This window comes from Hakea prostrata, chromosome 9 (genome assembly GCF_041222555.1).
Source record: "Hakea prostrata isolate BN-2017 chromosome 9, UWA_Hpros_2, whole genome shotgun sequence".
Taxonomy (NCBI): domain Eukaryota; kingdom Viridiplantae; phylum Streptophyta; class Magnoliopsida; order Proteales; family Proteaceae; genus Hakea; species Hakea prostrata.
Window position 1 is genome coordinate 21,968,295 of NC_142608.1, and position 72,089 is coordinate 22,040,383.

Here is a 72,089-nt window from a genome sequence, read left to right on the forward strand (position 1 = left end):
AGGTATGGCAGCTGTGGGGAGCCTGAGTTTCAGCTTTTCTGCTGCTCGAGTGGAAGAGATTGATTGGGTGAGTTCTTTTGTGTTCTTGTGTGGACAATCAATGCATTTATGGCCAATTCTGATGCAGTTTGGGCAAATGTTGGATGGAAGATACTCAAAGCTGAAGGGGATGATCTGTTTTTTGTTTGGGGTAATTTCAAAGATGACTGAAGTGGTGAGATCAAGCATTAAAGGGATGGCTATGTGAGCAGCAGGGAGATTGTTTGAGGCGATGGGGCCTTCTGGGTTCTCTAATTCAATAATATGACCTACAGTAGAGAAAAGATCTATAAGAATGTCAGGTTTGTGAAGGCTCCAATGGAGGTTGGTAATTTGGACCCACATGATTCCCAAGGAAAAGGTAGCAAGACTAGCAGGTATAGATTGGTTCCAGGGTTGCATAAAGATAATATGGTTTTTGTAGTACCATGGCTGGGAGAATAAATCAACATTCAGATCTCTAGCTCTATCAAATTTGATGATGAATTTGTCTTGAGCTCCTTCAACAAGATGGAAACCATCGACTTTAACAAATTTGGATTTCCAGCCACCTTGAATCATCTTTTGAAGTTCGGAGTAGGTGATGTGGATGCCATCAGGGACCCAACCAATGATGGTATATTTGAGATCCTGCTTAATCTCCTCCAGCAACTGTGAGGACAGGGTAACCTTGCTAACAGGGCGAACAGGGATGTCTATCTTAGCTGCAAAATCCGCAGCTAATCTCTCCGCAGAAGGATCATTGGGGAGGAAATGAAGATAATCAGCGTGGATATGGGGGACAGAAGAAGATGAAGATGTGTTGGACATGATATCCTTATCAATGAAGGATCTGACCATTACTAACACGGAGAGTGTTGAAAATCAGATGTAGATATTCCAAGTGACAAGGATGACCAAACCATCTCCACCAATAAATAGATGAGGTGAGATGAAGTGGGAGAATGAATGGAGACGAGGAGGGTGTCCAAGGAGAGATTAGTAGATAAACATCAAGTTGGGCGGCTACAGTAGGTAGCAGAACGTCGGCAGAGGCAGAGTTAGGGTTGCCGTCACGGAAGATGCAGGGTCGAAGAAGGATGGGAGTGGAGTGGGGGGTAAGAAAAGGTTCATGATGGCGCATACTCAGGTATCTTATCGAGCTCCACAGAAATGTAGTTGCAGAAAACAGTGATGATACGATCAAGAAAACATGCATGCAAATAAAACCAATAAAACAAATAATCAAAGCAAAAATGTGCAAATAAAACAAATGTAAAGTGTGACTGGGGAAAAGGGATCTCGCTCTGACCTTGATTCATATTGGCTAGCATAGATGAGATAGGTGATAATACCAAGATGTGCCAGAAGGTGGTGGCAAAGAAGACGATGCAAGATCCGGCGGAATAAATGTTCAAGGTAGGTCCTCCTCAAAATCCAAGCAACACTTCCTTCAAAACGAAAAATACGCCGGGTAACGAAATTACTATCTTCGTTCTCAGGAACCCATGCAAGGGATAAATGCATCAGCTAAAAAGCAGATCAACTCCAGAACTGGGGATAAACGCATCAGTAAAATAGTGGATCAGCACCATAACTGGGAAGTCAAGACGAGATGTAGAGAAATCAGAGGAAGAGAGTGTAAGAGAAATTAGGGTTAAGTGTTTCGGGGAAGACGAACAGAAACCCTAGGGGAAATGCAGAGCTTCTCTCTCCTCGGTTTTAGTCGAGCCCTCTCCCTTCCAAAATCCAATCTAAATTTGTAAATTCTCATCACATTCACTCATATAAGTGGAATGCATGATGAGATGTTTTAATCAAACTCTTACTCTCAATCAATAAAAAAATGTTCGAATCTAGCTTTAGTCTTTCCCATCCCATTCACTCATTAATTCCCATTAACTTAAGTAAATAAATGTATGATTAAGATATTTTAATCCAGTGCTTATGCTCAATCAATAAAGTTTCCATTCTAATGTTATATGATAAGATCGATATTGTAATCTAGCACTTACCCTCAATCAATAACGCTAATTTAACGTTATATTTTCCCATCTCATTGACTCATTAATTCCCATTCACTCATGCGAATGAAATGCATGATGAGATACTGCAATCCAACACTTACCATCAATCAGTAAAAATCCCAATATATGTTACATGATGAGATACCTTAATCCAACACTTACCCTCAATCAATAAAGATTCCACTCTAATGTTATACTTTCACATCCCATTCAATCTAATGTCACACTTTCCCATTCCATGCACTCAATAATTCCCATCCCATCCCATCCCATTCATTCATTAATTTCCATTCACTCTGTGTAAATAAATCATATGATGAGATTTTGTAATCTAGCGGTTACCCTCAATCAATAAAAATTCCAATCTAGAGTTACACTTTTCCATCCCACTAACTAATGTGAAATGCATGATGGAATATTGTAATCCAACGCTTACCTTCGGTCAATAGAGATTCTACTCGAATGTTACACTTTCCTAGCCGATTCACTTATTAATTCCCATCCATTTCCCATCCCATTCGGTCATTAATTCTCATTCACTCATGTAAATGAAATGAATGATGAGATATAGTAATCTAGCATTTCCCCTCAATTAATAAAGTTTCCAATCTAATGTTTGTTATATGATGAGATACTGTAATGTAATCCAATGCTTACTCTGAATTAATAAAGGTTCCAATCTAATGTTACATAATGAGATACTATAATCCAATGCTTACTCTCAATTGACAAAGATTCCAATTTGACATTACACTTTCTCATCTCATTCACTCATAGTGAATCAGTGATTGATGATTGGAAGCGCGTCTTTGTTCCTACATCTATTTACTGCCTTTGGATATGCATGTTACTGTAGCAATTGGGTCCCTAATTCCTGCAGATGATGATGATGATTTGTTCAAGGTGATTGATGCTTTTCTTCGTTGCATTGAGCCCAATTCACTGTTCTCTAGCCCGACTTGTCAGGAATTTGAGAAAACTTTTCAAGGACATAACTTTACTAAATTCGGAATATAGGACCAAATTCTATTTGCACGGTTACATTTGTTCATACCATTCAGTTTTGGGTCTTCCATGTTTGCCAACGTATGATACAACAAGCACAATCTCCTTCCCACTAATACCTACCTCTTCCCCCCTAGCCCAACAACTTCGACTGATAAAGGATTTATCTATTGCTATTGACGAACATGTTTCGGTGGTTGCAGATATCTCAAGGGAAGAAAGAAGGAAGATACAATAGAGGCCCGATGGTTATTTTGCCTTGTAAATTGTAGCAGATATGTTGTTGTGAGGGTGCAGACTTCTAACCCTTTTCTGAATAAAAGGTAAAAGAAGATGAAAAGAAAACAATCAAACCCGCAATAATAGTTACCCCCAATACACTCGTTGTCATCGCTCACCAGCTCCTTATGAAGTAATAAACGGGATCAATAAAAGATTTTCCAACCCAACCCCTCTGAAAGAAAACTGATCTCACATGACTATACATGGCAAAATCTGCAAGAGACAACTGCACAAAGAAAAGATCAAGACCAAGCTAAGAGAAACGAAACCATCGGCGCTACATAGCTTCCCAACCCATTTCAGCTTGTGTCTGGGTTGGCCAATTCATAACAGTGTTTGAACTTCGTTCTTTTGATGTTGGCGTCGCCAAAAGATACCGGCCATAGGGCTAGATTTACGGTAAGAGTGAGTATTCTTCCACTGGATTACATCAAAGTACCCTTCCATCCGTTGCTGCCTCACTGTGCATAAGATTAAAGGTGTCTGAGAAGCAGAAGATTCATGTGGTATATCCACACACGTATATAAACTTTGTATTTTCTTACTAGCCAAAAATAAAATAAAAGATATTTCCTTCTCTCTACTCATTTCACAGTTGGCAACATGTACAATTTTTGGCATTATGAAATGCAAGGCTGCTATACGATCAAAAACTACTAATGGCCCTCAATCTCAATATTGAGAATGCTGTTAGCCACCCACGAAAACAAAAATTAGTGCCGGAGTGTCTTTGATGAGAAAAGATTTTAACCATCAAAATCTACGACGACTTGTGGTCACCAGGGGCATTCTGATAACGCAAATATTGAGAAGGCCTAGCAAGTGCAAAACAGGATTCAGGGTTGATCGACATCAACAACTCAATTACAAAAACTTCATCTGGACAAGGAATCTTTAGACCAGGTTCTACAAGACCTGCATGGAATAATAAGCCAATAAGTAAACAAAGAACGAGTGACCACTGTATCCAAACTAAGCGTCACATCGTGGACTTCATGCTCACCAGGTGAAAGCTTTTTCCCATTATACAGCTCCTTAGCTAACGGATTACCACCCCAATGATTAACAGCCACTCGGCTCAGAGGCTGTAACCCTATAATTTTTCCATTTTTTGATAAAACCACCTGAGTCACAAGTCCATGAGCAACCAAGAAGAGAAACACATGAAAAGGAGTTGTACTGGCATGCACAGACAAATATACGTATAGAATATAGATAAATCATTAGATGTCAACTATGTCTTGGTCAAAATGCTAAATTAAAGAAAGCCTGATCCTAATTACCATGAGATGGGAATTCTCACAGTTACATCCCATACAGGATTATTAGCATTTCTAATAGGGGATTAAGTTTTAAAGATATTTTTAGTATTTCATTGTTTCATGGCATTGTTTTCATGGTGTTAGGCAACCCAAGCCATTGGGAGGGGGCCTGGATGCAAGGCAACTCTAACTATGAACACAGATGCCGGCCTAGACCATGCCAAGACAATTATCTTTCCCAGTACTGTATGAAAAGAAAAAGAGCAAGGATAAAAATTTCAGTTACCTGGTAACTAGCAATATCTTGTACAGATGCTTTCATTTCATCATTGCTTGTATCTGATGAAACAGAGGTAACTGTACTATCTACTTGAATGCTAGAAACATCCTCTTGAACTAAAGCATTGTTGTTGCGTTGAAAGTTTCTTGGGAGTTCCCCAGTCCAGGCACCAACGTTTCTATCAACTGTTACATCCCCAGGCCAACCATATGCATCCTTGATCTTCTGGACAACAGAGATGCACAGAGCACCCAACTACATCCAGCAGAAGATTCAAATATTTTGGCTGAAAAAATTTGTGCAAGTCTACTGACTACTGAGAAGAAAAGTGAGAATAACATGGAATTAAATCATTTACAGAAAAAAAACCACGGTTTTCATTTTATTTCAAGGGGGGAAAATAGTGTTCAAACATTTACATCAACTATACAAGGATTGATGCCATAATCTATGCTATTTTGCATCAACACCTTGACACTGAAATATTAGGATTGATTTACTCAATCATCTTCTCATGGAAACTGTTTGTGGAAGGTAGTTATAGAATGCCAATGTGTCAGATCTAATACATTGGTCAGCACCAGCTTGTTCATACATGCCATATGGCAGCCACCAGAAACTCAGCATAAGTGCACTTCTAGACCCTATCATTCCCCACCAACATACAAATTCCAGCCCAAGTAACATGGTAAGAGAAAAACATCAGGATATGGTTGAGTCCAACATATGAGCTAACCAGATTGACCCTAAAAACACAAGGAACAGTTCATTGCAAGAAGACGCAATTCCACCAAATTTGACACATGGCCAGTCCAAGATTGCCCGTACTTCATCCAAATGGGTAAAGTTTTTACTATTTACATCATCTGCTTCTCTCAAGCTGAACACTGTGACCAGTGTCCCAATAATAGCTGACAAGGCATCCAGAAGGACGACTAGTTAGTTTCACCTTGACATCCAGGCTCACTGTATCAGCTAGGCTACCAAGATGATCTGAGTCTCTGACAACTATGGTCTGAATCCTTATGCCCACCCTTTACCCGTATCTTTTAGCACCTCCACACAGTCAGAGCCTTTGGTGAACAGCTCCAGGAACTCCTATTGTGACTCTCTTGTTAAATATGCATAGATGGGTGCAGAAATAAATTCAACAGTCTATCTGGGGACTGGAACTGAGGGAAGAAAATACAGACTAGAGGTTAACATGGTAAGATTTGATGGCTTTACTTCAGTGAACCACATAAGAGATATTTCTAGATGATTCAGTGGTATCTTTCCCCAGCCCAAACTTTCTGGAAGCATTCATGCATTGAAATATAATTTGTACATGTGGATACTTACAAACTGTAATTATTAGAAGCATAAAACTAATGAGCTATACGAAGAAGTCAACAGGACTGTAAGAACTATATAAGTCATATGATGAAGTTAAGGGAAAGGGTAATAGAAACCCAGCTGAAAACAAAAACTAGTATTTATAAATCAGCCTAGAGGAAGGCTTGAATAGGTTGGATTAGTGGATAATAGCCTCTTTTGCAGTCCTATAAAAAATAAGTGAAACTAAGAAACAATTAAACAACCACAAGCAACAGAATATTTATAAAGGTTCAGCTCAACCTAGTCTACGTCCATTCCTCTCTAGCCTTCAAGAGATTCAACTAGTGATTCCCTTCTAGCACAATAGGTGGGGAAACAAAATCTATAGAGTCCTCTAAAAGACGAGGAACCTTTACAAATATTGCTTACATGCAACAAGTAAACAGGCAACAAAACCAGCTACCAAGGAAGGTCAGACTTGGTGCCCATTTAGGTTCCAAATAGGTTCCGTCACTGATTTGGGCTATCGACAAGGCCCGTCTTTATGCCATGTAGTAAGTTAACACTAATAGCAGGATGTGGTCCATGGTCTAATGATGAAAGCATTCAATCTATGGCACTGGATTGGTTTGGTTGGGTCATCCCACTGTCTGTTTGATGCAAGTGCTAGATACTGACTAGTACCTACCAAAACATTCCCAATGCTGGAGACTGAAAGGAGGGTGGGTTGGCATAGGGTCTCTACTCACCTACTCGTGGAGTAGGCACTTGATGAAAGGCAATCAACAATGATTCTTCTGCAGCTCCTCTGAGACCCTCGAAAACAAACTCATCACAGAAGACTACTCTCTTAACAATAAAACATAAAATGAACAATGATCAGAGGGAAGATGCACAGTAAACCCATCCAAGGGAAGGTGGATTAGGGATATATGGAGTTTGGTTGACTGCTACACAATATTATGGAGACAACCTCCTCTTGCCAATCAAATGAAAGAAAACATTGCACAAACTAAAGGAATCTTAAGTAGCAAAAAGACACAGTTAAATGCCACATCAGAATATCCTTCAAATTCTTTGACTTTCACCTATTAATTCCTGCATTAGATTAGACAATACTCAACAAACAAGCAATGTAATGAACAACAATGCTAGAACCATTCTATACCTCAGTTTCTTCAAGGGACTGATGCTGGTAGCAGCCAACTTCAGAGACTGAAGCTAGAGAACTTATTGCTGGACGTTTTCTAACTGCATGAGGCCAATGAAGTTGTGCTAGCACCCCAATGGAGAATAGAATAACCCCACTTGTAAGAATGATAGAAAGTAATTTCCACAAAGATCTTTCCTGCAGTAAATTGAACCAGTTTTCCAGATCAGATGCTACTTGAATAACTATGACTATTCCAAATGCATGATATGGCAGACCAACCCTAAGCAGAATGTGTTAACTAACCCAGAGAAAGTTAATGATAAAACTAGGGTAGTAAAAGTATTGTCAATAAATGTATTATTGTAATAAATAACCTAAGATTATGTTAATGATAATCCTAGGGCTGTAAAAGTATTGCCATGCTACCTCCCTTTCCGATATGGCTTCACAACAAGGGAAAATGATTGAGGCTTATATCATGTGGTCCAACCATTTAGGTCCGACTCCCAAATTTGCATTTGGGGTTTCTGAGATGATCCCCACCACTTGAGTTTCTGACAAGCAAACAAATAAAACAATACGAGCCATCATAGACAAGGTGAGAAACTGCACAGGTGGAAAGCCAGATTTCTCTGTTATGCAGGAAGTTGCAGCTGCTTTCCTCAGTGCTCCAAGGATGCTATACTTATTGGTCCGGAAACTTTTGTCTACTTGGAAATGTGACAAAGAAACCCACACGGGCCACACCCACCTTCCCCAATTTCTTATGGACAGGACAACAAGCCTTGTCCCCACTAAATAGGGTTGGCTACATGGATCCTTGTCTTCCAATCTGCTCTATTTGAGGTTTACTAGATGCAAGGCCTAAGCTATGCATATCCTTTCTCACCACTAATCCTAAGGTTATCTTAGGCCTGCACCTAGATCTTCTAATTCCTTCAACCTAGATTAAATCACTTCTCCGTACAAGGGCACTTAAAGGCCTCCATTGAATGTGGGTTGTGCCACCTCAATCAACTTTGTCATAGCTTAATCATTTATATGAACTACCATGAGACCAGCTCTAAAATAATCATTCGTTACCTTATCATTCCTAGTTTTGCCACTCATCCTCCATTTATTCTTTTTTAGGATGATAAAAAATTGTTACCAAAGGAAAGAAAAGATGGGAAGAGTGGAAAGATGACATGGCGAACAAAGGGCAAGTGGGCAACATCATTTCTTCTACACTTAAGTTTATCTCTATCATGCTTCTTAATGGCCCAACACATTGCACCAAACAAATCTCTTAAACATAAGGTTTAACATAGGGTACAATGATGGCCAGCCAAACACTATAGGATCAAAGGCAAACCAAAATCCTTGACCAGTACCTAGAGGCCAACCCATCCCAAAATCTTCATATTCCTTACGAAGCCAACCTGGCCAGTATTAGCATGACAGTGACGATGGGTTATTGAGTAACTACATCATAAACCCATACCCACCTATTTAAGAGCCAATACATTCTAGATGCCCACTGTTGAAGGTTACCCCAAGTTGTTGTTCCTTCAATTTGCAGATGACACAACAATTATGCGCAATATAGACGCCTATGAGAGGCAAGGTATAAAATCTCATCTTCTCTTGGTGTCTTGACCATATCGAGCTTTTGGCTGAAACTTTGGCGAAACTTGATACAATTTTGGTTGCATGTTTCAGTGGGTTTTAGGTGGTTTTCGGGTTTGAATTTTTGTGTACAGCCAAATTTGAGGTCAACAAACACAATGGTAACATTATTTTTTATTAAAACCTAACGTAAACTGGTTTTCTTGATTCACACATGCCCATTTATGCAGTAAAACTGGATCATGTAATTTCACAAATCTAAACATGGATATACAATAAAACATTCAAACTTTCATTAGAATGCAAGAACAAATATTGAGAAGTTGATGTGAATCCCCAAATCTAGGGGTTGATGCGAACCCCCAAATCTAGGGTTTAATATTGGAGGCAAAGCCTAAATCTAGAGTTCTTCATGATCTTAATCAAATGAACCAGCAGTAAACTAGGGTTTAGTACCCTGCTGTTGTAGGGTCAAGTCTGAAAATAGGCTTCTAGGGATGGGAAGAGAGAATGGCTTGTTTCAGGTAAGGCTACGGATTTGGGTTCATTGAAACTCAATCTTAAACCTTCCTGTAAATTAATTTCAGATTTGAATTTTTCAAGTTTACAGTTTTGAATTTTAAGGTTTGATAGGAATTAGGGTTTCTAGGGGGATGGCTAGGACTAGGGTTAGGATTGAAGATCTAGGAAGGGTGTTGGACGATGACTCTAAAAAGAAATTAGGGTTTGGGTAAAGGGTGTGGAAGTTATGAATGTAAGTAGGATTAAGGTTTTTAGGGTTTGAATGAAGAAGATGAAATTAGGTTTTACTAGGGTTTAGGGGAAGGGAAAGGACTGACATAGGGATTGAAAGTAGGGTAGAGGGAGAGGATTTTAGTTCCAAATGGGCTTTGGAAATTGGGCAAGAGATTTGGGAGATCTAAGGGTTAGAGTTTAGGAAAAATCTGGTTTTAAAAATGCTGGAAATTTACAATGCTGCCACAAGAAGAAAAGAAAAAGAAGAAGAAATAGAAGAGAGTGGATGGGAAGTGGGAGGGAAAGGAGGGAATAGGGTAGGAAGGGGTAGGGAATGCTGTTGCAGGGGTTGGGGGAAGGGGGAGGGCTGGGATTGAAGAAATTAGGGTTTGGGGATGGGAAGGGGGGTTGCTGCAGGCTAAGGGGGAAGAGGGAGAATGGCTGCAAGTGATGGAAGAAGAGGGAAGAGGGGAGAGGGTAGGGCTGGGGGTTGGGTTGGGTGTGGGGCTTCTTATACTTACTTGAAGAAGACAATGGAGATCTAAAGAGCTTCAAAATTCTGCAGAAATCTCGATCACGCAGCAGCCACAGGTCCTCTCTTTGGGAACCCACAACCCCAATTCCTGGCACCTTCAAACTCAAAATTTATTAACCACCAAATCTCCCTTTTACAAGCTAGAAAGGCTTTATTTATAGCCTTATGTATGTATAATCACATTAGGACTCAACATAAGAAGGTGACTCAAACTTGGGCTCTAACTAGACTTGAGACTCACATTCATATAAGGACTATCATAACCATGGTAGAAGATCTCTCTCTCAAGCGAGATCTTGCCACCTTGAAAAACTGAGATCTTATCCATCTCGGCAAGATCTCAGTCGAGATATACAATTTTTTGGCGTTAACTTGGTGGGCCCATCTCAGTGGATTTTAAGGTCCCAATTGGGTTGAAACTTGGTATTTAGCCTATTTAAGGCCTTTTGAACACATTGGTCGCCTTGGATTTGTCAGAAAACAACCTATGTATGATTTCTAAGTCTACCCATAGTATGAAACCGAAATGTTGTAGGATTAGGGAATGCAAGGCTATACAACATGTAATATAGAACCTTTAAGGCATATAAATGAAAAGTAAGTGTATTAAATGCATCAAGAAACCTAAATGTAATCAAAATTCCATCCATATGAGCATCACAATCTCAATTTTCAAGAATAGAATAATAAAATTATACAACCATTAGAAGTTCTATATAAGTCATTAAATTATAAGTTCATAAGACAAGCAAAGAATGATTGATCTTCCTTCGATGTTGTAAATGCGCTAAGAGTAGTTGCAATTGAAAATCCAACCGAAATCCACAAAAAAAATGCAAAAATTGAGAGTTCCAACGAGATCCAAGGCGAGATATGGCGAGATCTCGAGCGAGATATCCCAACTCTCCGCTCTCGACCTCCATCTTGTCTCGCCTATATGAAAAAACGAGATATCTCGCGAGATCTCCCACCATGATCATAACTCATCTCTAACTAGTCTTGAGACTCACATTCATATAAGGACTATCATAACCATGGTAGAAGATCTCTCTCTCAAGCGAGATCTCGCCACCCTTGAAAAACTGAGATCTCATCCATCTCTGCAAGATCCCAGTCGAGATATACAATTTTTTGGCGTCAACTTGGTGGGCCCATCTCAGTGGATTTTAAGGTCCCAATTGGGTTGAAACTTGGTATTTAGCCTATTTAAGGCCTTTTGAACACATTGGTCACCTTGGATTTGTCAGAAAACAACCCTATGTATGATTTCTATGTCTACCCATAGTGTGAAACCGAAATGTTGTAGGATTAGGGAATGCAAGGCTATACAACATGTAATATAGAACCTTTAAGGCATCTAAATGAAAAGCAAGTGTATTAAATGCATCAAGTAACCTAAATGTAATCAAAATTCTATCCATCTGAGTATCACAATCTCAATTTTCAAGAATAGAATAATAAAATGATACAACCATTAAAAGTTCTATACAAGTCATTAAATCATAAGTTTATAAGACAAGCAGAGAATGATTAATCTTCCTTCAATGTTAAATGTGCTAAGAGTAGTTGCAATTGAAAATCCAGCCGAAATCCACACAAAAAAGGCAAAAATTGAGAATTCCAGCAAGATCCACGGCGAGATATGGCGAGATATCGAGTGAGATATCCCAACTCTCTGCTCTCGACCTCCATCTCGTCTAGCCTATGTGAAAAAACAAGATATCCCGCAAGACCATGATCATAACTCATCTCTAACTAGACTTGAGACTCACATTCATATTATGACTATCATAACTCATCCTAGGATGAACCAAAATTTCAAAACGAAGGTAGATACAACTCCTTGTAAGAAGTGGACTGTAACTAAAGGGGATCCCTTTCTAAATGGGACTCCTAAAATAACTAGAACTCTTCAATAACTTGTCTTAACCTCAACCAAATTCAAAACAAAAGTAGATTTAGGATCTTATGAACATAATGGATCCAGCAACACGCTAATTTGACTCAAATAGAATAATGCAAAATTACCAAAATAGCTCTAGTGATGTAACCAGGCCCAACCCACATAAAATCCATCAAGATTTGGACCACAAACCAGGACCCATTGGTGCACCAAGGAATTGGCCGAACTCTGTCTAAGGGTATTCTAGTACTCTTTTGGTGCCCCAGTAGAACTAGTCAATTGCAGACTACTGTTAGGAGTCCATATCTACTTCTATTGTTGGTTTTGCTTTGGTCAAGTTATTGAAGTGTCCCAGTCTAGTTAGGTGTCCCAATTAGAGAGGAATTCCCTTAGTCAGAATTCACTCCTTTCAAGGATTCTAGATCTACTTTTATTTTATGATTTGGATCAATCCTTGATGAGTTACGATAGAGATCTTGTTGGAGTGGCAATCCATGTCTAAGTAAGAGTTCCCAGTTGGAATCCAACTTTCAAGTAGGATTCCTTATGGAAGTTGGTTGCTAATTTTTGCAAGTAACTTTTGATTAAGAGTCTAGTTGCTTTATTTAAGTTATTGAGTTGTGATGGGAAATCCAACCAAATTGGATTCCCTAAGTTGAGTTCAACTTGGTTTTCTTTTTTTGGGTCCTAGTTTAATTTCCTTCAATGCAAGGCTATAGAGAGAGCCACCCCCTCATGTAAAAATCAGATCTGATGAATTGAATAAAGAAGCATTGAAGGAAGACTTGGGAATCATGGGTTCCTAGGAGAAAGACCAAGGCCTGGTTTATTTGAGTTCTATAATATTCTGCAGTTTCTAGTTCTTCATCTTCTTCTCGAAGTCTACACCAGCCACTGAAGCTTCTGACTCAAGGAACACCCTCTACAAGGACATTCTCCCAACCCCTAACCATCCTTCCCTACCCTTAGCTACCCTCCTAAAGCGCAAAACCATAACCCTAATGCTCCCATCATCCTTTTTATATTTTTCTGGAATTTTTCTGCACTTTTCGGACTTTTTCTTAGTCCTAAAATTCAAGGTCAGATCTATAGCAATCAAACTGTTAGATCTGTCCCAAACTTTAGGAACATCAATCCCCTGACCTTGGAGACCTTTCCTCCCAATTTCATCTCAATCGGACCAACCTAAACACTAGTCTAACCCTAATCCTAGTGTTGCTGCACAATCCTGTTCGTCCCTTCAGCCGGTTGAACCTACAAGAGTGAGCTCGACCGTGGAGGTCGAGTTTTCACCTTCGACGATCTAGTTAGGAATCCGACTAAGGAAGGCAAGAAAGTAATGAACAATAAAAATTCAAATAGTGATAGTTCTATTCAGCGTACCTTTCTCTTGTGTTCTCATACCTTTTTATAGCTTTTCTCCGTATGAGTTTGAGTGGGACTAAAACCTTAATTAGGTTACGATCTGAATCTTAGTCCTTGAGTCCTACTCGAACATAAGTAGTAGAGTCCTGACTGAATACTGTTTCTTTGGCTAGAATCTTATTCAGATTTACCTTGTTATTCAGCCTTTGTACTTTATTCGACCGACCTAGACTTGGTCGGTCTAACGTGATTCGAGCTGGTTGAACTAGGCTCAAAACCGAACTGGTTTGATTCCGATCTGGTCGGACTGGGCTTAAACCGGACTGGTTTAAGTTTATTTATTCTTTCCTTATCATAAGCCCCCCAGTCTCTGGAGTCCGAGCTTTGTTTTTGTTCGGGCTTTAGAGATTTGGTGACCGAACATGTTAACATTTCCAACCAGTGTTACTTGGGTACATTCACAACCTGGCTTTGGAAGTTTCATTGCTGACGTCATCTGGCAGGATATTTGTGCCGTAAAAACTGGGAACGACGGCGCACGTTTTCTGAGGAGGTAACTTTATTGACACGTGGTCAGGTATTTATGACCCCTAATGATGACATTTAACTTTTGAAAAATGCTGGAAATTCAACCGTTTTTTCTCTCTTAATCCCAACCTTCAGATTGGGATCTTATAGAAGTCGTATGGTTTCAATCTCTGTGACTCATTAGATGGATGAGCTTGTTTAGAGCCGTTAGATTAGGATCTTTTTCGGAAGTTTTGCAGTCCTCCTTTCTAATTCCTTAGATTAGAATATTTGGAGGGGGGGATATAAATCCTCCTTCTTCCTCTTTCTTTCATTTCTGCTTCTGCTTCTCTGTTTTTTCCTCTGTGAAGACGAAAAGGGTTGCAGAGCTTTCAAGGTTCATTTCAGACCATTTTCTGGTGCCTGTTCAGCTATTCCTTTCACGAGTAAGTTCCTCTGTCTCTTCTAAATTCTTTGATGTCTTCTATTGTTGTATTTGTATAGTGTTTTGAATTCTTTTTTGCATTTTTTCTTTTTTCTGTTCTGCTTGTTTCGCTTCTGTTTAGTAATGGGTGTGAAGAGGAAAGCCTCTAAGCCTTCTAGGGCCTCTTCTAGTCAACCTTCTTCTGGAAGCTCTACTGCTCGCTCTGGGGACAGTGGGGCTTCCTCTTCTGGATACAGTGACACTGAAAGTGATACTGTTGTTAATCCGACCTTGTCTCCTGGTACTCGTCCGAACCTACTTAGTGATGCTGAATTAATTTCGCTAAGTATTCGTAGTCGGTTTAGTACAAATAGGATACGTTGGCTGCAGAAACTTTCTCCTTCAGCTTTAGATCTTGAGAGAAGTCGTCCTAGGACTTCCGAGCACATAGATTTCGACCCTAGTACTTCGGGCCCCAGTTTTTATCCGTCCGAGCTAACAGAAGATGATTTGAAGGAAATCTGAGCTCGGTACAGCATTCCTGATAGCTTTGTACTAAGGGTTCCATCTTCTCATGATCGGGCTCACCGACCTTCTCCTGCTGAGTTCGCTGTGTATGAAGATGCCTTCGTCAATGGCTTTAGACTTCCCGTACACCCTGTCTTTGCTGATTTTCTTAATCGTTTTGGGATGTGTCCGGGGATGCTAGCACCCAATAGCTGGCGTAATATCATCTGTTTTTGGGGATTCTGTAAACAGGATGAGGTCGGTGTGATGCCGACCTTGGATTTGTTTCTTCAGTTTTTTCTTATATAAAAAAAAAGAACAACGTCATTGGTTTTATCTTTCCAAGCGTACTACCTTTCAGTCCGGTTGGGAGGGGAATTTTGTGGGGAAGGGTACTCTCCCTACCAACACTAAGGGTTGGAGGTCTAGATATTTCTTTGTTCGTCCTTCCTCTCCTCCCAGTTTTTCGATCTTGTGGTCGAAGACACCTAGGGAGGACTCAAATGCCATCCCTCCTCTTTCGCGTTCCGAACAGGAAGCCCGGGATCGTATTCGAATGATCCCTACCGCAGATCGGAACTTATTTGCTATTAATGGATATTGTTCGGAATATCCGAACATCCTCCACTATTGGGGGTTTCTCACTGGTAAGATGTGTACTTTTTCTTGCTCATCCTTGTGTTTTTTCTTTATTATTTACAAGTCATCTTACTCGGAAAAATGATGCAGTGATGCTCGGTGAGGAAGATTTTGAAGAAGCTGCAGCTACTATGTTGGCAGTAGAGGCTAAGCATCCGACCAAGCTGGATAAGGCACAAGCTGATCGGTCTTCTCCCTCTAAGGATAAGGCTGCTGCTGTCAAGGATACATCGTCTTCCCGAGTTTGGAAAGGGAATCTCACCGATCTTCCTCCCCGGCCAACAAAAAGGGTGGCCAGCAAGAACAGTTCGGATTCTGATCCTCACCCTTCCTTAGGTGAGGATATTTCAGGTCGGGTCAATCCTGATGAGGTTAAGACCTCAGGCTCTGCCAACGTTCTTCGACCGAACTGGTCGTTGGATGGAAACCCGTCAGTTTTCAGGGGCGATCCTCCCTCCATGTCCCACGTTGCTAATGAGTGGCTGACTGGGGCTATTTTACCGTCCGACCTTGAATATCTTCATACCTTTGGTCGTCTACAAGCACATAACATTACTGTGAGGTATGTTTACATTTTTCTCATTCTGAATGTTATTTTCTTTACTTCATATGTAATCTTGCCCTTTTTTCTGATGTACAGGATGGCTTGTGCTTTGATCCAATCCTTGGGTCAGAGTATTGGCTCGGCAAGATTACTTTTCTCTTCAGGAATCCGAGCAACGTAATGAGAAGTTGAAAGAGGAGTTGTTAGCTTTGAAATCGAGTAACAACTCCTTGGTTGCTCGGGAAGCCGAGCTGCTGAGCGAGCTGGCAGCTGTGAAGGGTACTAACGAAGAATTAGTGCTCGAAAAATCCACTCTGCAAACTAACTTGGAAGACGTTGAAGGCTCTCTGGTTGGAAAGGATGCAGAGATCAGTAGCCTGCGAACAAAGTTGGAGAGTTCGGATAGCGAGGTTGCTCGGCTGACCAGGATGATTGAGGAAAAAACTCCCTGTGTTTTTGAAGATCTTTCCGACGAGCTTCATCATTAAGTCATTAAAAGATGGATCAAGACTGCAGGGTGCAGAAAGTTTATGGCAAAGGTTGCTGCCCCTGGGTACATTTATGCTCGTCGCCAAGTCTACCAGGGTATCATAGCCGCCTTTAAGGACTTGGATCTGGAGGCCTTCAAAGCTTTTATTGATCCGGGCATCTATGACGACCTGAAAGTTCCTCGTCCCCAGTGGTGTGCCGACCAGCCTCGATTCCCGAAGCCTTCAGATGTTGAAGTAACTGGTTTTTTGGATTCGAACTGGGATCCAATGCCCAAGGTTGGACGCTCAACTACTTCTACTTCTTCAAGTAAATCTGAGCAGAAAAAGACTTAGTTCGGATGACTTTTAAATGTCTTTTGTTGATACACTGCTCTCTTTTTGAGGCTCTATGTAATCTTTCTTTGTTCGGAATAGAATGGTATATTTAATCTATAATAGATGTTTTTGTTAATTGTTACCCCCTTTCTTCCGAACACAAAAGTTTAAATCTTTGTATGCCTAAGTTGCTTAGGGCTTTTTGTGCTTAAGTGACTTAGGGCTTTTTGGTGCCTAAGTGACTTAGGGCTTTTGTTTTCCGACCTTAGTAGGTCGGTTGCCTAAGTAACTTAGGGCTTTTTATGCCTAAGTGACTTAGGGCTTTTGGTGCCTAAGTGACTTAAGGCTTTTTGGTGCCTAAGTGACTTAGTGCTTTTGGTGCCTAAGTGACTTAGGGCTTTTTGTGCTTAAGTGACTTAGGGCTTTTGTTTTCCGAGCTTAGTAGGTCAGTTGCCTAAGTAACTTAGGGCTTTTTGTGCCTAAGTGACTTAGGGCTTTGGGTGCCTAAGTGACTTAGGGCTTTGGCTTTCCAAGAGCTTAGGGCTTTGGGTGCCTAAGTGACTTAGGGCTTTTGGTGCCTAAGTGACTTAGGGCTTTTGGGTGCCTAAGTGACTTAGGGCTTTTTGGTGCCTAAGTGACTTAGGGCTTTTTGGTGCCTAAGTGACTTAGGGCTTTTGGTTTCCGACCTTAGTAGGTCGGTTGATGAATTTTAGTTTTTGTCAGTACCCCCGTGATCATCTTAGCTAAGTATTCTAGCTTGAGCTGTGATGATATGTAGAAACTTCAAAAACTTTATTCAAAAAATTCAAAATGTCTGAATCACAAACTATTGTGTGTATCTAAACAATTTAAAGACAAAACTGAAAGAAAATTCCAAAATTTGTTGAGGATTTTATACTATTGATAGTATTTCCTCAAGTTGTTTGAATTCCAGGTCCGAGGTATTAGTTGGCCGGTCTCTGGATCTCGCAGCTTGTATGCTCTCGGGGCAACTTGTTGTACTACAACGTATGGTCCTTCCCAGTTTGGAGCAAGCTTTCCTTGATTTGTAGGATCGAAGCCAGATGATTTGCGGAGGACTAGATCTCCAGGTAGATATTGTCGTAGTTTAACCCTTGCATTGTAATATGTTGCAATGCGTCTTTGGTATTCTTCCAAGCGATATTGTGCTTTATCTCTGACTTCCTCAATGAAGTCTATGTTTGCCCTCATTCCTTCAATGTTTGCTTCTTCATTGAATTCTTCTTCTCTGATAGACCCGACCTTAACCTCTACGGGAATCCGAGCTTCGACTCTATAAGCTAGTCGGAATGGAGATTCGCCGGTGGTCGTCTTGGTAGTAGTTCGGTAAGACCACAGAACTTTAGGTAACTCCTCTACCCATCTGCCTTTAGACTGGTCCAATCTTTTCTTTAATCCTTCCAACATTGATCTATTAGTAACTTCCACTTGGCCATTGCTCTGTGGATATGCTACACAAAACCAACGATGCTCTATACCTTGCTCTTTACAGAATCGTTCAAATTCAGCATTTTCGAACTGTTTACCGTGGTCGGTAACAATGATTTTTGGGATACCATACCGATACATGATATTATGTGTGACGAACTTTTTAATCTGGTCGGTATTAATGGATGCCAGTGCTTCAGCCTCTACCCATTTTGTAAAGTAATCGATTGCCACCACTAGGTATTCTCTGCTTCCTGTGGCCTTTGATAGTTTTCCTACCAAGTCTATCCCCCATCTAGCGAAGGGAATCGGAGAGAGGGTTGATGTTAGAGGCATTGCGGGAGCATGAGGTATGTTGGCGTGTGCCTGGCACTTGTCACATTTGCGGACATGAGCTTTCGAATCTTCTTGTAGTGTGGGCCAATAATATCCTTGCCTTATTACCTTGTCTGCTAAGGCTCTGGCTCCTATATGACCTCCACAATTTCCTTCATGAATTTCTTTAAGGATGACAGCTGCCTCTTAACGTAGCCCCTACACATCATAACTTATCGTCTTACGATGGTGTCATCACTTGTCGTTGGATCTACTTGGGCTTCATCCTCTATCTTTGTAGTTCTAACTGCTTTTGGATCTTCTGGTAGTAGATCACTTTCCAGATAATTGATTATTGGAGTCATCCAATCATGCACGGTCTATATGTGCATCTGGTCGGTCAGACTGATACTTGGAAACTGTAGCTCTTCCATATATACGACCGGATCTGCCTCCATCTCATCCGTAGCCAACGTAGATAGAGCATCTGCCTGCTCATTTTCTTCTCTAGGGACTTATTGGATTTGGATGTCTTTTAAAAATTGTCTGTATTGGTTGACCATGGTCAGATATTTAGTCATCCTTTTTTCTTTTGCTTCATATAACTCGTTCACTTGATTCACAATTAGTTGTGAGTCGCTTCTGACTTCGATGTTCTGAATATCAAGGGCTTTTGCTATACGAAGACTGCTATCAATGCTTCGTATTCTGCTTCATTGTTTGATGCCCTGAATTGGAAGCGTAGTGCAAAACGTATTTGGAATCCTCCTGGACTTATTAGGAGCAAACCTGCTCCACTCCCCTGTGCGTTGCTAGAACCATCCACTGAAAGTATCCATCTTTTGATAGTTTCGGAGGTGGCCTCTTCTTCTTGCTCATGCTTTGGTTCAGAAGTTTCAAGGATAAAATCAGCTAGGACATGTGCTTTAATAGCTGGTCTTGGTCGAAACTCTATCTGGTGCTCGCTCAGCTCAACTGCCCATGATACCAGTCTTCCGGCCAAGTCTGGTCGGTGCTGTATTTTCTTTAAGGGAAAATTTGTTAACACTGCAATAGGATGTGACTGAAAGTATGGCCTCAGTTTTCTGGCTGCTATGACCAGGGCTAAAGCTTGCTTGTCCACCTCTGGATATCTTGTTTCAGCATCAAGGAGTACATGGCTCACGTAGTAAACGGGATTTTGTTGTTTTTCTTCATCTTGCATTAGTACTGCGCTAACAGCCAAGGGCGGAGTTGCCAGGTAGATGATCAATTCCTTTCCTGTGGTCGGTCGTACGAGCAGGGGTGGAGTAGTTAGCTTTCTTTCAGATGCTCGAAAGCCTGTTGACACTCCTCGTTCCACTCTGGTACTCCTTTTTTGGAAATGTTTTTCAGAGCTTGAAAGAAAGGTGAACATCTCTCTCCTGACCGGGCTATGAACCTGTTCAAAGCTGCTACCCGACCAGTGAGACTTTGTATTTCCTTGATGCTTTTTTGTGGTTTCATCTCTTGTATGGCTTTTATCTTCTCTGGATTAGCCTCTATTCCTCTTTGGGATACCATGAACCCCAAAAATTTTCCTGAAGATACTCCAAAAGCGCATTTTTCTAGGTTGAGCTTCATTTTGTATGCTCGGAGTACCTCAAAGACTTCTGCTAGGTCTTTTAAATGGTTGGATTGAGATGTGCTCTTTATCAGCATGTCATCGACGTATACCTCCATATTCCTGCCTATTTGCTGTTCGAAAATTTTGTTGACCGCTTGCTGGTAGGTTGCCCCAGCATTTTTTAGACCAAAGGGCATTACTTTATAGTAGTAATTATCCCTGTCTGTCATGAATGCTGTGTGTTTCTGGTCGTCTGGGTTCATCAAGATTTGGTTGTATCCTAAATAGGCATCCATGAAACTGAGCATCTCGTGACCGGCTGTTGCATCGATGAGCAGGTCTATCCTTGGTAAAGGATAACAATCCTTTGGACAGGCTTTATTGAGGTCGGTATAGTCTGTGCACATTCTCCATTTTCCGGTTGCCTTTTTTACCATTACCACATTGGCCAACCAAGTTGGGTGGTCGATGGGTTTAATGAATCCGAACTGCTTTAGCTTCTGAGCTTCTGTTCGGATGGCCTCATGCTTTTCCAAAGAAAAATTTCTTCTCTTTTGAATTATTGGTATCGCTTGAGGGCCAATGTTTAGCTTGTGCCCGGCTACTTTTCTGTCTATTCCGGGCATGTCCTCTGCCGACCATGCAAAGACGTCAGTATTTTTCTGTAGAAATCTGGTTAGACTATCTTTGAACTCTTCTTCTTGTTCTGCTCCGATCATAGTTCCCTGATCTTCCCTTGAATTCAGCATAATCTTTTCTAATTTTTCTACTGGTTCGGCTCTTTGCATGTTTTCTTCATCGCGATCATCTCTGACTTCGACCGCCATGGTAGAGCTTGTTTTTACTCTTTTTCTCATGTAATTGGCGTAGCTTTGCCGGCTTCCTTTTTGATCGGCGGAACATTCTCCTATTCCCTTTTTTGTTGGGAATTTCATCTTCATATGTAAGGATGATACTACCGCCTCCAGAGTACAAAGGGTTGGTCGTCCTAAGATAATATTATAAGCTGACAAATCTCGGACAACCATAAAATTCGTTTGGATGACCCTGTCTCTGGGGTATTCGCCAATACGAAGATCTAATCTAATGGTGCCCTCTGCTCGGGTTGAGGTTCCTGTAAAACCGTATAAGTGCGTCCCACAGGGGATCAGCATTTTCTCGTCTAGCTGTAATTTCTTGAAAGCATCTAATGACAAGATATCTGCTGATGACCCTATATCTACTAGGACTCTATAGACCTCTGTTCCGGCCAGAGTGACTTTGATGACAAGGGCATCGTCGTGGGGAGTGTTTACCCCATGTTTATCTTTGGATGAGAAGGTGATCGGTTCCGAAGTGACCTTCTCATCTGGTTTCTCAAGCTCGGCATTCCCCACGTATCGTGCTTTTCTTTTGGCTTGTCTACTTGACTCCTCAGTTGGGCCACCGAACACAGTAAATATTGGTGGTCGTTTTTTATTGTCTCCTCCTTCTCGTGGTCGGGACTTGTTTTGGCGTCCCTCTCTGCTTGGAGATCTATGCCTCTTCCTACCCCCTTCTATTTGTTTTTTATCAGGTTGGGTAGGTCGGAGGTATTTCGTAAGCTGTCCTTGAGAGATGATCCTGTCAATTTCCTCTTTTAGCTGTCGGCAGCCATCTGTCCAGTGTCCGTGATCTTTGTGGAACTCGCAATATTTGCTTTTATCGCGATTTCCTGGACAAGAATGTAACTTCTCGGGCCGCTGGAGAATTCCTCGATCTTTAATTTGCATCAGGATTTCCGATCTCCTCATGGCCGGTGACCTTTCCCGCTCAGGTCGACCATCCTTGGTCGGGTCTATGGTCGATTTTCTGATGGGTTGGTATTTTTCTTTGTATGTTCTTGCCTCAGTGATTGGATGCTCCTTCTTTCAAGATTCAATTGTTTCTGATATCTCTGCTTGCTTGTGGCATCGTTCTCGGAGGTCATCATACGTTTCAGGCATGTCATTCAAAAGTCTCTCACATAGGCCTTCATGGCTGAGTCCTTGGTACAAGGCGTGGAAGGCTATCTTTTCATTCCAGATTTTCAATCTGCATGGTCAGATTATTGAATCTCGCAAGGAAATCTCTAATGGACTCCGTTCGCCCTTGTTTTACAGCGAACAAGGTTTCTTCTCTCTTTTTGGTTTCTACTCCGCTTTGGAAACGCAATAAGAAATTCCGACCTAGATGTTCGAAACTCTTTATTGTGCCACGAGGCAAAGCTTGGTACCAATCTAACGCTGCTCCAGTCAATAATGCTGGGAAACTGCGGCACATAGCTGCTTCATTGTGTCTAGAAGTAGACATGACAGACTTATAATGGGTGATGTGATGCTTAGGACACTTCGATCCATCGTATGCCTTGGAGGTCGGACATTTGAAACCTATTGGCATCTCTGCTTCCGAGACGCTTTTGATGAAAGGATCCTCCTTTAAAAACGGCGTATAGCTCTTCTTTTCCAAGCTTTAGCGCTTTTTTGACTGTTTCGTCAAGGTCGGTGATGCGCTTATTCATCTCTTCATCTCGCTTCATTGAACCATTATGATTCTTTTTGTCCTTTGAAGCTTTTGCTAGATTTGTGCTGCTTCCTCGATCTCCGTCGTCGTCGACTGGAGGATCCTTTTCTGGAATAACTTCTTTCGAGGTTCGAGATTTTGCCAGCTCTTTTTTAGATTGTTGAGGTATCTGGTCGATCACAGGTGGTCGGTCACACCTGCTCCCCTCGGGACTTTTTTGTTTTTTCTGAGAATCTGCTTCGGGAGCAATTACGTGTTGCATGGCCATCCTGATCAACTCGCTTAAGGATGAGATTGCTTTTCTCATCTCAAATTGTTCCTTTTGAACTTCGACAATTTGATGCATTGTCGCGTATTGATTTGCTTAAGTGTCTGGAAGAATTGGAGAATCTTGCTGAATCTGGAGTTCGGGAATTTTTTCCATTCCGCCCTGGTTGACCTCCTTTTCTCCGCCAGACACCTCTTCGATTACCAAACCTAATCTCTTTTTCATAATAGCTTTTTGATCAGAGTTCCTACAGACGGCGCCAATTGTTGCTGCACAATCCTGTTCGTCCCTTCAGCCGGTTGAACCTGCAAGAGTGAGCTCGACCATGGAGGTCGAGTTTTCACCTCCGACGATCTAGTTAGGGATCCGACTAAGGAAGGCAAAAAAGTAATGAACAATAAGAATTCGAATAGTGATAGTTCTATTCAGCGTACCTTTCTCTTGTGTTCTCATACCTTTTTATAGCTTTTCTCCGTATGAGTTTGAGTGGGACTAAAACCTTAATTAGGTTGCGATCTGAATCTTAGTCCTTGAGTCCTACTCGAACATAAGTAGTAGAGTCCTGACTGAATACTGTTTCTTTGGCTAGAATCTTATTCAGATTTACCTTGTTATTCAGCCTTTGTACTTTATTCGACCGACCTAGACTTGGTCGGTCTAACGTGATTTGAGCTGGTCGAACTAGGCTCAAACCGAACTGGTTTGATTCCGATCTGGTCGGACTGGGCTTAAACCGGACTGGTTTAAGTTTATTTATTCTTTCCTTATCACCTAGTTTCACTAAAATTCTCATTAACTCTCAAATCCCTCAACCAAACTCTAAACCCTTTTAGGGTTACTTTCTTCTACACCTTCTCTACCTCCCCTCCAAGCCCTAACCCTAAACAAGAGTCCTAAGCCAAGTAGGGGACCTAATTTTAAGAGCCTATAATGGAGTATTGTCTTTAATTGATCAAAACAGTAGCCAAATAGGATCTTTTCACAGGAAGGAAATTCAGATTCAACATACTTAAGGATGAGACAGAATTTAGATGTCAAGCAAAGTTGAAATCTAGAGTGCTATCACAGTGGTAACACTCTAGGATACCTCAGAACAATAGGGAAAGAATTGCACTTCAATGTAAGGGTAGTAACTGAAATAGAAGATTAAGGACTAGATGGGCTTATCGTTAGATGGGGACGTGAGGGAATGATATAGTAGAATTGAAAGAATAAGGACAAGAAAATAACACCTAGGCTTCACACCGCAATGTGGATCGATTGAATCGGACATCAACTTACCTTGACCAAACACAAGGTTTCTCCAAAGAGGAAAAAAGCTAAGAAAGCAATTTTGATTTCAAATGATGAATGTGTCTTCCACCCTCTTACATAAGTCCCTTTATATAGCATTTCTATAAAGACATGAACGTTAAGTGCAATATCCAACCACTAGCTGACAACTAGCTATTAATGACTCAACCATTACCTTACTCTTGACAAAGGAAAACCCCCTTTAACAAGAGTTCCTTATTTTCAAACTATAGTCCCTTTTATTGACTTTGATGAAAATCTCAAAGACTAGTTGGGCTTAGGTCTAACCCATGAAAGTCATAGCATGTGGGCTGACTTTAACCCACTAAAACAATCCTAATCCATGATAGCCCTGGGCTGATTTGGGTCATATTCTTAGGCCTTTAATGAGCCCAACCCATTGACCTTCTTTCTTGTATATGTCATCAATTCTGCATCAACTCCCCCGGCTTGAAAACATTCGCCTCCGATGAATGGATGAATGACATGTAACACTCATATAAATCAAGATTAAGTTTCCTAAAATAGTAAGAATGATTGCAAGTACTATCATGTCGTATATGATTCTTTCATTTGATGAGGGAAGCATGGTATCCAAGGCCACGAAGAGTGGTTTTGTAAGAGTCATCCAAAACCTGCACAATGCTATCATCGATTGGTGGCTTAAGTTGGGGCAGCCTAAACATTGTTTGGTGTCTCCATCATCAAAGTGATCCTACATAAAGATGCAATTCAGACATATTGAAGACATTGCTCATGTTCATTTATTCTAGTAACTCAAGCATGTAAGCATTTGGTCCAATACATTTCAGCACCTTGTAGGGACCCATCTTCTTTGGATGGAGTTTGTTGTCAACACCATGTTGGAACCTTTCTGATTGACAGGAACCATCACCATGTCTCCCAGTTGAAACTCCACATATTGTGGATGACGATCAGCTATAGCCTTGTATACATCATTGTTGAGAGCTACTCTTTGGTGAACATCAGCATGTACCTCTGTGATATGGAGCAGAAACTCGTCAACCTCAATACTTGTGCATGCCTGTGGTGGTAGTGGGACAAGGTCTATAGGCCATCAAGGTTGAACTCCAAGTAGAATCTCAAATGGAGTACGACCTGTGGTACGATTAACTAAGCTACTGTAAGCAAATCAGCTATGTCAAGTATGGAAGGCCATGTCTTTTCATAATCATAAACCAAACACATAAGTAAATTTACCAAGCTTTTTCACCATCTCCGTCAGCCCGTCAATTTGTGGATGGAATGTTGTTGAAAATTGTAACTTTGTGTTAGTTTTTAGCCACAATGTCCTCCAAAAATAGCTCATGAACTTGACGTCATGGTCTGAGAGAATGCTACTTAGTAGCCTAAGTATTCGTACAACCTCCTTGAAGAACATCTTTGCAATGTGAGTTGCACCAAAGGTCTTGTAACATGGTATAAAGTGAGCCATATTTGAGAATCAGTCGACTATAACCATGATGGACTCGTATCACTCTTCTGTTGAGGGTAGCTCAAGTATGAAATCCATACTAATATCAATCCAAGGTGCATGAGGAACTGGTAATGGTGAGTACAAACTTGTATTTGCTTGGTTCGCTTGGCTAGCTGACAAACTCGACATCTCTTAATTAGGTGATCAACATCTTTTGCAATATGAGGCCAATATACCAACCAGTAACCTATGTGATGGTCTTATCCCTGCTGAAATGATCTCCCAAACCTTCGCCATACAACTCGCGTATGATGTGATGTCATAGGGAAGAATTTGGAATGCAACCGAGTTCCCAAAAATAAATACCCATAATGTAGTGAATACTTATGATGCTGCCCGCCTTGCTGTAACTCCTTATATGGCACACTGAAATCTTCGTCAGGTGCATACTCATCACATATCTGATCAATGCTAACTACATGTGTTGAGAATGTGTTAAAAATAAGTACCTTTCAGCTCAATGCATCAACCATTGTATTCTCCTTTCCAACCTTGTCCTTTATTGCAAACACAAACTCCTGTAGATAAGCAACCCATTTGGCATGCCTATTGCTAATCGACTTCTGTGAGCGGAGATGCTTAAGGGCCTCGTGATCGGGATAGAGAATGAACTCTTTGCCAATGAGATAATGTCTCCAATGGCGTAACACTTAGACGACAGCATAAAGCTCCAAATCATATCGTTTGGCATCATTGAGCTTCTCACTATAGAAAGCAACAGGTGCCCTCTTGCATCAATACACCTCCCAGACCAATATGTGAGGCACTAGTTACTATCTCAAATATACGGTCAAAATTTGGTAGGCGAAGTATTGGAGCCTTTGTCATCTTTTGCTTGATAAGATGAAAGGCTTTGGTTGCCGCAGTTGTCCATTTGAACTCACCTTTGCCCTGCTTCAAACATTCAGTAATAGGTGTCATGGCTGCACTAAAGTTCCGAATGAATCTCTTGTAAAACGACGCAAGTCCATGGAAACTATAGACTTCAGTGATTGTCTTTGGGGTAGGCCAATCAGTTACGCTCTTTATATTCTTTGGATCAGCTTCAACACCTTGTGATAAGACAATAAAACCAAGGAACACAACCTTCGGCAACATAAAGGAGCAATTCTTAAGATTGATATAAAGGTTCTCAGTGCGAAGCACTCTCAAGACTTGACATAGCTGATCAATGTGATCATTCGGATGCTTGCTATAGATCAATATATCATCCAAGTATACAACTAAAAATCAACCAATAAAAGGACGAAGTACCTGTGTCATAACCCTCATGAATGTGCTAGGTGCATTCGTTAGTCCAAAAGGCATAACTCTCCATTCAAATAGTCCATCCTTGGCCTTGAAGGCAATCTTCCATTCGTCCCTGGGCCAAATACGAATCTAATGGTAACCGCTTTTGCAGTCCAATTTAGATAGATGTTAGCCCCCAATAGCATGTCTAACATATCATCAACTCGTGGTATAGGAAACCTATACTTGACCATGATCTTGTTGATTGATCTGCTATCCACACACATACGCCATGAGCCATCCATTGAAGTGAGCAATGCTGGTACAGCACACGGACTAAAGCTTTCTTGAATGAATCCTTTATGTAGTAACTCATCCACCAGCCTTTTGAGCTCATTGTGCTCTATAGGACGGAGGCGGTAAGCTGGTACGTTTGGTAACACCGATCTGGGTACCAAATTAATTGCATGTTGAATATCACGCATAGGAGGTAGCTCATCAAGAATCACATCAAAAAAATTAGAATGCAACTCTTTAATGGATGGAGGGAATGCCACCTCAAGTTGAGGGGTAACTTCCCTTGTAACAAGTGCCAATACCAGCCCCGTATCATGGCTAGTGTGGATGAATGCCTTGAGAGGAAAAGCCAACTGCTTCTTTTGGGGAGTGGACAACACCTTCTGCACTTCATTGGTGCCCTTCCGGTTGGTCCTTAAGTACCTCCGTTGACGCATTTCAGCTGGACATTAACTGGATGGAGGACAGTGTGAAGTCCTTTAAACTTGAATACAAACAAGCTTTTCTTTCCCCTGACCATAACATTATTATCGTACATCCATGGTCAACCAAATAGAACATCAGTAAGATGCATTGGGTTTACATCGTACCATACCTCTTCCTCATATCTGTGGAGCTTCAATGGTATAAAACAACGTTGATTTACCTCCAAAGTATTCCCATTCAGCAAGGACACCTGATATGGTTGAGGGTGTTTCTCCACCTTCAAGTTGGCCTTCTTCACAAAGGTGTCGGAAGTAATGTTGACGCAGCTCCCACTATCAACTATCACCAAAGTAGTGTTATCTCCAGACTTCGTGTGGCTGTAAAATATACAATTGTGCCGCTAGTCCTCTCCTTTGGTTTCAGCCACCAACATACGGCTTACTATATGAACGCCATAAGCATCCCTATTGTTGGTATCATCCACATCATATGCAGCTCCGCCATAGTCACCTTCATCAAGTGGGTATAGAAATAGATTGGAATCTTCTGCTTCCACTGTACTTTCAACTTCAGCAACAACATTAATTTTTTGACGGTGTGGACAATACTTAGCATAACATCCAACCTCTTGACAATGGGAACACTGTGCTTGGTTGCCACTAGTCAAAGGAGCCTTGCCCTTATCTTGTTAGGTAGGAAGTGTGGGTCGAGGAGGGATTCCTGTAGTAGGTTTTGGTGCTGAAAAAGTTCACCTAGCCTCCTCAACTTGGTATCCAAACCTTTTGTTATTGGATGCCAATAATTCTTCAGCATGTAGGGCCTTCTCAAAGTAGTCCCTAATATTTTCCACGTCTAGAACGCCTATGGCCCAATTGATTTTAAGCCATAAACCCAATCTGAAAACGTGACAAGACTTGGATCTCTTTCTCTCTAATTCTTGTACGAGAAGAGAGGGAGTCAATTGCTCCATATACTCTGCAACTGACAAGTTCCCTTGACAAAGAGAATTTAACTTGTCATGTAGTTGCAATGGAAAAGTGGATGACAAGTACTTCTCTCTTAGTTCTTCCTTCATCTCCTCCCGCATAGTAAGGGCTCTACCATGATCCTCTTAACTCATATTCACTAGTTTTCCACCATTCACATGCAGCTCCAAGCCTCTAACTAGTTTGGCATGTACTAGATTCATCTTTCGTGCATCGGATAATTCATACCAATCAAAATAGTCATCAGGCGTTGTCAGCCAATCATAAAATACTTGAGGACCATGCTTGCCCGAGTATTTCTTAAGTTCAAGCTTAATCTTTTGAGAGTCACCAACATGCCTACTGAATGTAGGTTGTTCTCCAGTGAAATAAATCTGTAGGTGCTCTTTGAAGGTCGTTGCACAACTGGAATCCTCTGGGGTCCTCTCCCTGTATTCCTCCGAGTAGGAAATTTGGCTACAGAATGAGTTGGTTGGGATTCTTCACCAAGTGGAGGGTATAGGGCATGAGTAAAGGCAGCAAATCTAGCCTCCATTGCTAAGAGCCTCTCTTCCACTTGCTTCTGATTTTTGGAGTGATTTGATTGCTCAGTTGCTGAAATATCTCCATCATTGCTGCCATAGGATCAATTGAACCAAATGGTCCAGGATTTTCACTCTCTATCACAGCTCTGATACCAAATAATGTAGCATTGTCTTTAATTGATCAAACAATAGCCAAATAGGATCTTTTCACAAACAAATTTAATAGACTTAAGGATGAGACAAAATTTAGATGTCAAGCAAAGCTGAAATCTAAAGTGCCATCACAATGAGAACACTCTAGGATACCTCAGAACAACAGGGACAGAATTGTACTTCAATGTAAGGGTAGTAAACAAAATAGAAGATTAAAGACTAGATGGTCTTATTGTTAGATGGGGACGTGAGGGAATGATATAGCAGAAATGAAAGAACAAGGATAGCAAAATAACACCTAGGCTTCACACCGCAAGGTGGATCAATAGGACCGAGGACACCAACCTACCTTGATCAAACACAAGGTTCTTCAAAATGAAGAATAGCTAAGAAAACAATTTTGATTTCAAATGATGAGTGTGTCTTCCACCTTATGAAATAATTCCCTTTATACAGCCTTTCTAAAGAGACATAAACACTAAATGCAATATCCAGCCACTAGCTAATATCTACCTATTAATGACTCTACCACTATCTAACTCTTGACAAAAGAAGACCCCCTTTGCCAAGAGTTCCTTATTTTCAAACTATAGCCCCTTTTATTGACTTTGATGAAAATCTCAAAGACTAGATTTGGGCTTAAGTCTAACCTGGCCTGACTTTAACCCACTAAAACAGTCCTAGGCCATTAAAGTCATGGGCTAATTTGGGTCATATCCTTAGGCCTTTAATGGGCCTAACCCGTTGAGCCTTTTCTTTCTTGTATATGTCTTCATATCTGCATCACCGTGTATGTCTTCATATCTGCATCACCGTAGCTTGGGAATTTAATGTGAAACTGATATTCCACAGAATCAAATTTAATTCCCTAAGTTCCCAGGCCCTAACCCTGCTGGCCAAAATCTATTCCCTACCCCAATCAACCTAAAGTCATCCTTAAACCCTAAAAACCCTCAAACATAGACCCCAAACCTGGCCACGGGGATCCTCGAGTGCTTTAAATACATTCAGCTGCAGTCCTTAAAATCCAGACCTGAACAGCAGAGTTAAAAGCCCTAAATAGCTGCTATCCATTGAGAATGACTAAGACCAGACCTGAAACAATGAGATTTTAACCATAATTCTACTGCCGATGCTAATTGAGAGGATCTTGAAGACTAGCCCAAACCCTGGGTTACATCACCTGGTTGTGCTAGAAGGCTGTAGGGTGTTGGGCTACCACCCTAGGGCCTGTTGTAATCCCCTGAATCTGGTTCAGATCAGAAGTAGTCAAATCTCAATTACAATTTAAAAATTACAAATTACAATTTACAACTACAACCCTTGAATTTTCCCCAAAAATTTCGTCAAAATTCAATCAACTGACAAAATTTCGTATCAGACCATGTTTCTTCTTGGTAGGCTCAAGATGACCGAAATTTCGCCAAATTTAGTACATTGATGAGAGATACTACAAGAACAAGATGACATGGGAAACCTTATGGATACAAACTCAGATCCATATGTTCCATAATGCTGAGTGATACTCACCAGTCACCACTTCTCTACATTTTAGCATAAGGTTCAAACTTTGACAACACACTTTGATAGTTTGATTAACATATTACAAGCATGGAATATATTTTGATCAAAACAGTCAAAATTTCGACCGAAATCACTGCATTTTCAGAAATCAAAACAAAACCTTCAAGATTTTGTCGAAATCATAGGTTTCAACCGAAATTTTGCCGATTTCGACCATTTCGCAAGTTTCGACACTCCAACTTGTTTTTCCTTAGTTTTTGTTGATTTCTATCCCATTTTCACCTAATTTCCACAACTCCTCCAAACACCTCTTAAGACACAACAACTACAAAAGAAACTCTCGCGGCAATAGAATGTGAAGCATGAGCCATATCCAACAGTTCCAAACTTCCCATTTTTTTATTTTTGTTTTATTCAAGCCTAAAATGATGATGTATTGCCTTGAAATTAATGTGTTTAGTCTAGGATCATGATCTATGATTGTGTGTTGTTAAACTTATTATTTTATTATTTGCTACTATTTTTTTTTTCTAATTTTAAAAACTATTTTCTAAATTATGTATTTTGAAGAAATACATATACACATGATATATGGGCTTGAACTTAATATATGTGAGACACCATCACTTGATCTAGGTGGTCATTGTATTTTGTTGACTTGTTGTATATGTAACCATTCTATCAAACAAATCATGTGTGTTGATGATTCTATGCCTATATAAAATACAATTTGTACTTGTTGAAACCATTCATTTGTCAGTATACTTGAATGATAACTTTCCAATAGTTATTTTTTTTTTTTTTACAAATTATTAGTTTCATTGTGTTTATTATGCTCTAACTAGGTAGAGGCAAGAAATCAGATGAAAAGGAGGTCATACATGAAAAGGAGGTCATACAAGGGTCGAAACCTCGGGTTGAGATTTCCATAAAAAAAAATACCAGGTTTCGACCGAAATTTGCACCATGATTACAAGTGTCTTAAGTGTTTCACTTTGGCATTGTTAACGATGGTTTCCAATTCAATTTATAGGTAGGCCTTACTTCCTAATACTAAACAATGGCAGATGACACCATTGCATGGCAACAAGGAGTCCTGATAGATGCAAAAGGACAGAGGACAATCTGTAACTACCGAAGTAGAGTCTTGGCCAGAGGTAAAACAAGGTTCGAGCAACACTTGGTTAGACTTTGTGTAGGTACACCCAAGTGCCACCAAGTCCCTCCTAAGGTGCAAGATGCTAGAGCTGAAAACTTATACTATTTGGAGTTGGCTAGAGCTTGACAACACAGAGGAGCCACAGGAGGAGGTTGCTGGTGGTGCTGGTTGAGCAGGAGTTATAGGTGCTACTTAGTACTTCATTGATTTTAGCCTTTTACTCTTGTACTCTCATCTTGGAACTTACACTATACCGGTCTTATCATGTAACATGATTGATGAACTGTTTGAGTTTAGGCCATAATGTATTCATTTATATCAAGTCATGGTATTGTACTTTATGTTTTATAAGTCTACATCTTCACTTCTTCAGCACATGGACTTCAAAGTTAGGATCAACTTGGAACTCACATCTACAGTTGTTTATCTAAGGCCACCACTATGTTTAGAAGGCCTAAGATACGGTAAATACCGTTTTCAGCCCAAACTGAGCCCTAAAGCCCATCGAGTTAGCTCAAGTTGGGCTGGAATGCACATTTCAGCTGAGATAGCACAAGACCCTGCTTAGATCTCAGTTTTCTGGGCCATCGAGATCAAGTTCTTAAACCATGTATGAAGCTAAATCCTAGATGCTAATTCTGACTTAAGCATCAATTGACATAATGGCAGATCTTAGCACCCACCAGATGTTTGATTAAGATGCCAAAGGCCCAAAGAGAAAAACATTAACAAGAAGCTGATCAAAGGAAGCAGAAAAGGAAATCCTGAGAAACCAGATGAGAGGAAGGATATTTGGTGTGAAATGTGACATCCTCGCATAGGACCAATCAAGAAAAAGTAATCATACCAAAGTTAGGCTTCAACTATCTGCCTAAAGGATCATATCTCTCAATTGCGCAATCAACTTTGAGCTGGTTTGTACTAGGGCCCATAGAAATGGGAATCCATCAGCTTCAAGTGAGAGTGCCAAAAATAGTAGTATGGAGTCTAGGCAACCCTAGGCATTGGAGGAAAGAAAAAATCAAGGCGATGCCTAGGTAATGCCTTGACAAAATGACATAAAATACGGCTACTACAGAAGTATAACATTACAGTTGTACAGTGAATCATTTGCTGGGTTTGTCACCACTTTGCAGAAACTTTGATAGAAGTTTGAAAGCAGAAGCTCCTAGTGAACAAATCTGACAGATCAAAGACTAAAGCAGTATTTTCATATATTTTTACCCCTGCTACCATTTCCTATTTATGTTCCTCCAAATCCAATAGGAACTGCATTACCAGGTGATCAAGCTTTTACAAAAGGATTTCAATCTATATTAAAGTCACCCAAGAAAGCTACAAATAGAATATGCAGTCAGCTTACCTTATCTATTGATAAATTACTAAAATCTCTAACCACCCCACATGAAAGCTGTTTATCTGGGAGAGTGTAAACATCTTCATAGTACATATCTAAAATATTAGCCAGGCCTACCTGCAAAAGCCATGAATCAGAGTCATTCCAATAGAAAATAACCAATGCCAAACAATACTAAAAAAACACATACACCTCACAATATACCATCAGAGGCACCACAGAAGACGTACAGAAGCACATTCAGAAAGCTTAAGCCACAACTCAGCATATTGGGAAAAGTAATGAAATTGTTCCTAACTTGTGCACTGCCAAAAGAAAATAATATTCGAAACCCCATCCCTCCAAAGAATCATAATTAGAGAAGTTGAGCTTGTACATTCACAGAACAATAGATGAAAAAGTAACATGATGTGAACATATTTGGTTCATCATAATGGAAAATTAGTGCCAGAATTGAGAAAATTTTACCAATGGTTGTTAGAAAATAGGACATGTTTGCCAAGATACAGTAGAAGAAAGAAAGGGGGGATATATATATATATTTCTGTTTCTCTAATTCTTTAGCCTGCCTTTGGTACAACTATTGACACAGCCATATAGGATATTTCTAATCCAAACATATTTTTCCTACACAGAGGAGCCAACAAGACGGTTTATCACCATCTTACTTGATTTTCTTTAAGTAAGATTACAAGAAACAATGCAGACTATCAGCCCCAATCCAGCTCCCAGAAAATTGATGTGGAAGCACAAAGAAGATTCTAGTAGAAGGGTTGCAAGAACCTCCACCCCAACCAAAAAATAAAAAACAGCACTGCCTATCTGATTCTTAAATCTCAACAACCCCTTCACCCTTCTCTTTTTTCATTTTTTTTTTTTGGAATAAGTACACCTCTAATAGCCTACTGCATGCAGTAGGACAAAAAAGGGATCATGATTTGAGCATCATTCTGGCTCTTCAGCAGATACCGAAAGACAGGTATTGTTCAAATCAACCAAGATGGGCCGAAATTTCAGTTAAATCTTGGTTTGCTAAGAAACCGAGACAAAACTATGGGTTATTTATAAATGTCCCAAGTTTCAACATATCTCAAAATATCAGTGATTTCAACCAATAAATGCCAAGTTTTGATCAATTCCAACCAGCCCAACTTCAACAGTTTCAGCTTAGTTTCAACCAGTTTCTTTAGTGTCGACCAGGTTTGACCAGCCCATAACATGTGAAGTTTTACCCAAAAAATTCTCTGGTTCAATCCATCTCAACCATATCTCAGTTTTTGGCCGGCTAGAACCAACCTCGTAACCGAGATCTTAATCCTTGCAATCAGGTTTCGTATGCTGCATAAAGTCAACTAGTAAAGCAAAGAAAACTCCGAGCTCTGCTGGAGAATCCTAAGGTCTCACAGTTCAATGGAGCTCCACAGTAGTAGTCCTTTTGAATTTTAGTTTTCATTCAAATGTGTTTCCCCTGTTCTTCATCTGCAAAATTTAGCCTTTGCCATAACAAGTAGGTGCAAGAATTTCTACACTTAAGCTGATCAAATTCCCTAAGAAGAGTAATTAAGTTGTAAAATTAAAGAATTAAAACCAAGTTCCAAGCCAATTTGGCTTGAGCTAGCTAGAAACCATTTGGAATTGGTGAGCGAATTTCATTTATTTGATGAAATGCTTTTGTCATGATATTTGTGTTATTTATAAAATTTTCATTTGGGAGTTTCAGGTCATTGGCCAATGAAATGCTTTTGTATGTGATATTTGTGTTATTTATAAACAAATAATTTTCATTTGCTAGTTTCAGGTCATTGACCGATGGACGGTGTTATTTATCTATTTATTTATATTTTGGTATTGTAATTTATTCCAACTGCAATTTTATTACACGAATAAGGTTCCCTCCAATGCCTCTTTTCTGATGTGGGCACTTTTGAATCTTCAAAGAGATGGGATAATTTAGATATTTCACATATTTGGATGAATACTTGAGGGGTGCAAAAAAAGCATATCAGCATTGTGAAAGTCCTTTCTCCTTATATTATAAAGACAAAGATAAAGATTAGAGTCTATACTACTAATAAAGAAAAAGAAAAAGAAAAGTGAGGACGCATGAGGTACTTCAAGACAGAGATGAGGAGAGAACAATCTGTGTGAAGTTAGGGGAAGCTGGGAAAAGATACATTTGCGTAGTATGATGCCTTGGTTCTATTTGTTATCCCAGAAGAAAGGCCCCCACAGGATAACAACGAAGTTCCACAAGAGTAAAAGGCCCAAGTATGAAAAGTAGAAAAGGGGCAGAGAGACAACCATATAAGCTATAACTTATCTAGGATTACTGCAAGACTCAAGTCCACCAACCATAGGAGCAGAAAAGTAGAGCAACAACAAACTTCAATCTAATAAAGCAGCAAACAATTGAACTAAAGCCTGGCCAGTTCCTTTGCCTTCTATAGGCTACAATGCTTTAAAAAATAGAAATTGTTGATAAACTAATTCCCAGACCCATTTCAACTCCTCAACAACTAAAATTATGAAAGTCCCCAACAACTAAGCTTACCAAAAGCCAAAATCAGAAAATAAATTTCTAATCCTTGAAACTATGACTATAACATTCACCACAAAAAAAAAATTAAAAAATAAAAATAAAAATAAAAATTATAACCCATCAATTGAATCAAACCACAAATTTAGTAGTTTCCAAATGAGTAGAATTGCTCTTCTGAAAATTTGGAAGGTACTGCAGCTCTTTCTTCTTTTTCTTTGACATAATTTACGGTATCTCATGTTTCAGAAGAGAAACTGCAAGCACCCTCCGCTTAAACTGTACTCATTTTGAATTCAAGCATTTTGTCCATATTTAGTATCTAGGAGATTATTTACCAAGATTATTCCTAACAGGTGGTGCTGGTTCCAATTTAGAGTCATCCAATATAGGCAATGTAATGTCATAGACATGCCATTCACGACAAAACCAGTTTCTAGGATTTCCCTCCTTTATTTTTTTCTTTTTTTTTTTCGGGTGGCCTTGTTAATGGGACACCCACTTAGACAATGTATGAGACCACATCTGTATATTTCCCATGTGGGCTGTGGCAGCTTTGGCAGGGCCCAATTTGAGACTGATTTTGACATGGCGTCATAAATTCAGACCATGACTTTCCTATGCACTTAGTGATGCACGAAATCACACCTGACAGTTCTCTCGACAATTAAAGGATAATCAAATCCTATATTATTTTAACTTCTAGGTTTCTCAAAACTTTTCTAGTTTTCATTTATCCATTGATTTCAGCCGGTACGCATAATTAAGTTTTCCTGATGAATTCATCCAAAAAAAGAAAAGTTTTCCTGATGATCAAAGAATAATCATATCCTTCATTAATTAACTTCGAAGTTTTCCACAACTTCTCCAGCTTTCATTTATCCATTGATTCCAGCTTAATTATCTACATGCCCCTTCCATTCCAACCTCTTTTTAGACATAGTACAACAAAACATTAAACATGACCATTAGCTACCAAGTTCTACCCAAGCTCTAAAATTTCAGATCTCCAGAGGAAAGACTTTATACATGCAGGTATGCAGTTTGGATTAGTCGGGCACACAAAGATATCACATGGTCCTATCTGGAATGATTTTCCCATAATAGTCATATGTTGAATGAAATGATGGTTGAACTTGTAACAGATAATAAGAGTGGTTAAAATGCACAATTCCAGCAGAATGGTGTTAACCTATGTTAGTGCTAAAAACTAAAACACACATGCATAAACCATGAAGAAACTACCACTCAATTAGCATTATAATTAGGTTCCATATGCTCAGAGTGATCCAAATCTAGTGATCCAAGGAAGGGTGAGATACCATCTGGGAGTGGGTCAAAAGGACTTCCCACCTATTGTCTGCGGACTTATTCCAGCCATCAAACTTTACATCTTTAAGTTTATCAGCATCAATTTGTAGCCTGTAGGCAGGTATATACTCTCTTGTCCAAGCACTGAACTCAGGACCACCAATTCTTTCCAACTTTGAAAATGTCAATGATGTCCACCACTGGTTCTTCATTTTTAAATTCCTCACATTTGCCTTTACTGCATTATATTTTTCCAGGAGACTCTTGGAATTTTCCAACATCTCATCCTGAAAGATTCTATATATGAATACTGAGGAATCCTTTGAGACAATCACTCTGGGACTCTGAAACCAATGGAAGATATTGTTTGAAGTTCTACCCAAAGACCTTCCACGGAAGTCCTTCTCAGTGTCTTCAAGGACAGATATACAAACTGCTTCTGCAAGGACAGAAAGAACCCTTTCATCCGATGAACTAAGAGTGGAAAATGTTGGAACCTGCCAAGGTACAAGAGAATTGAAGCATCAGTACAATTGTACAGAGGGACTGAGAGACTCATATGACACAGTGCTACAGTGCTACAGTGTGGCATATATACTACCTCGGAAAAAGAGGGATGGAGGAAAAGATTTAATCCAAAAAAGAAAAAAAAAAAAAAAGGTCACTAACCTCTCTTGGATTCTCAAGGTTCTCCATATTTCTCTCAGTTCCTGGGCTGAATAGTGCCAGCTCAAAACTCCAAATGTGATGCAAGACTACTTGCCTAAATGTCATTGCAAGTATATTTTTTGATGCATTACTGGATAAGATATCTGGGGTGAGAGTGTGTCTCAATTTCTTGGCTTTCTCTTTGACTTTTCGTGCAGGCAAAAACTGTAAATGTGCACATTAAGCCAGTTATGAGCAGCGTGTTTTGGTATGCTGAACAGCTATTTTAATGACCAACATGAAACATAAATGTGAGGAAAGCTAATGCAAAAGGATTAACAAAAGAATGGGAAATGAAATCAGAACATGGTGAATCCATCTATCATGGGTCTTTCAACTTTTTAAGCCCATAAATAGTCACCTAACAACAATGATTTCATGAGTGTTATCCTCATTTGGGTTAAAAAAAGTTCTCCATGCATGTGTTATGTGTATCAATCAGTTTCTGTTTTGTAGGCCAGACTGCTCCTCATGCAGATAGACAGGGTGACGTCTGCCATGTGTCCTCATCTGCCAACCCAAAAAGAATTCAGGGCATCATGGCCTTCTACCAAATCAAGGAATCATGCTTCAACCCACAATGCCTGCTTGCTCCCGGCGTGTGTTTTCTTATTATTTTTCCTAATCCATGTCGCTCATCACTCAAGGGCTCAACCACTATGTTCGGTGGGTTGGCCCATTGCTTCCCGGTGGCGGCGTTTGGTGTTCTCTTCTTTCCCTTTTTGGTTGGTCCGTGGGACTTTAATTAGCCATTGGGTTGAGGGGAATAAGAAATAGAGAGGAAAGATAAAAAGCCTTCAGTTATCTATTTTTTATTTATTTTATAGATAATTTGTGTGCTTGGGGTCCCGATGTTTTACCATGCGCTCTGCTTTTGGCACGGTGGCCTGGGGTCTTGGATACCGCCCCCGTCTTTCTTGGTGGTTTGGTGTTTTGTGTCCCTACTTTTTTTCCGCCTTCGTTTTTTATCCTTCTTGCGTCCTCCGTAGATATTGATGGTATTCATGAACCTATTTCCAGGTCTCTTCTTTATGGAAACAATATTATATTTGGTGCCATTATTCCTACTTTTGCGGCTATAGGATTGCACTTTTACCTGATATGGGAAGCAGCATCCGTTGATGAACAGTTATACAATGGTGGTCCTTATGCACTAATTGTTCTACACTTCTTACTTGATGTAGCTTGTTACACGGGTCATGAGTGGGAAGGAATGGACAAACAAGAATTGGATGGGCCCCTCTACCATATCTATAGAATAGCCCATTTATACAAGATGGTAAAGGGGCCCCCTATGATCGATGATCATAGAGATGTGAAAATTAGTGCTCCCTCTCCTTGTTCTTTATCACTTTTCTCTGGAAAAAAGAAAAAAAAAAGTTGATCCTTAAACTCCATCAACATGGTTCAGTCGATTTGGAACATAAGAGTGCAAGAACATAAAAAAAGACAAGGGAATGCAAAGAGATGCCTCCTAAGTTTACATCCGCTAGATTCAAGTTAACCAAGGTATGTGATCTTGAACCCATCGATATTAAATTTGATTAATATTCTTTATGACCTCCCACCATAACTGGACCAAAAAGGTTGAACCTGGTGCCGAAGGCTTCCCCACATGGAGAGCCCTGAGGGCGATTCTCCTCCGCAGCCTTACACTAACAAGTTTTGTTGAGAGACTGCTTCGATACCTTGACCTCAGCCTACAACTCTAATCCACTGACAGTTTCTCCAAAGCCTACCCCTTCGCAAGACAGCTAGACCTATTTCCTTAATAAATTACTAAAAGAATATGAAACTCAGCAATAAAGGACAGAAAATAGGTTTAGACTTCCATAAGAATTTAACACTATGAGCTAAGATCAAGAAAAGAGATACAAATTATGCAGCAATAAACTGGAAGCACTTCAACATCTATAGATTTCAAGAATGTGGCTTCTTCTACCAGACACAAATTAAATGTATAAATAAGGTCTCAAGGTTTCCAATACCAGACACAATCTAGACGCGAAATACGGTCTCAATGTCGGTCCGCCACCGTGAAGGCATTTGAGAATTGGATAGGAAAAAGAAAGAAACAAAGAAATGTAAAACGAAAATCAACTGACCAGTCTGGTCGAGACTGTGCTGTTCTCTTCCAAAGTACCGGGGAATACAGTCTCAACGACCATGGTGGACATACCAGTAGCAATGTGCTCGTCTGCAGCTTCGCCACCATCAGCAGCTGCCGCAGTTAATGCTTGCTCAAAAGCTACATCCCCTATCAAAGTCAACCGAGCCAAGTCATTCTCGTATGTTCTCACAGCAGGGAGGCTATTCTCTTTCTTGCCATCCGTTTGAGCGACGGCCTCAAGAATTTCCTGCTCGGTGGTTGGAAGAGCATTGGGAGCCGAACAAGCTACCACATATATCGATTTTCTAGGTAATCTGAAACATTGCCTGGAAAAAGGTACAAAATCTCTTGGCGAAGAGACAGATTGAGGAAGCGGAACGGGAAGACGTGTAGACGGGGTATAAGGAGAAGAAAGCAAAGCCATGGATGAGGGCTTAAAGCTGTAGTAGGCAAACAGAATTTGCAGCGTTCTTCGAGGTTAGCTGTTGCTTCTTCAAGTGTTATTTTCAGTTCTTGTAATCCATGCTTGACCGCTTGAAGCATTAGCTGACACTGTTACCTAGAGACGAAGAAGGGTTTGAGAATCAGGAATCCGATCGTCGAATCGGCTGATTCGGACCAGAATCAGTTCAACCAAATTAACATCATGGCCTATTCGCACCAAAAACCGGATGTGTAAGTTTGGCCATTAAAGCCCCAGCTCTGCACTGAACCTAAATATGGCTTGGACTGGTTTTCTACGCCTTTTTTATCTCGCAAACAACGGTAAATTAAATAAATCTGTGGGCCCCATATATTGTATAGTGTCCTGACTTATCCTTCATTTCATTTCCTTTCCTACTCCCCTACCCACTACCTAAAAAAAAAACAATGGATCCTACTTTTCTATGTTTTGCACCCTGTTTTCCTACACTCATTACTTGTAGAACTAAAGAACTAAAGAATAAAAGGGTTAAAAGATGACTCAGCATTCACTGTATTTTTAAATATCTCCTTGTCCATCAAACAATGATGATGTTGCTTCCCTGCTTCTAATATGGGTTATGCTAATAGTCCCAGGTTAGTCTAATTGTTGGTTGCCCTCGCACCTTCTATACCCATCCCCCATCTCTTCCTTTGTTCTTGTCGAATCTTATCCCCTAACCTCCTACACTAGTGCCACCTTATTCATCCATTTACTAGGTAAATCCAATTCAAGGTCAGAAATTGACCAGCAGATTCATATTGTGTTTTAGGTTAGCATTGGCCCTTTCAGATTTGGACTTATTAGAGTTCATATTTAGTTCTCCTCCTTAAGGCATCATACCCTGTTTTGTGGAGCTTTCAACAAGAATTGAGTATTGTAATTACTTTGGATCTATTCAGTAGATCCATCTAAATTTTGAGGTCATTGTTGCCTCTTCTATAATGGATAATTCGACCATGGTTTGGCGCCATATGACACCTACGAGTCTTGCAATTGATACTACCCAAAGTCTTGGTTTTATCAAGTACAAATTGCCTTTTCATATTGTTGTTCATTTGACTTTCCCATTCCCACCTCCTTGTTCCAAGAGCCAATTGCCTCTATCCCTCATCTTCTTATCTATTCGCCGCTGATACGGAGAAATTATGATCAGACCGGGTTCATACCTGGTCCGACCCTCGACCCCGGTCGAGACAGAGGGAACCGACTCGCTCCCAAGCGAACCGGATCCAGAAGATGGCTTGCTGAAGAAGAAAGCTTATTCAGCTACAAGCGTGCCCTAATCCTACTTATGGATTAGGGTAATTACCCTAATGATGGCAGACTCGAATTAACGGCTGCGGATAATCATTATCGAAGGGATAATCATCACATAACCTAAAGGTTATCTCAGGAGTCCTCTACTAGTCCAAACTAGTAGAAGTCTATTGCTCAACGGATCTAACTGTTAAGATCCAACGACTACCCGAAGAAGGTTCAAGTGCATCCAACGAAGGAGATTCGAAGGTACACTCTATATAAACCTCACTACCATATGAGGTGAAGAGATCGAAAAAACACTATCTGAGACTCAGGTTCAGATACATATTGATAGACTTAAACTATCAGCGCTCTGCTATCTAGATCACCTTTCCCAGTTCTTCATTCCTTAGCTCTGTGCTTTTAGCAGAGCCGTTTGTGATTAAGTTCATCAACTGACTTAGCCTTCGGAGGTGGACTCCCGACCCCAGCGGTCGGGCCACATCTGACGCTTTCGTTTTGCAGGTCATCACGAAGAGATCTAAGGGCTGAGCAGATTTTGGACGCATCAGCCGCCCACCTTAGTTTTAAAGAGCGAATAGTAGGTCGGATGGGCCAGCTTTTCCCCGAGGAAAAATGGAAAAATATCATTTCAGTTCGAGAAGGAGTACTTATTTTGAGAAGGGGCTCAAAATTCCCTCTCGAAAAGCTCCAAGAGATTCTCCGAGTCCGCGAAATCTATTTCAGTAGAGCGTATGATGTCGATGGCCCGAGGTAGAGCACTCAATGGGCTAGGGTGGCCCCCATTTCGCTTTACCAACCCCAGGGAAACTCCGAATATAGGCCGTCATCGTTTGTACAAACAGACTTTTCAAACTCCCTTTGTTTCAATGCATCTCTACCGCCGACCCTTCATTCCTAGTGTTCTCTGCCTCTTTCAAAATCTTGTCACTCTCTATTACAGCAGCGGCACCAAATCAAATAATGGAAGGATGGGGTGCCTCCAACACTAGCATCTCTCTCAAAAGCAATTCGTTACCCTATACTCCTTCTCAAGCCACGGGGCCAGAAACTTATGACATTGCCTCCATTTCTTACTTTTGCATCTTCTCTCTTGAACCCCAAACCTCCATGCCAATTTTGTTGCCATCTTCTGATATTGTTCCTATACCCCTTGGCAACCTTCATGTAAGAATGAGTCTTGGGATTATTTGTTAACCCTTTATTGCTTTGATTTTTATGTTTTCAAATGAAGTAGGAAGATATATATAAATATAACACATTGTTATTGGTCTGTTGGTGAGATTGAATTCCACTACAGACAAAAACTGTGGGAAATTTATCTTGTTGAGACCGTTCTTTTAAGTTGAATTTTGATGGGTACTCTTTAGGAAATCTAGCAAGGATGCTGAAGGAGTTCTCAAAGATAAAAGAGGTTGATGAGGATAAAATAACATCAAACCAGGTTCAACCACGATCGGGTCATTGACTCCCGTTGGCGACGGATCCAACCACGATCGAGAACGGTCAAGAGTTCAAACCAGAGAATAACATAAGGGTGAAGGAACCTTAATAGTTACAAAAGATGTAATCTCGTCAAATTCGGGATACATGATCATGATGCAGAAGGTAACCAACACCAATATGGAATGAGCAATCGTGCTAAAAAAAGGTAACCACCATTACCTCCGAAAGAAGGGTAAAACCCTAGGATCCGGTGGCTGCAGATGGAGGCAAGGATTGATCCAACGATGGAGAACCATAGGTAAATCCTAGATAAACTAAAGGATCACATTGAGTAAAGGTAATTGAATCGTTTTCCCTCCATTATCGTTTTCAATTGAAGCTCTACAACTAGTCACAGCTTTGTGGTAATCCATTGCTGAATTAGCCTTCGGCGTTGGCCACCCGACCTTGCGATCGGGCCACATCTGACGTCAGCCTTGCAGGAATATGATGACTAAACTATTTTTGGACGTATTAGAGGTCAAATAGTGAGTTTGCATCATACACATTTGGGAGAGAAGAGCAACTTCCAAGCTGAGTTTGAAGCTCTAGAGCAAGCCAAAGAATTACAAATAAGAAATTTTTAGGATCGAGGGGGTTCGGAGGCAATGGTATTTCATAGTCTAGCAATAGAAAATGTGCTGGTTTGCCCTCCAAAGATTGTGTGAATTCAGCTCTAAATTGATTCAATTAGATGGAAGATTTCTTATTGCTATTGAAAGCATACATCACATTTTAGAATTATTTAGCAAACATTTTTTTTTTTAAGAAAAATGATCATTGAGAATAAGAACTCATACAATCAATAACATTTACCATACATAATTGCAAATGTCAATGATTGGACAAAGACCCCACAGTCAGAAGCTCAATGATCAAGGCCACCCTAGAGACGAATTTACCACACAGCAGCAGTGAGATAGCCTCCCATTGTTCTCTCAAAAATGGAAAGAGAGGTGCAATGGGACTATCTCACACAACTGGAAGCTTAGCCCATGGTGTTATTAGTTTGATTTTTACTATCCCCTGTGCCTAGGGGTGTTAATAAAACCCTATTGACCTGGACCAGCCCAATCCTACTTTGAGCTAAGCCCGATCTTTTCAACCCGAAGGGCAAGTTTGGGTTACAAAATAATCAATCCTAACGGGGTTGGGGTTGGGTTTGGTTTAGCCCTTGGGCCAAACAAGCCCACCCTAACCTGACACTATGTTAGTTTAATTTAATGAAAGTTATAGTTAGAATTTAAAATGGCCTTGAACAAATTGAGTATCCTTTTTGTTTTGATATGTAATAATGGGGTATCTCTTCTTTTTTGGTAAGTAACAATCTCAATATCCCACTAATTCTAAATATCAAAATATCTAAATATATTTCCATAAATCTCACATTCCCAAATCAATAATCGTATATGATTTTCCTTAAATATATAATATATTAGGGTTGATTAGGGTCTTAAGTATATATAAATCAGTTGGGGCCTCAATATATAAAAGTTACCTTAAATACATCTAAGATGGCCTTTAAATATATTTAAATATATTAAGGCCTTCAAAAGTATCTAAATCAATCAAGGCCAAATAAGTATATCTAAATATTTGGGCCTTAAATAAATATATCTAAACCAATGCCATAAATATTAGGGTTAAATATCTAAATATATTACAAATAATCAGGGCTTTAATTAGGGCCTTAAATATCTAAATATAGTTTTAGAAATCTCAAATTCCTAGATACGTTAGGGTTAATCAAGGTAGGCCGTGTTGGGTTAGCCTTGTTAGGGTTAGGCTAGAGTTGGGGATTTTAATACCCTGACAGGGTTGGGTAGGACTTAGGTTTCAATTTCAGTCTCTAAAGTAAAGTTAGGGTTTAAGGCTGGCGAGACCCAATCCGGCCCATTGCCACCCTTACTCCTACCCTCCCCACATTCAAGTTCAACATTCGATATGCGATCAGGTCCGATGGTCAATATTGTCACATATCCTTTTACATGGCCTAGTTAAGTAAATTGATCATGTATTCTCTAGTAGACACGTACTATCTTACAGCTTCAATTAGGATGACAAATACATAATTCTTTGTTCTGTTGATAAGTCTAATTAGTTTGATGACATTTATGATCAGTTAGAAGATTCATGAAATCTAGTGATTTTATCGAGCTCATTTGTTTTTACTTGTTTTAGGCTTAGAAGTAGACCTACGGATTTCTTTGTTGATTATTATTATTATTATTTTGGTAGAGTTCTTTGCTGATTATCTAACTTGTAGTTGTTCTTGACCAAAGCTATGCAACATTGGATGGTTAAAAGCCCCAAATTTTGTTATTGTTGGTTGAGTACTATTAGGAGTCCAACTCTATTAGAGTTTTTATTTATGTTATTTTCTATTTTCTTGTTACCTAAGTAAGAATATTTATGTAATAGTGTTCTTTCCACTTTATTATAAATAGAGGACTTGAGATCACATTGATCAATACAAGCCATTCTACCAACATTGTGTTTCTCAAGATGGCATCAGAGCCTAAGTTCTATTAGGGAAGAGAGAGAAAGGGAAAAAATCTCTCTCTCTCTCTCTCTCTCTCTCTCTCTCTCTCTCTCTCTCTCTCTCTCTCTCTCTCTCTCTCTCTCTCTGACGAAGACCTACCTCCTTCTTCTGATTTTTTTTCAAACCCAAAAAGAAACCATCGCAAATCTCTGATTTTTTTTTTATAACCCTTTGCAAACCCATCACAATTCTTTAGTTCCGCCTCGAGATGATTCGGGAAGAACAAGAACAGAAGGAAAAAAAGAAGGAAAGCAGAAGAGAAGAAGCTGGTCTTACCTTGCTACACTACCACTGCTCCTGCAATACCGTGAGTTATTTCCTCCGCCTTCCTCTACTTTTCCGCCGTTGCTTTTGCCTTTAATCGATCCATACTCTAGTTTGTTTTTCCTCCTCCTTGCGATTTGATTAGCCCACAGAACAACAAATAATGATGTTTGAGGGGTTTACTTTGTAAATTTACATTCTTTCATGGATATATTGGTTAATTTGCATATTTTCAGGGACCTATATGTAAGCATGCATAGTTTTCAAGGACTCATGTGTGAATTTATATATTTTCAGGAACCTATTTGTAAATTTGCATAGTTTGAGGGACTTATGTGTAAACTTGCAAATTTATGGGGATCTAATTACAAATTCAAAATTTCCAGGGGCTCATTTGTAATTTCCCATAGTTTCAATAAGAACCCAAAAAAGAAAAAGGGTATTCTTTATAAGCATTTTTTGAATCCTATCATTTGTTTGGGTGGTTTGGCTATTGTATTTTGCGACGTTTTAATTATTTTGAAAGGGTGAAGGTGAAGAACTACCAGAAAAAATTTTCAACATGGTAACTACCGATGGTACTACTACTCCCATTGGATCTGAACATCACCCCCACTCTTCATCCTCTTTCTGTAAGATTTGATGGAACAAATTATTTGGTCTAGTCTTGATCTGCTTACCTGACTATTGCTGGAAAAGGACTAGTTGGACACATTATGGGCACCATTATCAAACCTACTATCACGGGTGTTTCACAGGATAAATGGATCTCAAGTGACTCTCTTATTATGTCATTCCTTTTTGAATTCCATGCATCCAAATATTACTTGGGGATACTTATTACTTGATATTGCATCCCAAATCTGGAAAGCCACTACTGAAACATATGAACAATTGTGAATGTTGCACAAATTTATGAGCTACGAAAGAAACTTAATAAGACTACCCAAAGGGAACTGACTGTGGAGTACGATCATATCAGAATGCAAGTATTAAGTCGTTCTCCCTTTCCTACACTAGAACAATATTATGCCCTTGTTCAGCGTGAGGAATGCCGTCAATTAGCCATGCCTCATGCTCCTATTGTGGAGAAATCAACCTTACAGTCTATTAGCATTAAAATTAATTCGGCTAAGGAGATTATCAAGTGTGAGCATTGTCACAAACCATATCATATCAAGGCCAATTGTTGGAAGCTCCATGGGAAACCTGCTAATTTTGAACCAAAAAAAGCACAAAGAAGGGGAAAACTGAAAGCTAATCTTTCTGAGACAGTTTCCACAACACCCCCTGCAGACATTGGTTTTTCACAGGAGGAGTTAGCTACTTTGTGATGTATTCTGCAATCTTCTCTTGCCGGTACAACCTCTACTACTACTTCCTCCACTACCTTGCTACTTCAGGTAACTCCTATTGGCTACCATGTTAATTTAGTTCTACTTCCTAGATCATTGATACAAAAGCCACATATTATATGACAAGTTCATCATTCTTTTTCTTACATTATGTTCCAACTTCCAAAAAAGATAAAGTTTGCATTGCTGATGGCTCCTATTCTTCCATTGCTAGAAAATGGACCATTCAGCATTCTCCATCACTTTCTCTGTGTAAAGTTTTACACGTTCCTTCTCTACTAACTTGCTCTCTATTAGTAATCTTAAACATGACTTGAATTGTAAAGTAATTTTTTCCCATCTTACTGTGTCTTCCAAGATCTGGTAATGGGGAAGGAGATTGGATGTGGTAAACTAGACAATGGATTTTATCTGTTGGAGCCAATTGAAGGATCTACTTTTGCTCTGACTGCATCTCCTAATTAGGTCCATTCTGATATATTAGACCTTCAGCAGTGGCACCGTATGCTAGGTCACCCCCCTCTAGGAACTCTTAAGAAAGTATTTCCCACTTTTGTTTCTTCTTGTAAAAAGGATGAAATTTTTTGTGAAGCCTGCATTTTTGCGACCCCCATCGGGTGCACGAACAACAACCTGGTGAGGTCTCTGTCAGCTTCATTTTCTCACTTCCAAAGAATTCTAGATCACTCGAGGGTTCCTAAATCTTCCTCAAACATGGTTTGATGCCACAAACAACGCTAGATCACAAGTCTAATGATGAATCAAAAGATCACAAATTAGGTCTTCTCAGAGATCTTCCTCTGCTTAGAGTGATTAGGGAATCACTCTTATTGCTAGATCCAATCAAGGTTAAGGTTTCCTTGATCGAATTGACCCTCCCTCACAAATCTCCTTTATTGAAAATATCAAAAGAGAAGAAAATAGAGGTTGGGAGAGAATCTTACCTTCAAATTTGCATAACAGATCTCGAGTCACTATTTGGATTGGATACTCAACTTTTTTCTTCTTCAAAACAAACTCTCTGATACGTACTAGAGCCCTTTGATGGTTGAACAATCAAATAATACATTTTAGGGCAAAAACGACATTAAATAGGGATCCACAAACCTAAAATCCCAAATTTGCCCTTTTTACTTGCGGAGCTCTAGGTGGGGTTGAGTGGGGTGGTCGCTCGGGGCAACTACAACCAATCAACCACCCCTGGATTGTCCCAAAAGAGTCTTTCGGGGTGGCTTTTTTGTGGCACTTCTACACCACTTTGCACACCTTATGAGATGGTCATACCTGAACTTGAGGACCTTCTAAATTTGCCATCTATGAGCTAATAATCCATCTTCCTAGTCCATTCGTGTTTGTGTCAAGCACCTTCCAAAATTCAGTAAAATGCTAGATTCTTTATCATCACCATCCATATTCATGGGTCCCAATTCTTATCCAATGGCCTGTACTTAAAAATTGCCCACAACTATCTTCTATTGGCATTCCAGGTTCTCAGACTTGCAAGTAAGGTTTCGGGTTAGGATCCTAGGGGATTTCCCAGTTGCCTTTTTGCATGCACCTTATCTAAAAGCCCAGTCTTACATGCACCCTATTTAGAAAGGGATTAAATTATAAAATGAACTACTTTATCAAGTAAAGTCCGTTAGTATTCTAATTTTTTCTAAATGACCATATTACCCTTCTAAAGGATAAAATGATCCATAATGCTCATAAAACCTAAGTCTTTTGAAGAAGGGTAAATTTTACTTTTAGCTTGTTTACGTATTTATATGAAATGTTTTTGTTGGAGAATTGAAATTGGTGGATCCATGCATAAATGTATGGGAGTCTTCTAAGAGAATGAAGACCCTTATCTCGACTGCGTATCCAATGTACCTATGAGTCAACTGTCTCCTCACTAGTAAGGAATGGAATTAGTTTTTTTTTGGGTAATTATCATCTGGACCCCTTGAGGTTTGGTCTATGTCATTTTTAGTCCAAAAAAATTGAGACTTTGCATCTGCCTCCCTGTGCTATAGAAAAAGTCAATTTAAAGACAAATAATCACTTCTATGACCAATTTGTCCTTATTCATTTTTTTTTAATTTAAAGATTTTTTTATATACACACCTCCACTTGCCATGAAACTCGTGACTCCCCTTTAGTTCAAAAATTACAAAAAAGTCCTAGAATTCAAATAAATTTTAAATTATGATCAAAATACCCTTATATGTTAAATTGACTCAAGTACCCCTTAGCTTGAACCCTATTTGCAAAGTATAATCTTAGCCGAGATGGATGAGAGACTCCCCCTTCACAAATCTTCTTCATCTCCCATTTGCTCAACTCAACCAAGGAGCAAACACCCATCTCCATTTAAGGTTAATCTTTGCGAACAGGGTTAAAGCTGAGGGGTACTTAAGTCATTTTAACATATAAGGGTATTTTGGTCATATTTTAAATTTATTTGAATTCTAGGATTTTTCTATAATTTTTGGACTAAAAGGGGAGTCACGAGTTTCTTGGCAAGTGGGGGTGAGTATGTAAAAAATTTAAATTAAAAAAAAAAAAGAATAAGGGCAAATTGGTCATAAAAGTGATAATTTGTCCTTAAATTGACTTTTTCTATAATATAGGGGGGAGGCAGATACAAAGTCTCAGTTTTTTTGGATTAAAGACATAGACCAAACATCAGGGGTCTAGATGAAAATTACTTCTTTTTTTTTTCCAAATTCCCTACTAAGCAATTTCGGCCATCACCTCCATATCTTATCAATATCAGCCATATAAGATGTGAGACCTTCACTCCCATCTCTAAAATTGATATCCTCGCCATGAAGTCTGCAACAATATTTCTAGCTTCAAGAGATCTCAATAATCCTCAAATTAGAATAGGTTGCCTCGAAAAACAAAATTTCTTTGTTGATGAGAGCTTTGGAAATCAATTTGAAAACTCAATATTCATCTAAAGTTCAAAATTTTCCTTTTGAAGGCTATAATGGGACGATGAATAGTATATTCTAAACTCAAATTCTTGAAGGCTAGCTAACACTCGATGCTAAGATGGACGTAAACGGCAAGTCTTTGGGAACACTTTACCCTTTCGTAGGGTTTTTCTCTCTCTTCTTTGAGAGACTGTTTTCGAACTTCACCGGAAGTTATCGCTACATTCGTCGGACTGGAATTTCTAGCTTTATGACCTACCTTGCTAGGTTGGTTCTTATCCCTAGTCTCCAAATTAACTTTCTTGGAGCTATGGGGTTATCCCTCCCGTGAGGAGTGGTTTGGTTCTGTTGTTTGGTTTCCTCTGTTTTTATCATCAACTTTTCTAATGTTTTCTCATCTGACTCCGATTCCACTTTCACACACACTTTCAGCTTATGATTTGTTTTGAATTTTTTCCATTTTCAATTAGTTATGAGTACGATTTTGCATCTTTGGGATTCTCATAACTTTGTTTGATAGCATTGCAAATTGTTTTTTATTTAAAGAATGGTGATGGTCCACTACTGTATTGTTCTTTATTCCATCTTGCTGACTTGCAGGAACTAATTAGCTTTCTCTAGTTGTTGGTTTCTTCAATTGTTTGTGTTGTGTAGGCTTTAATGGAGACCCCACCAGTTGATTCCTCTTCCTTACCAACCCAATTGCTAGATGCAGTGGCTTTTTCAGCGGACCTTATTCTGCCCGAGGATGACCTACCTGAGCTCAACTCCCTGCTTAATACTTCATCTGGGAACGAAGAATATTTTGTTATTGGGAAGATGATCATTTCAAAGAGAGTCAGTCCATCTACAGTATCTATTTCATTGACAAAGGCCTAGGGTATTCCTAGAGATTTACAAGTCCAGCAAGTTGGTCGACTTCTATTCCTCAGCCGACTGCTTAATCAAGAAGAAGTTCACCATGCTATTCTTGAAGGTCCCTAGCTAATCAAGAACCGTTTACTAATTCTTAAATGTCTAGAACCCAATACACATGTGGACAAAGTATTCTTCGATATATATGAGATATGGACACAAGCTCTAAATCTTCCACCATCAATGTACAACACTGAGGTAGCGATTTGCATTGGCAACAATTTGGAGATGTTTATTGCAGTGAAACCTTATGACAGCTTCATAAATTTGGTTAGACCTTTGGTCATTAGACTTTCCCGCTCCATTAGATTACCAATTAAACCAGGTGTTAGAATCTTTCGACCTCAGCATGGTGTGACTTGGGTCGACTTACAATTCTCCAAACTACTTGCTATATGTTATTTTTGTGGAATGTTTGGGCATGAATGCAGAAATTGTGAAATCAATTTTGGTAACTCTAGGGGTACCCTAATGTCACGTTCAAGTAAGGGTAATTCACTCTCTCGAGACCACCTAGTGTATCTACTTAGGCCCATATGCCCACAAGTTCCGGCCCACTGAGCACAATCCAGTTTCAGATTGCCCAACAAGTGCAACTTGGACTAGATCAACGTACAGAAAATTCTGATCCTATCAACATGGTAAGTGGATTTCCTTTATTGAAACCAACTGCTCAATTGACACAAGCCTGGGCTTCTTCATCAAGGCAACCTATTTCTCACAATTTGCAAACTACTAGAATGGGAACCAGTGGCGGAGCCACGTTGGCCCCCTCCGGATTTTTTGAAATTATAAGTATCCTTGTTTTTCTCCTTATTTCTCTATCTTTAAATGTGAAATACCACTATTTGACCCCCTCCAAAAATTAAAATAAAAATTTAAGATAAAGATGATGGGTACAAATGTCATTCATAATTTTTATCTAATGGTTATCATTAAATCCCTAATTTTAAGGAATAAAATGTTAAATTCTAATTAAAAACTAACTTAAAAACTAACTCACGATCCATAAATTTCTCCTTATATATTCTCTCATATTTTCATTTCTATTTATTCTCTCATGAATCTCCTCTTTTATTCCTATTTTTCTCTTTTTTTTTTCTCACACGTAACTGAGTAGCCGGGGAGATCTCCGGCTCGGGGTAGGGCCCTCTGTACAGTGCAGGAAAACCTTAACCTCTCACAAAATATTGAAGTAGTTAGCAAACTTTGGAATTTTCCTTAATCTTCTCCACATCAGGTATTCACTCTCTCTTTCTCAAATTATTCCTTTCTCTCTCTCACATTCATGAAATTTCTATTAATTTACCTAATTTTTAATGTAGACTCCACATTAAAATATAATAATAAATTCTGAAATGGGACCTACAGTGGGTCCCACATTGGCCCACATACATTCGCCCCCCCCCAATGTTCAATCCTGGCTCCGCCCCTGATGGGAACTGAGGTAACAACAATATCATCCACTATTTCTTCTGCCACAACAGGTGTTTCATCCTCATCTTTTTCTGCTAACGTCCATTCCAATATTAATGATTTTAAATGCAAATGGAACCCCATTGTTACCTAACCCGACAAGTCATGTGTTGGATCAGAACCAAGACATATGTAGTGATATGTTAACTGTTTATGCAGCTTCCCAATTTCAATAGCATATGAATGAGTCTAATTTTGATGGAAATGTCGATATTTTCAATGCTGTCACTAGGATCCAACTGATCATAATAAGAACCTCATCTCCTAATGTTTTGGGATATACAATCCATATTAAGGAAACACCATGAACATGATGAAGTGCCTCTTGAATTTGCAACCCCCAAATCATAGAAAGAGAGCTGCATCCTCGAAACAAGTAGCCAGTATGTTGAAAAGACTTAGAATTGATGATGAGAATGACCAAAATTCACAATGGGGTTGTCGGGGTAAAGGTTTGAATGCTCTAGCCCGAAGAGCTGGGGGGGGGGGGAGAATTGCTCGTACATTTAGAGCCATTACAAGAGCTAGGGGTTATTCTCCTTTGGTTGATGCAAGGGTGAGGCAGGCTGCCCATAACCAGCCCCCACGTGACCCATGAAGCTTATTTCTTGGAATTGTAAGGGGCTAGGCCCACCCCTGACACAACAGTACCTGTAGAGAATCTGCAGGAAAGGGTGGCCCATCATTGTTTTTCTCATGGAAACTAAGCAAGGAGATACTGAAATAAATAGAGTCTCACGCAAATTATCTCTCAACAATTTTTTCTTTGTTAATCCTATTGGGCGTTCAGGTGGCATTGGGATCCTGTGGAATGGTAATGTTTCTATCACTATTCTTTCCTCTTCTTCTCACATTGTTGATATTCTAATCCATGTCATTTCTTCTGATGTAGAGTTTAGAGCTACTTTGGTCTATGGTCATCCGGAGGTGGAACAGAGAAATCAAATCTGATATGAATTATCTCATTTGGGCTTATCGGTAAGTACACCTTGGCTTGTGTTTGGTGATTTTAATGAATTACTTTACATTGAGGATAAATTAGGTGGGATGCCAAGATCCCAATCCCAAATGGTTGCTTTTAGAATGACCATTGAAAATTCTAACCTAATGGAGGTTGAGTATACCAGCCCCAAATCTTCTTGGTCAAATAAAAGACAAGGGAGGGATCTGGTTAAAGAATGCTTGGATAGGGCTTTTGTGAATGTTGAATTTCTTGATATCTATGGAAGTATTCAGGGTCAAAGGCATGCTATGGTAAGATCTAACCATACACCTTTGGAAATCACCTTACACCCTGCCCCCAAAAGGCCCATCAGATTTCACCGTGAAACTAAATGGGAGGACCATCCTGACCTTTCTAATCAAATTACTTTAGGTTGGAAGGCCCCTAACCTTGGATCCCCTTCTTATAAGTGATAACTCTATGAAATAGAGTTAAGATTAATAACTTTTATACTTGAGATGGCTTGATTTAGGAGTATTTCGTCTTTGTTTTAGTGATGGTATTCATTAGGTGTTGTCTTATTTAGTCTTAACATGTTGCATTTTGTTTAGTTCATTATTGTCACCATTACATGAATTTCCATTCTTTTTATGGATGAATTTGACTGTTTCTCTTTCTCTTGAAAATGTAGGTGAAGATTCATAATAGAAGAACCTGTCCTCTAACTTTGTTGTAGAGTTGTTGCTGCATTGCTACAACAACGGAGCAGAATATTCTCAGATCCAATTCAAATGGAATTGACCAGAAAGGGCTAACTTAAGTGGACAAAATTCTTGTAAATACATGATGGTTCTCAGCCCTTGATCTCAGGAGGAAAGTTCTAATCTTATGGCCAGAATCGAACCTAATGATTGAAGACATTTATGGAAGAAAGAGAAGAGAGGCAAAAGGAGGAATGAACCACATTCGGTTAAGGTTGGGAATAGAGACTCGGCCGAGAGGAGGGAAGATAGAACCAAAGCTGGAGCTCTTGTGGAAGCAAGGAGCTGCTGGAGTTGCTGATTTGCTGGAGAAGAAAGCTGGAGCTCATGTGGAAGCATTGAAGCCTTAGTTTCTTCTTGTTTTTATAACTCTATCTTCTTACTTTCTAGTCTCATGTCAAGTATACTTGGTTTTATGCATTTGAATTCTGTTATGGGCTAAATCTTAGCTGTGTTGGGATGATAGTAGTACCTAAACCTGAATTTTGATATGTAACTAATCATGTGTTCTTTAGTTTTATTGCAATCCACTTTATTGTTAATGAATTCAGCAGGTTATATTGACTAAATTCAGTTCTTGAATGATCTTTCTTGAATGAATGTTATGATTTCATTAATTGGAAACTTAATGGAGTCTAGGTGTTTGTTGAATTGTGTGAGTTAGCATAATCTTTAATTAGGTTGTGTTAATTAGTAGGTTGGGTAGGAATACCCAATTACCTCACATTACCATTGATTGGTTTGAGTTTAAATTGCATCCTTAATTCAAGTCTTCATAGGAATATGCAGATGTTGATTTAGGATGCTAGCTTATGTGTATTGGAAAATACCATATTGTCATTCATTCCAAGTTCTTGATTTATCTTGGGGTTGTAGTATTGCTTAGTATTTGTGATATAAAATTCAGGGGAAGGGAAACTTGATTCCTAACACACTTGTCACTCATTAAGTTTCTTCCATTGCTTAATCTACATTTTAGTTCCTTAGTTTTCTTTACCTGTCATTTGGTTATTTAGTTAGTTAATCACCAATCAACCTTGTTAATTTTCATTTAAATCAATTTTACGTTTACATTGAAAGTTAAGGATATAATTCTCCGTGGGATCGATACTTTACTTATCATTTATTACTTGATTGCGATACGTATACTTGCGTAATATCTTGAGATACAAGCAACAATAAGCTACATAAAAAAAAATTAAAAGTTGCACCAAAGCACTCAAGACCTGGAGCAAGGCAACCTTCCAGAATGCATCAATGGAGATTGCAAGATTATCTGAGCTTCTGGAAATTTGCCAACAACAAACACCATCTGATTCCACGAATAGGGAAGAACTTGAATTAAACCAAGATATTGAAAAACAACTCCTAGCCGAGGAAAAATTATGGTGTCAAAGGTCTAGGGTTCTTTGGCTTACTGAAGGGGACCGAAACACAAAGTTTTTCATGCCTCCACCACCCAAAGGAGACAGGAGAATTCTATTACTAAGCTTAAGGATAGTATGGGACATTGGATGACTGAGGAGTCACAAATTCACTCTAAAATCTGTTCTCATTTTTCATCTCTCTTTTCTTCTTCCTCTCCCCACCCTCCCCAGGAGTTTCTTTCTAGTACTCCTCCATGCATTATAGCTTCAGACAATTCATCTCTTTGCTCCCCTTTATCACCTAAGGAAATTAAAAGAACCCTTTTCCAAATGAAGGGAACAAAAGCCCCAGGTTTTGATGGTCTTCCTACTAGGTTTTACCAGACACTAGGACATTATTGGTCCTGACATGATCCATGGTGTGCAACATTTTTTCATAGGGAGTCATATGCTTAAGAGCCTTAACAAAACAATCATCTCCCTTATTCCTAAATGGCACCACCCCTAGGATGTATCCCATTTCAGACCCATCAGTTTATGCACCACTCCCTACAAAGTCATAGCAAAATGTTTGGCTAATTGTCTTAAACCTAGTTTGAGGTCCATCATTAGCCAGACTCAGAGTGCCTTTGTCCCAAGAAGAGCCATTACAGATAATATTTATCTGGCCCATGAGTACCTCCATTTTCTTAAAATATTAGAATCAACCACAGGGTACATGGCTCTCAAAATGGATTTGTGCAAGGCCTATGACAAACTAGAGTGGTCATTTATTGAATATACTTTGAAACATTTGGGATTTGCTGATTTGTGGGTCCAGTGGGTTATGCAGTGCATCACCACTATGGAGTTTCAGATCAAAATCAATGGTGCTCTCTTTAGGAAAATTGTGCCTCACCGCGGTATTAGGCAAGGATGCCCATTGAGTCCTTATATTTTCATCTTATGCCATGAGACTCTATCCCAAAGACTCACCTCTAATAGAGGCATTCCTAGGCTTTCAGGTATCTGAATTGCTCGAAATGGTCATGAAATTAATCATTTTTTTTTTTTTGCAGATGATTGTATGTTGTTTTCCCCAGCTTCAGTCTCTAATGCCTCACAAATAAATGTCCTCCTACAGGACTTTGAATTAGTTTCAGGGCTACATATCAATCCAGAGAAATCTGCTATCCTTTTTAGTTCTAGAACCCCATAATCTTTGCATGAGGATATAGTCTCCACCTTGGACATCAAGGAAGCCCACTCCCATGGGATGTACCTAGGTCTCCCTTCTTCCATTGGGAAATCCAAGATCCAAAATTTTTCCTTTGTTCTTGATAGATTGATCTCCAAGTTAACTGGTTGGAAAGGGAAATTGCTTTCTCAAGCGGGAAAGGAAATTCTGATTAAAGCGGTGGCTTTTGCCCTACCGATTTATGCCATGTCTTGTTTCCGTATCCCCAATGAACAATGCAACCAGATGAATAAAAAAATTCAGCAATTTTGGTGGAAAGATGACCACGGGAAATGCCTCTTTTGGGTCAAGTGGGAAACTCTTTGTAAAGGTAAGAATAAGGGTGGCCTAGGTTTTAGGGATGTCCAATGCTTTAACAAAACCTTGCTGGCAAAACAAAGCTAGCATTTGCTAACCAACCCTGATTCTCTATGGGCCCAGGTTATGCATGCAAAATACATCAAAGACACCCCTTTTCTTGAATGCATTGCTTCCTCTCATAGCTCTTGGGGATGGCGAAGCATACTTGTGGGGAAGGAGGTCCTCAAACAAGGTTTGGTTAAACAAGTGGGTAATGGGGCTACCATTAACATTACAAGGATCCTTGGCTCCCTTCATTATCTTTTAAAGGTATTTCCTCTCTTCCCCTAGGCCACAACCCAATGTGGGTCCAGAATCTTATTGGGTGGTCTGAAGTACAATTGGATATCCCATTACTACAATCCCTCTTCACACCCAAGGAAGTCAATGCTATTTTGACAATCCACATCTTTTCTAGTGACTCCCTAGATAGATGGATTTGGTACAAAAACAAAAATGGTATTTTTTCTGTTAGATCTGCTTATTTCCAATGCTTGGCTATGACTGACTCTCAAGGTAATATTGTTTCAACATCCTCTTCCTCTAAATTTTGGAAACAAATATGGCACATCCCCAGGGGCGGACCTGCATTGGGGCCGGGGGGGGGGGGGGGGCATGGCCCCCGGATTTTTTAAAATTTGTTATAAATTCCTTAATTTTCTGGTTTTTATGCTAATTCTTTTATTTTTCTTCAGCTTTTTCTCTTTCTACATGTGAAATGTCACTATTTCCCCCCCCCCCCCAATATTGAAAACCATTTTTAAAGGTAATATAATGGATATAAATGTCATTCCAAATTAAAAACTAGTTCCTCAATCCCTATTTATTCTCCCCTTTCTTCTCTCTCATGTTTTCTTCCTATTTATTCTCTTATCTTTTTATAAACGTGGATTAAGGAAAATTTTTGAAAAAAAATCTTATTAGGTATTCAAAATTTCATTCCTAATTAAAAATTAACTCCTCAATCCCTATTTATTCTCTCCTCTCTCATATTCTCTTCCTATTTATTCTCTTCCCCTTCTATAAATAAGTATGGGTTAAGGAAAAATTGGAAAAAAATATTCTCCACAATTAGATATTCTTTCTCTTTCTCAATTTATTTATCGTTTCTATTTTTTTATTTTTTTATTTGATTTTATACTATTTGTTTCTTTATTTCTTCTACAATTTTTGTTATTTGATTTTATATTGTGAATGTCTATAGTTAGTAGGTAAAACTACCATTGGTTTCCATCTACTAATAAAGAAAATTTTGGTTTGCGTATGACTTTTTAGGGTTGAATTCATTTTTTTTTTTGGCTTTAAATTATCTATATTTGTCAAAAAAAATTATTATCAATAATTTACCTACAAAATAAGCATTAGTGCTTCCCAACGGGAAGGTTATCTGGACTTTTATTCTTCGCCCCCCCCCCCACTTTTGAATCCTGGGTCCGCCCCTGCAAATCCCCACCCTCCCCAAAATCAAACATCTCTTGTGGAGATCATCTCATGAAGCAATTGCGACAAGCAAAGCTTTATTTGTTAGACATATCCTTTTAGCTCCTTTATGTTTGGTTTGTGGATGTGGGAAGGAAAGTGCTTGTCGTGCCTTATTTTTTTGCTTTCATGCAAAACGTTGCTGGGAACTCTCTCCTTTGCGCATTGACACATCAGAATTTAGAAGAAATCATATTCATGATTGGATGGCTTTTATCCACACAAAATTTAAGGATTGCAATGATTTGGATAGAGTCAACCAAATTTAGAGTGCTTTAGCTTGGAATATTTGGAACACTAGAAATGCTTATCTCTTTCGTGGAATTGATGCTTCAGTTACTTGCACTATGACTCACTTTTCTTTTTGTGCAGATATACAAAATCTCAACATAAGGATTGGCGATGATAGCGGAAGGCAACTGATTGCTCTAATTCCTCTTATGGAAGGTGTGAGATATTTTCAGGTGTCTATAGATGGTTCTTGGGATGGGGACACAAGCAAGGGTGATAGGAGTTGCATCTTATGGGATTCAGCTGACATCTTTGTAGTAGCACAATGTTTTGATTGCTTGGGTAGCTCAGCAGCAATTCTTGAGCTCCAAGCTATTAGAGATGATTTACTTCTTGGGCGGACTTTAGGAGTTTCCAATCTCCAAGTAAATTCATATTTTCTGCCAGCAATTTTGGCACTTCAAGGTGCTCATAGTTTCTTAGATTGGATTTGTTCTAGTTTAGTTTTTGTGACTCTCCCAAGAGTTCAACTATTTTCATTTTAATTTTATCAACAGGTTATGTAATAGGTTTGCTGATTTCCTTACTAAGGGAGCACGTCGTTTCTCTCTTTCTAGATCATGGTGGAATGTCCCACCTATTTTCATGATTGATTAGTCATTGTTATTGTCCAAGTCTCCTGGCTTAAACTCTTTTATTTAATGAAGCTTTTACCCTTTGACAAAAAAAAAAAAAAAAAAACTCGGTGCTATATTTGTAAAGTGAAAAACAGATTTATTTGACTTATTCTCCTATAATACAATGTTTGCGAAAGAATCTAGGCCTTAGAGCAATATTGGGCTTTGAAAGCAATACATGCAAATGCATGTATGTGATTTTTATTTATTCTTTTTTTCCCCCTTGGATAATTTTATATCATCAATCATTTGGATTAAAAAAAAAAGAAAAAGAAAAGCTTTTTCCTTTTTGAGGTAGTGAAAAAAAGTGTTTTATAGCTTTTGTCAAGTATGGCAAGTGATGGTTCTATAGGACCAAGAAGCGATAATGGGGCTTACACAATTCAAACTAGGAGATAAGTGCTTTCAGAATGATGAAACTTGCCTTATTCAGTTGAGCGATGGCCCGTAATTACTAAATTAACATTTAAGATAATGAAAGACTTTTCCAACTTGAAGAAGAAAATTAGCATAAGCAAAGGAATAATATAATTGCGAAGCAGAAGCGAGAACTAAAATTGAGTTATCTGCAACCTAATGAGAAAGATATCTATACATAGAGTAGCCTCTTCCAATAGGGATTAGCACGTGACTTCAAATGGTGATTGGACAAAGACTTTCCTCTATTAGGCTACTCATTAGTAACTATATATCCTTTTGATGATATTCATCATTTCATACTTTATAAGGTCGAAATATTAGAAAATAAGATATGAATTTTCCTACTTCCCTAACTTAATGATCGCATGATTATAATCCTTGATGGAACCTTCGACCTGAAAATTGACAAAGTTGGATGAGCAATAGAGCATTGATTAGTATTTTCAAATTCAAAAGCTAAAATATATGTTGACAATGAGTTATGCAAAATTAGAGGAGTCCACCAAATAATAACCAAATAGTTTTTTTTTTTTTTTTTGGTAAAGGCCAAATAGTTTCACTAGAATGGTCGTCGTTAGAAGTCTAAATAACTGCATCAAAGATAACACAATCGGTTGCTTTTCTAATCAACTAATTTTGTGTATACGATTATAATTTTCAGTAATTGGATGCACAATGTCTACATCCAGAATTCAACCTTTTATTCTTATCGTTGCATGTAATTTAATAGTTTTTTTTTATCACAAAAAAAAAAAGATAATATATTACTCGAAATAGTTATGTGAGTTACAAATATGCTCACTACTAACAACAGTATTGCTGTTATTACTATTTGCAGCCGATAATGCTAACTTCGTCCAGTTGGATAGAAGTGTTGGGGATTTAAAACTACAAAAAGTTGCTTCATGATAGTTTGTCAAAATACTAATCAAGATTGCTGTCAAATGCATCGGCCAGTCTTGTTGACATGGTTTAGGTAGCAAGTCAAAGACCATTTCCAAGTTGCACCAAATTTCGTATGGTCTCATACCCATAGCTGATATTATAGACATGCCCTCTTGAATTGCCCCTAGCAATGCCTTCTTGCTGTTGTTGCCTTCAAATTTTATTGTGGTCAGATGATAGATGCTTCCATTTTCTACAATCTCCAAACACCATCCAGCTTTGTTCAGTAGTTTGTTAGATACCCCTGCACATAACAAAGTGGGTAAGTGGATATTTTTTATATGAGCCCTAGATTCATATTCAAGTATTGGGCATGGCATAAGCAAAATCTCAGGTTCAGATTCCTGTCTTGCATCAACGGGGTTAGAATGCCACAGGTTACTATCATTTATCCATCTATCAACACTGGTCAGAATGCTATAGGGGGTTAGGTTTTTGTTTTTTAAAAATAACCTTATTTCTCTCTTTCCAAATAAAATAACATTGTATTATAAAATTCAGGAAGAACCATTGTTTCATTCTTTTGTCTAGCTCTGTGCAAGCCAACATACTCCTGCAGAGATGTAGGATTGAGCATTGGGTCAAGTGTTCAGTTCTTAATCCAATCGCTCTTGCCGCCCAAACTCTTTTGGTCCATTCACATGAGAGGAAGACATCCCAGTCCGTCTCTGTCTTGTTGCCGCAAAATTCACACAAAGGGTTCGTCTCTGACCATTGGGATAATATACCCTTAATTGGTAACCCTGCATTCACAAGACGCTAAAAAAAGCTTTTAAATTTAGGGTGTAGTGGTAATTTCCAAAAAAATTCCACCATGGGATAAACTCATTGTGACCAGTTGGGTATTTTTGTTTCAACAATGCTTGCCCCGCCAGCTTGGCAAAGAGCTCGCTATTGGATCCAATTAACGATACTCATTTGTCAAGAACAAAGGAAAGAGATAATTCAGCTAAATCGGAAGAGATCTGTTCGGACTTTGTTAGGTATGAGAGATACTCCCTGTTCATTTGAAATTTTTTGACCATTTTAGGCACCGTGAGATCATGGAACCAAAAGTTTTCTTTAGGGTGGGTTGTGGCTATGCTTCGGGAATTGTTCCTCCATGGGTCAAACCAGAAAGATGTTTCATTTCCATTTCCCCACCTTTCTCATGACCATTTGTGTAATGCCCCGCATCTTTTTCTAGTATTATTTTATTATTGTGGGCGAACGTGTCATTGTGATTGAGGTCAGACATCGTTTGTGGGTCCCACAACAGTGGAATTAGACTGAACCGAAAGCGAGGAAATGATCAGCTCTAGTTGTGGTAAGACACTGCAAATACTTTTCCAGGTCCAGGATCCAACCTTCTTTCTTACCCTGGGGTCAAACACACTAGACTTAGGAAAGTAATTTGCCTTCAAAGTTGTCGCCCATAGTGTTAAAGGTTCATTGATTAATCTCCATCCTTGCTTAAGAAGGAGTGATGAATTGATGTCCTCAAGTTTCCTCATTCCCAAACCCCCCAACTCTTGGGTTGGCAACATTTTTCCCAGGATATAAGAGTTAACTGTCTACTCTTATTAGGATTGCCGAACCAAAATTTCTGACACATGGAATCCAAACCCTTACATGTAATTTAATAGTTGCAAATATCAACATGCATCTACATGATCATTTAGGAAACTTTTTGTCAATTTTTATTGCTGTGTATATAACCATACTTTTAAAGACTGCATGGATATAATAAAATATCATATCAGTTTACATCAACCAGATTGTTAGGTTTATTTATTTATTTATTAAAATCTATATTAAGTTTCAAAATTAGTTTTTGTATTTCTTTTATTTAATTGTTTTGTTAGTGTGTGAGACCCATGAAGTAAGGGTGGTAATGAGACACCCATGAGTAAATGTGGTAATAAGGCACCCATGAGTAAAGGAAGCATTTCATGACTTTGGTTATGAGGCTCTTCATGACATTGATCATGGGTCTTAAAAGTCTTGATCATAGTAATGAGGTGGACTTACTTGTAAGGTGAAATTTACTCAACTTCTAATTATTGACATTCAATTCTCATTTCAATTTCATGACTATTCATGGCCATTATCATGAGTGGGGTTAAAATTATTGAATGGATTAAATCCAATTCATACAAAAGAGGTGAATATGAGAATTAATTCTCCAAGTAATGAGGAGGTTAGGTCAAGGTGGTTTATTCTCATTAGTAGAGAAGGGACAAGCCCATTGATTCTTCATTAGTAGGTAATTGATTTTCTCCCTTGTGAGGAGGTGAGTCATTGTGATTCAATGACCCAATTCATTGCCTTGTTTGTATAAGTGTTGTACTTTAGTTCTTGATTCCTTCAAAATATTAGAAGAATTAACTCATCTTCTAGTTGGAGATTATTTTATTTTGGAGGTGATGGTGTGAAAAACCTTAAATAGTAGGGTGCATCAATTACCTTAATGATAACACTCAATGTGTAACTCAACCTTATTTATCGGTGGTTCATTCGATTGCAACATCAAACTCTCCTAATTTTTTATCTTTTAATTGTATTATGATTTCATTATTGTCTTTTATAGAATTTGTAATCCAATTACCTAACACAATTACCTAACAAAGAAAACATGATCATGCATCATATATGATATCTTTAACAGAAAATCATACACGATATTATGCCAAATTTTTTTTCCTTTTCTGGTTTGAAAAGAATTTCCTTCCCCCGCCCGAAAAAATAAAAAGTATTCTGAGTCTCCCACCGACTAACTCACACTTTTTTTTTGGGCAAAAAAAAAGTAATAACTGACCAACTGACACTGGTCAGAATTTCAGTTGACGTTTCGAAAATGGAGTTTACAGTCCTACCCTGTTTTTGATGAGCTGAGCACTCCCAACCAGTTTGATTGTCCTCGTCTCTATATGAGCTTAAGTCGATAGCTTAGTTGAGACTTCAAGAGCGTGAAGCGTGAAAGTCTATCGAGAAGTTTTCGCAGGGTTGAACGACTGCTCCCTCCGTGAGGTATTTCTTATCTGCTCTGTTTTTGAATTTTTTTTTCTTCTTCCTTATATGTAGAACTTAGGGTGTAGGGTTTATCTGAAAATGTTCAAGAATGTTTTAAGTTGTTTCAGGGAAGACCTGAAGCTTGTCTTTCTTTTTGTGGCATTATTCGTTTTTTCCTTTTATATTCATATATCTGTTTTGCTTACAGGAGTCGCATCTAGTTTGATTGGTTTACAGGGTTTTACCGGGTTTCTGTGTGGTTGGCTTTAGGGTTTTTCTTTTTATTGTAGGTGGTGTGGTGAAGTTTAGTTTGGTGATGATGCCGTTTTTGGTTGCTAGACTTTGGTTTCGTTGGATTATGCTTCCGATTGTGTGAAAGAAGAGTTAGAGGCACTCTAGTATATGGGACGATCAAATGGAGGATTTTTGAAGTGTTTAAAGTTTATTCTTTTGGTTGTTTCTACCGGTATCTGCTATTCTTTCTTAGATTCAACTCGAATGGTGCCACTTAGAGTCTGATTAATTAACATTGATTGTTAAGAGACTACTTCGACTTACAGGGGTTTGATTCTCGCATGTTCTCCAAATCTTCTAGACATGGGAGTAGAAAATGAAACAAGTTTTACTTTGTTCTGGTATTGCCTAAGTTTTTATCATGTTTTAGGAGTAAAGTTTTTGGTTAATTTTTCTCTTAGGTCGAAGTAGAATTTAATTTGCCAGAGCTTGCTTTTATGTTAGGTTCACTTTTTCTAGGGTATATGCTGTTAGTTTCTTCCGAAAATGTGCCATTCTGAATTTAGCCTTCTAGGCAAGTGGTTCTGGTTCCAATATGTACTGTCAAATATACAGGACCAAAGTTGGTTTGGACTTGTATCTATTTCATGATAACCTGCTTTCCCCTTCTAAAGGGAGAGATGTCATTTTTGGAGGATCTGACCACACTGCCAATATAGTGGCAATTAAATATGTTGAATATGAAAAAGAGGAGGTTCAATTTCTTATATTTCTTCATTAATAGATGCAGTTATGGTAGGATCGTTGGACCAGAATAACCCATTTTGAACACCCAAGTTGAGATGCGACCTACCCAGTCTATTTATTTATTTACTTTTCAATTTTTATTATATTTAATCAGTGGTAGGTTGGTTATTTACATATGATGGTGTGCCCAATGCACTACCTTACTGCACTTTGCAGAGAGGTTGTTTCTGGAGACTTGAATTTATCACAACGGAGCAACCTTACATGGCTCCAGGGTCCCCAAGTTGTTAGGTTACATAGAAGCAACCTTATTTCCTTCAGTGGGCTGAACATGGAGTAATTATTTGATAGTCTTTCTTATTTGCATTTCTTGTCTTGAATATATTTCCATATTGAGTTGGGGTTTCTTGGTTATTGTTGCCAGTGTGATGTGACAACAAGTTGTGGCTTTCTTCCTCATTTCTACCCTTTTTCTTCCTTGAATCAGTTTTCTTATGTAATCATTTTCATAATTTCCTCTCAAGCTTCCATACCAGTTATAGAGAGTTGCTTCGTACTCTGCTTGGGAACTTATGAGTGCGTCTGATTGGTTTCTTATTGCTTTAAACTCTAGTTGGGAACTTCTGTCGTATTATTGCTTCCTTACTCTTTTTGTTGAACCCTCTTATGAGCACATTTGATTGGATTACAGCCCTACGTCAATCCAAAGCTTAGACTCTAATATTGGCCTCCAATCCTCTGCTCTGATGGGGTTTTCAACCTGAGACCTAATCTGAATCTGCTATTACCACTTGGATCTGTTCTCAGATATAGACATCTTTTTGTGATTTCCAGATTGTTTGATGGAATGATTGTTGGTTGGAACTTGTAGTGTCCAGTTAGCAACCTGCACTTGAGAATTTACAGCGCTTGGTTTTGTATCAAGGTCACTGGGTTGAGTTGAAAGGTGTTCTGTACTGTTTCTCTATCGCCATTACTGGTTTTATCTTGAGGTTAAAGACAATCTTAACCCCTTGGGTTGTGGCTTTGCTTAAAAGCTTGTGCTTCTTAATTTCCAAATTAAGACAAAATTAAGGCACTTTAATTTGTCTTGAGTTGAAGGGGTTCTGTGCTCTGCCGGAATTACTATATATTTCTTGAGGTTAAAGAGATCGCTAAGCCCTTAAGCCGTGGCTTTGCTTAAAGCCCGTCCGCCACCCTTTCGTTTCCGCTCTTGTGGGGTTATTTCTCAATTTTATTGGTTCTTACTTACCTTTTAAGATTCTGTTTGTTGCCATAACCAAAACAAGGTTTCCAACTCTAGGATTGGACCACTTGTCCATCCATGTGTCCCGAACTCTGTGTGGGAGGAGGAAGGAAATTTTGCCCCCCCACCAAAAGCAAGAATAAAGATGATTTTGTCTCAAGACGTTGACTTGGTAATTTTGGATTGTGAAGTGGGAGTCTGGAAATTTGAATGTCATACTAATTTGAAGAAGTAGTGGAATATAAACTGAACATGCTAATGTGAACCCAATAGTTATCCCATGTAGAGTCATTTTTAAGAAGACCACAGTTTTGATTGTGGACTAAGTCGACTTCTAGACAATGGTGGATTGTTTAAGTTTCAGTTAGGATTCTTCTACCAGCATTCAGTGTGATCTCAATTGTAGGAGTAATCCGAAAGGAGAGGTTAAGAAAAAATATAATTTGGAAGATCTGATTGTGTGATTCCTGTATTTTGCTTGTTGCTTTTATTAACTTTCAACAGAATTCATGCCATAAGTGCTTAAATTCTGTGCACTTGATATTCTACTGATGGTGTGATAACATGTGAGTTGTGCCAGTGCTACTGAAGCTTGTGCGAGGAATGGGGAAAAGGAAGAAGTCAAGGGCAAAGCTACCTCCAAAGAAGAGAATGGTCAAGCTCGATAATGTTTTCAGCTGCCCTTTTTGCAATCACAGTAGCAGCGTTGAGTGTAAAATGTAAGTTGACAGTAATGCAACTGCACTTTCTTTCTCCCATTTTTATCCAGCATATAAAACATGCAATTGACATAGGTCTACTGAACCTTGTGGGGCTTTACCAAAGGGTGCATATTCTGCCAAGCCCAACTACTGTGAATCTCCTGTTTTTGGGCAATGGGCATCTCTTATTCGTGGTATAACCTTGAGTCTGATTAACTAGAAGGTTCAGTAGTCCCTTGTATATTTAAATGGGCAATTTTTTTTTTTCTTTCTTGGAGTGGTGGGGGGAGGAAACTGGTATCGAGTTCGTTTAATATTTTAGTCTAACAGGTGAATCTCCTTTGATGTCCAGTGAGTCTCAGCTATTTTTGTGTTTTGGAAAGAGAAGGGGGGGGGGGGGGGGGGTGTTCTCTCTGTCCTCGTTAGAGTTGCTAGAATGTTGCAACTGTATTGGATTGGGTTCACTTGAGACCTGCCTTACTGCTACTACCTAATACACTTTTACATCCCCAATTTTATTTCCAACACATGTTCTTCTAATTTTTGTTCTACACGTTTAATTGCTTCATATAGTTATGAGCAAAACTGTATCTGGTTGCAGTGATAAAATGAACTCGATTGGTGAAGTTGCATGCCGAATTTGTCAAGAGAGTTTCAGCTGGTTGTCAATGGTTGTTCGCAGAAGATGGCCCTCGGGGTTTGGGTCCTCAGGCACCCGCACGCACGCACACACTCACTCACATGCACACAACAATATCGATGAAGAGCCCGTTTTAGTGTTTTTTTTGGGGGGGGTTTGAAATCTGTTATGTCCATGGCTGAGCATTTTGAATTTTGGCGTGGGTAACACAAATCATTGTGAAGGAGTCACTGGTTGATGCCATTGCTGTTCAACCGCTCCATCTTAGCCTTTTACTTCGTACACATAGGGTAGACATCACTTCCACATTTTGCTGTGTCTGGGACTCTGGGGAGGGTCAAATGAATAGAGTTACATTGCTGTGCCCTGCAGATACACAAATGCAGTAATTCCACACTGGAAAGGAATCAAGTGTCTTTTTCCAAAAAAAAAAGGAAAAAGAAAGATGTTTTCTATCTTCTTCTTCTTTTTTATTTATTTATTTATTTATTATTTTCCCCCAGATTATTGTATTATGCATTATGCTTTTAGATTCAATCACTGAACTAATTGATTATTTGGTATTGCTTTTACAGCCTTGACTGAGCCTGTTGACATGTAAGTTCATCTTTTGATTTAGTTAACTAGTTTGTCACAGACAATTTTGCCTGATATTTGGCATGTGGTCTGCAGATATAGTGAGTGGATCGATGAATGCGAGCGGGTCAACAATGCAAACACTGATGCTGCATAGACTCATTGATGCTGCAAGTTGGTCCCTGGGAAGGGAGTTGCAGAAGTGGTTTTAAGGAGGAGTTTTAGTGATGAATGTTCTGTCCACCTGACTGACTAGGTAGAGATGGAGATTGTGAATAGATAGCAGTGATAGCATGTTATGTATATATATGGAGTATATGTATTTTGGTAGTAATAATATATAAAATATATACTGTGGTAGTAATGTATATGTACTTCGGTGGTATCTTATAGAAAATTATGCTTTCTTTGTAACTTAAAAAGTGCATTATCCGAATGGAGGACGTCTTCTCTTTGGTTCGAACAGCAAGCGCAAGTTACATAATCAACCAACCGCTCCAGAACTTCATCATTCAAATAATCGACCAGTTTCTCCCACTTCCACTCCCCACAACTAATGACATAATCACTCACCGTTTCAAGCAAAACTTTACTCCCATCGATCTCATCAAAACCAGGCGAATCTATCATCTCCGACAGCCGTTTTACAATATAATTTTCCACTACCTTCTGAGAGACCTTACACATGCTCATCCACAGTGGTGGGTCAGTACCTTTTAGTGGTGAAAGGAGATCCTCTTCGAGGCGAGACATACTTGGGACTTCAGCAACCAAGACCAAAGGCCATCTCCTAATGCAAGAAGTTCCACACCAGGTTCATCAAAAAAGCATCATTCATCACACAGTTTTTTGAGACCCAGCCCTGCACCGCACCTTCCCTAGGCCAACCGAAAAGGCTCCAATTAACTAAAGTGCCTGTTTGGTTACATGAATCCCCTCTAGGAGGTTTGATCAAACGGTTCTCTGGTTTGACCCTCGACCCTGAGACGTAGGGAATTGATACCGACCGGGTCCGTTGGCTTGTGAGGAAGAAAACTAAATCTCAGCATTCCCTAATCCGACTTATGGATTAGGTTAATTACCCTAATGATAGCAGACACAACTTGGCGGCTGTCACTTATCATTATTGAAGGGATAATCATTGAATAACCGTGAGGTTATCTCGGGAGTCCTCTACTAGTTCAAACCAGTAGAGTTCTCAAAGGATCTAATTGTTAGGATCCACGATTTCCGAAAGGCTCAAATGCTCAAACAAAAAGTTCAAGATCCGATATAAATAGTTTTTACCTACGAGGTGAGGAGCCACTGATTTCATATCCACAGAGACCAAACACTTAATGGTTTATAAATTAGATGACTACATAGATTTGAAGTCTATAAATTTGAAATCTCTAGATATTTGAAATCTCCAGACTCATGTAACCAAACAGGCCCTAACTTGCATTCCAAAGAGTCTAAGGGCTGAGTAGACCTTGGACGCATCCCCTCCCAAACAAAACCACGAGCCAACCGTCCCACGTCGTTCAGAATACCTTCCGGTAAAGAGTTAGCTTGGATGAAGTAATACGGCAACACCATTACCACAGACTTCGCAAGCGTCACTCTCCCCGCAAAAGACGACAAAGATCGATACTTTCCACAAGCGACCTTTAACCATATAGACAATATAATTAAACTTCCCCTTTGTGATTCTGCCACCCTCTATGGGTACTCCCAAATACGTTTCAATATTCTCAGTAACCGAAAAGCCACTAAAGGTAAGGGTTACCTTCACATTTGATCGCAACACTTTTTAGAGAAATATATCTTCGTTTTCTCCACACTCAACCTAACGCCACACAAAACCTTTCCAAACAATTCAGAATGACTTGCTTTGGATAGGAGAAGCCTCCGCAAACAAAGTAACATCATCCACAAACGTCAGAAGAGATACACTAGGTCTTGTACTGCCCACCTTCACTGGTTTCCACGTGCCCGCTGCCATGAGATACTCCATACATGGATAAAAAATAAACAGGGAGAGGAGGACCCCCAGCCGGATACCTCTAGAAGACAAGAAGCTCTTTGTGCCTTCACCATTCCAAAGGACACTAAAAATAGGAGAGGTGATACAAAGCATAATAACACCAATCAGCTCATTAGGAACATCTGTTGCTCGAAGGGATTCTTCAATAAAATCCATCTTATCCTATCATAGGCTTTCTTCAAATCAAATCTTGATGGTCATGGCTAGTTGCTTGCTAAATTTCTTTCTCACCAAATAGACCTTCTCTTGGGTGATGATAATATTCTCTTTAATATGCCTTCCAAGAGCAAAATTTACTTGGTTTGGAGCCACGCAACTATGCATGAACTGTTGGGTTTGTGTATTGTATTCTGCATGTCCATATAATTATAGTTTGATTGTATTTGTAATTGGAACAGGGTTTTGGGTCAATTACTTGTACATGGATAAATTTGTAATTTTATGATGATTATGGATTTAGATTTCCCTATAAATAGTTTCTATGGGATAACTTAACTGAATCAATTCTTGTAAGGGATTGGGGAATCCATCCCTAAAGGGGATGGGGGGGGGGGCAAGAAAAGGGGTAGCACCCTGTGAGCTATGAGAGTTGTGTGAGGCTTTTTTTAGAAATATTAATATTTTTTTTTTCTCTCTGGTGGATGTAGATAGTTTTTTGAAACATATTAAAATTCCTCGTGTGACGAAGGTGTTCAAAGAAGCATTTTGTCAAAAATATTTTCTGACATCTATCATGGATTCTAAGGAAGCTGAGTTCATGGCACTCCAGCAAGGGCCTCTTTCTGTCTTAGACTATTAGCAAAAGTTTGAGGAGCTCTTCTTCTTCACTTCGGTGTTCATGAAGGCCAATATGGAGAAAGCTAAGAAGTTCTTGAAGGGTTTGAGGCCTACCATTCGAACTTACCCATTCAGCCCCATTGTAAGTTATGCTCAAATTGTTCAGGTGGTGAAGAAGATAGAAGAAAGAGAAAGAGACATATCAGTTGCAAAGGAGTTTGGCCAACAATGGACCCAACCCTTATGTGAACAGAAATCAAGGAAGGTTTACTAGGCCCACACCTTTTTCCCATTCCTCAGTTTCAACCAAGAGGGGCAAGGTTTGGTCATGGAAACAGCGGTGCCCCAGTGCTCCCAATTGGAGTCACATAACCATCAGGACCTGTCTATGCATATCCACGTTTTGTTAGTGGCCCTAGACCAGCAGTTGCGCCCACTGCAATTCGAAGTCAGGAGGAGCTTATTTGTTTCATTTGCAAGAAGCCTGGGCATATGGCTCACAATTGCTCACAGAAAGGGAATCAACCTACTTCTACCTTCAAGCCGCCTCAATTTCCTTAGGCAGGAAAGGTATACAGTTTGACTGGGGCTGAGAAGGATCAAAGTCATGATGTGGTGACAGGTATACTTCTTATTGCTTAAGTTCTTGCATTTCTATTATTTGACATTGGAGCATCACACTCATTCATTGCAATGTCATTTGTGAGGCGTACTTCTTTGCCATCTAGAAAATTGAGTCACGAGTTAGTGGTTAGTACACCCACTCGGTCCATAGTAAAACTTGATGAAGTAGTTGGACCCTGTCCTATAACTGTTGAAGGAAAAGACCTGGATGCCCAACTTGTGAAGTTGGACATAAAAGACTTTGATGCAATATTAGGCATGGACTGGCTGATAGC

At 39.3% G+C, this 72,089-nt stretch overlaps 2 protein-coding genes across 2 annotated transcripts; one reads left to right on the top strand and one right to left on the bottom strand.

The window, feature by feature from the left end:
* Positions 1-3,100: 3,100 nt before the first annotated feature.
* Positions 3,101-40,846, bottom strand: LOC149005005 (uncharacterized). The gene is made up of 8 exons (XM_089169350.1): positions 40,162-40,846; positions 38,018-38,221; positions 37,360-37,845; positions 33,508-33,618; positions 7,360-7,539; positions 4,881-5,129; positions 4,336-4,456; positions 3,101-4,247 (listed from the first exon to the last, which is right to left on the bottom strand). Exons 1-8 carry the CDS (start codon positions 40,588-40,590, stop codon positions 4,093-4,095), a joined length of 1,935 nt encoding a protein of 644 aa, XP_089025476.1. The 5' UTR covers positions 40,591-40,846; the 3' UTR covers positions 3,101-4,092.
* A 23,352-nt stretch (positions 40,847-64,198) lies between these two features.
* On the top strand, positions 64,199-68,670 carry LOC149005006 (transcription elongation factor 1 homolog). The gene is made up of 5 exons (XM_089135765.1): positions 64,199-64,261; positions 67,051-67,189; positions 67,773-67,882; positions 68,387-68,408; positions 68,484-68,670. Exons 2-5 carry the CDS (start codon positions 67,074-67,076, stop codon positions 68,542-68,544), a joined length of 309 nt encoding a protein of 102 aa, XP_088991891.1. The 5' UTR covers positions 64,199-64,261; positions 67,051-67,073; the 3' UTR covers positions 68,545-68,670.
* Positions 68,671-72,089: the final 3,419 nt, after the last annotated feature.

Bases quoted from the DNA above. Each gene is read 5' to 3' on its own strand.
- LOC149005005 (XM_089169350.1), bottom strand. From the start codon at position 40,590: ATGGCTTTGCTTTCTTCTCCTTATACCCCGTCTACACGTCTTCCCGTT. The intron at 33,619-37,359 runs GTATCTCACCCT...TGGCTTTTGCAG, and splicing joins TTTTGACCCACTCCCAGATG to GTAGGCCTGGCTAATATTTT. The intron at 5,130-7,359 runs GTATAGAATGGT...TGCTGGATGTAG, and splicing joins AGTCCCTTGAAGAAACTGAG to TTGGGTGCTCTGTGCATCTC.
- LOC149005006 (XM_089135765.1), top strand. From the start codon at position 67,074: ATGGGGAAAAGGAAGAAGTCAAGGGCAAAGCTACCTCCAAAGAAGAGA. The intron at 67,883-68,386 runs GCACCCGCACGC...TTGCTTTTACAG, and splicing joins CTCGGGGTTTGGGTCCTCAG to CCTTGACTGAGCCTGTTGAC. The intron at 68,409-68,483 runs GTAAGTTCATCT...TGTGGTCTGCAG, and splicing joins TTGACTGAGCCTGTTGACAT to ATATAGTGAGTGGATCGATG.